Source organism: Lissotriton vulgaris, chromosome 9, assembly GCF_964263255.1.
Source record: "Lissotriton vulgaris chromosome 9, aLisVul1.2, whole genome shotgun sequence".
NCBI lineage: Eukaryota > Metazoa > Chordata > Amphibia > Caudata > Salamandridae > Lissotriton > Lissotriton vulgaris.
This window is the reverse complement of record NC_141697.1, coordinates 636,740,443-636,812,531: the sequence shown is the minus strand read 5'-3', so window position 1 is coordinate 636,812,531 and position 72,089 is coordinate 636,740,443. Positions and strand designations below refer to the sequence as shown.

Here is a 72,089-nt window from a genome sequence, read left to right as displayed (position 1 = left end):
CCTGTTGGGCTCACATCCAGAGACTTCCTGGGATGATGACTGCTCCAGTCTAAGGGATTCTAGAGCCTCCAAACCAGGCACATCACGAGCTTGGAGCCCATCATTAACTGTTTCAATCCTCGTCGGGGCATTGCGAGTTTTTCCACCTGTAAAATGCTTCTGCAATGTAATCTTGCGGACAAATTTGTATAGGTCAATTCTGGTGTCCGCATAGTTAAAATCGCATGGAGGACAGAATGTAAGGCCTTTTGACAAAATGCGGTGTTCAGCCTCCGACAGGACCATGTCAGTCAGATTAATGATGGAGGGGGCAACGTCCTTTGCTCCTGATTGTAAATTTACTTCCTGTTCCACCTCTTTGTGCTCTTCTTTTTCTTTTTCTGCTGATTTTTTTCTTCCTCTTGATTTGGCCTTACGGCGTTGGTAGCGCTTGGCGTTGCGTCTTTTATTCCTGAGTGCAATTGCGTTCTCGGGCGTAGGGTCTCGCGCCAATCCTTTCTTATGCAGTCTAGTTCTTCTGCCGGCGTAAGCTTGGTAAACCCCAATTGCCCTCCTGATTGCGCCAAACTGAGTCGCTGTTCATACTAGAACTGAGGTTGGACTCCGAGGAATCATCCTGCTGGGCTGCTCCATGTGCTTGGTTGGAGCGATTTGCTGCTGCTGCAACTTTTTGTCTTCTAGAAGCTTTGATGGCATCGTATTTCTTAGCAAAAGTGAAAATGCGCCCTTACGCATAATCTGCCTTGTCGCGTTGAAATTTCCAGGCTTTCCTTTTGCTGATTGCATCTTCTTCTTTTTGTATCCTTGCCATCATATCGCTTCTAAGTTTGGTGCACTCGCTCAAACAATCCGCACAGGCACATACACACATACACACAAACAGGGACTTAACATCCGCCATACCCAATTCATAAAACAGTGTGCAGCGTGGATGTGGCACTGTACACATGTATCACACACCCATACAGTGATTGTGTAGTGTCACACAGTGAGAGACTCTCACATAACTCTTACCATAACTTAGGATCATCTGAACCCTATGGAGGAAGGCCCCAAGACACCCTGTAGTCACAGTCTAGGTAGGGAAAAGGGGTGGGGAGCAAAATCCAACAGGAAAAAAGTTCTAAGAGAAAAGATATATCAAGACGTATGCTCACAATTTTTTTGAACATCTAGGTGGATGGGTGCTGACCTACTCTTCAAAACAAATATACTTACTTATTTATTTGCCACTAGTACCCGATTGCCTAAATAAAGCTTATTGTGCCCATCTCTCATGGTTGTGAATTTCTGTGACTCAAATCACATTCCCGGTGCTCTCTAGCTTCCTTCAAACGGGAATACATGCCTAATTTTGTGTTATTGACTCAATTCTAAGATGGCGGCCCGTCTACATTGCTACGGCACTTTTGTATACCTACAGGATTATGGCACCCCTCTCCCCCCCCACTCTGTCCCACGTTTGTAATTAACGCGGGCTTTAACCTGTTAACCGCGGCGGTAATTCCGCTGCGGTGCGGGCGTTTTCGTGCGCGGGTGGTGCCGCGTCGGCCATTGGCCGACGGCAGCACTGGGGAGGTAGTGCTGCCGTCGGCCAATGGCCGACGGCAGCAAGGAAAGGGTTAAAAATGGTGTTGCTATGTGGTGTCAGTCTCTCTAAACGACACCGCGTAAGGAAGCGAGACTTCGTCGCAGCTCCCAACAGTTACCATGGTAGCTTCCTCTATGTGCCGATTGTATAGGACACGGGGTGGGGAGAGGCTCACCTGGATTAAGTACTATTATCTAGAAAGTAAGGATCTCCCTTCCCTCTCGGCTTTAACTGCGTGTGACTTAAGGTGGGGAGGGAGGAGTTTATGGCTCTCTCCCTTTTTCTCTCCCCCGGTGTCTATCTTTTGTCATCCCAGGGTCCTCGGGTCACAAGTGTAGACATAGGCTGTTTTATTTTTTTTAAATCGAGATGTTTTCCATTACTATAGGCACACTATAGAGCAATTTTTCTGCTCTCTCGATGTGACAAGTACACTCCGACATGAGCATGCACCATTGAGGCAGATGGATGCCCGACACACTTCACATACTAACAAGTTTATTTGGAAGACTAACACAAGCTCCATGTATGACACTCTCGTTCTCTACTAATAGGTGTGGAACACTTGAGTACCTCCGGTTTGGCCTGCCCCATATGTGTGTGACCATACAAATTTTGCTTTCACTTGCACATCTTTGGAGTCCGGTTTTTACTATTTTTACTATTAATACATAGTGACCAGACCAAGTGAGTATTGGATATTGGTTTGGATTTGGCATTGTGCCATATATTTATTTAGAATATTCTTTGTGGTTATGAAGACCTGTTTTTTTTTCACTTTTGTCCAGATAGACTGGTTAAGGAGATTTCCATTTTCCTTATGCTGGTCGTTTTTATCTACCATGGACACCTTCTCGAAGTAGGTTAGGCTTGCCTTGCATATAGTGGGTACTAGTATTAATTGTCCTCACGTGTCTGTTGGAACCACCTTTGTTCTTTGATTCATTTCTCCTTTATTTGCATGCTTTACACTCGGGATAGCCTATTTTTATTCATGCTCAAATAGGTACTTTCAATATAGGGACTTGTTATATATTATGCTTATTCCTGGCTCTTTGCAAATGATCAGTGTCATTTTTTCCAGATGTATTTGTTCTCTTGGTGCTTGGTCTTCTTATCCCACATGAAACATTTTCACTCTGAAATTCTTTCTCCTCCTCCTCAATCTGAATTTCTGGAATCTTGTCTCTACTCAGGGACACCTCAAACCCTTTCCGGACTCTTCATCAAATACATTTCTCTGACAGGGAGTACAACAGCGTCTTAAAAGGTTTTGGATTCAGCTATTTTTTTTGTTAATATATTGTTGTACATAGTTCTGACTTGGTCTGTCATTGTAGATGTTGTTATTGTGTATGTTGTATATTTATTGAACAAGTCCTTGTGTAGTACTTTTTCAAAATTGCACAAGTACACAGCCAGTCCTGTAAAGATGTAATTGTTTTTGGTTACAATGTCCAGGTTGTGGCTTTTTAAATGTTTTAATGTTTTAAATGTTTTTGTATATTGATTTTTGTGTATATATCTGTTATTTTACAGCCCTGAAGAAGTCCATCTCTTTGGACGAAATGCGGTGGCTCTTCTACTCGACTTGATATGTTTAAACTAACTATGAATAAATAAAGGAAGATTTAAAAAATAACTTTGGACACAGATTTTATAACGTTTGTGTTAATATTCAATAAGTGGTACACCGTTTGCTTCTGTTTTGCTATACTAAACCCTTCTATGTCCCCACTAACTACACTAAGGTGTGTTCTTCTCAGTCAACCTACTTGTTAGACCAGTCCACAGATCTGGGTTTAATCCATCACCGTTTTTTAACCCACTCTGCCACCCCAGTTCAGACATGGCCATATGCAAATCAGTCTGACCCTGTGCCTCATGGGAACAGTCCAGCCTGAACTGCCAAGCCATGCCTTCCCTGGACCGGATTCAAGCTTCCTAGGACCAGTTTCTGCCATTACAGCCGTCTTCAGCCAGGCTTGCTTGAATCCAGTGGCAAAGTGAGCAAGAGACTCACGTCTGAGCATACTCTGCCAACTTATGGCGAACAAAGCGGTACAAAAGGGGGTGGAGATGGACGGTGGGATTGCAGCACTGATTGTGCCACCCACATTAGTAGCCCTGAAAGGAGGTCTCAGGTGCCACCACAGTGCCTGTGCGCAGTTTGTTAACTACCATGTCGACTTGGCAAGTGCACCCACTTGCCAGGCCTCAGCCTTCCCTTTTCTTACACATAGGACACCCTGATGGTAGGCCCAAGGTACCCCCTGGGCAGGGTGCAGTGTATGTGAAAGGTAGGACATGTACTGGTGTGTGTAACATATCCTGATAGTGAAAAACTGCCAATGTCGTTTTTCACTATTGAAAGTCTATCTTGCCCATAGGACAGAATAGGGAATGTTTTGTAACATTTTACAAGCATATCTTCCCAAAGAGATAAGGTAGAAAAATTGAGTTTTGTACCTCTGACCTGAGAATATAATAGCACTTTTTTTTAGTAAACATGGTTTTGAGATCTCGACCTGATCCAGCGCATAAGCTGGCCTGGCCGAGACATTAATTAGCTGCTTTTAAAAGTGCTAATTTCCCAGCGACCAGCTTGCTAGAATGCACACAAGAGCGCTCGCGCCTGCGCGTAATAGCAAGCAGGTGGCCGGCCAGGTAGCACTTGTGGTAACGCGCGTGGTGCACACGCGCGTTACCACTCGCTTTTTGCGATCCGCTAGGCGCATTTGCCGCACGCGCACACAACTCCTGCTTCTCCCCCCACCTCGCTCGCGGCCAATGCTTGTTTAGGACATGAGCCCTGACCCTTCTACGACTTTACTTTTTTATTTTTTACTAATAACATTTAAAGTACTGGTCCTGTTACGTGGACGCAGGCTTGGAGATGCAATGAAACAAGCTTACATTCTTTCCGGTGTGCTAATACCGGAACAGCTGATTGACCAGCCAGTTCTTAGCACAGCGCCCGCAGATGTCAGACTCTAACAGTCCCTGCCATCCGCTACCATGGAAACAGAACGACGCTGCTCTATGGCGCACAGGAAGCTCTGGAAGCATGCGCCAAGAGGAGGCAACCCTGCGTGGGTCGCGCGCACGGAATCAGCTGGCTGCAGACCTTCCTGTAATTGAGTACTCATGCCTGCTTATCTTCCTAAGCAGCCCACGGTGTCCATCGTATGCTCTAGGTTCCTTTCATGAGCTGCAAGCTCATTCCTCTGGCTATGCATGCACTCAAAACTATTCATGAGGTCTGCCCAAGTGCCACCGCTGCCTGCCCAAGTGTTTCTCTGCACTTGTAATAAGGTAACACACATGAGAGCAGCGAATTCAACCTATTTTCACTCATGCACATTTAGAGCAATGATGCAAGCTATCTTTATTGTACAATGTCTATTAAATCCTTACTTATTTTTGAAAATGATTGGAAAATGATGCTTTGCATGAAAACCATTTGGTATTTTAAGTCCAGTGCAAGGGTTGTCAGTGTTTTAGAAACTTTTTTGCTATTTTAGCGCCCCTTTTCCCATTGAAAGAAGGAACACTTTGAGACAATTTGCTCCTATGTAGCATTCTCATATGGGTGTGATTGGTCCACTAAGGCAGCTTCCTTCAATGGTCTTCATATAGTTCTGATAATATCTTGTCAGTGATGCAATGCATTTTGCTCCAAGATATGAATAGCAGATATGGATATGATTGTGTATATAACGTCCGCATCTAGTCAAAGGAGGGGGCAGGACTTCACGCCCAGCATTCCTTGCGGCTACTGATGTCGCCACCTCAACGCCAGCCATTCTGTGCCAGGAGACATGTACAAAACCGCCACATGCCTGGGCTAAGAACGGGCCGGTCAGCACCCTCCAGAGCCCAGAAGAGGTTGGGCCATCTCATTAAGTCCTTCACGTCTGGACATTAAGGTACTGACTTTGGCAAACTGAGGAGACTTAAAACTTGGGCCGTACAGAAAGAGACAGTCTTTGTGGTCATTTTCTTATCTTGAGTACACCTTGAATACAGAGCTCGCTAGTAATTGTCAAATGTGTAAACGGAAAGTGACCGAAAGAGGAGGGGCGTGGGCACCCATGAAAGTGAAAATAGCAAAGAGAATCTTAATGCACGTTGTTAGCAACTGCGTCCTTGATCGCACCAACACTTTACTTTTCGAATGTGAGAACATTCTAGAACCTCAAACAGTTGCATCCCCCCTAGTAATAGCCTCCCCATGCCAACTGCAAATACAGGCCTCAGCATTGTGCCAGTCATCCGCAAAATGTTCACCAAGTCCACAACTAAGAGGCCTGCATCGGGGAGGAGCCACGCTCGCGACCGCGATGGCCGCATTGTAGCTCGGCTCCGCCAACCTTCCTGCCTAACACGCATATCCTGATAAGCATCCTGCCTCGAGGCGAAACACTCGGGAAGAAAGGGAAAGGTGAAGAAACGCTCATACTCACCGTCTGTCCCGAAGCTGTGCCCCTGTTTGATCCGGGGCCTCCGCGGCATGGAGACCGGGGACTTGCCTGTGAAGGTCGGCCGGAGTGAAGGTGTCGACGGCGGCCCCCGGTGGAGGAGAGGCGTCGGCTGGGAGAGGCCGTTGTGAGGGTATGCCGGTGGCGACTGACCGGGCCCGGTCTGGCGGCCTGGGGGCCCTGTGGTAGGGCGCGGCCCGCCGTGGATGGGGGAAGACCGCGCGGGAGGTGTGCCCCCTTTGTTGCCCTGTCCGGCCATCTTGAAGCCCTGTGCCCGGATTCGGCGGGCGGCGTCCGTGGGACGGTGGCGCTGGCGGTCCCCACTTTTGGTGGCCCTCCTTTCTGCACCCAGGTTGCCATTTCTAGGGCTCGAGGGGACTCCAGCGGTGGCCTTGCTTGAGAGCCCGCTCCAGAAGTTGAGGCGCGTGGAGACGCGGCTGGACCTGCAAGATGGCGACCGGCGCCCTGGGTCACGGATCTACTCAGGGCGGCGAACTTGGGTTGCTGAAGTGCACGGGGGCCTGGTCCTGTGAGCGCGAGCCCACGCTTGGCGATGTCCTTGACGCCCTACAGTCTTTACGTGCGGCCATGGCCCTCGACGCCTCTGTGCAAGATAGAAGGTCTGCCACCATTTCTGTTGGGCCGTCCCTCATGGACGCGGCTCAACTTCGAGTGTGTGCAGATTCGCCCCCCTCGGCTGCTGCGAGGAGTGCTGCCGCCGTGCATCAACAAGACTATACGCCTGCGGCCCCGGATCTCCAGGTAGCTTTGATTGTGGCGGGCGCGGGTGTGGGCTCCGCGCTGGGGCCCGTTCCTGCTCGAATGATTGGGGAGCGATGTGGATTTTCGATTCGAACTGCCTCGGTGAGGTCCCGCTGTTACCTTGCGGGGGAGACCTCACTTTCCTGGGCGGCGAGACTGCACCCTTACTGTATGCTGCTCCTGTTGTCGCTATTGGAAAGTCTGGACTGCCGCAAAAAGTTCTTGCTTTGCCGTTTGTTGCTGGGGTCCTCTGGTTTACACCCTTGGCCCGTTTTGTTCCGCTCCTGTGGCCTCTCCACCTCGAAATGTTTGCTACCCACTACTCTATTACGTGTGGTAGCGATGACTAGGAAAGGACAGGGGTGAGCCGTTCTGAATCCGGAGGACTACTGGTTAACGGATGGAGATGAGGAATGCCCCCAGCCACGACAATATGGCTGATTCCCTCGATTGTTTCTGATACCTGAGACTGTGTCGATTTCGTTTTGATGTGGCATAAATGTGTGTGAAGGCGGGGGGCAGGGGCCGAACGATTCGATTGATGGTCTCCTCTCCCTCTGGTTCTTTTCCCTTTTTTCTCTTTTGTTTCCTTTCCCTCTTTCTAACTTTTCCTATATTTCGGGTTTCTATTTAGGGTGACAGGCACGCTGCTGGGGGGGTAGGCCGTAGCCTTCTGCAGGGGTGCAGGGTGGGGTGGGTGGGACGGGGTCTCTTTCCTGTTCGTTTTCCCTTTAGTTCTATGGCTCTTTTGTATCCCTTCATCGGGACGCTGTGTCTGTGCGTGTCTCCCATGGTGCGATAGCTGGTGGGGATGGGGGGTGAGCTGCTTTCTTTCTACGATATTGATTGCACATATATCATGACTTGCACGCCCTACCCCCGATTGCGGGTCTTTCAGTCTTGCGCGCCTTTATCGCTGTCGGGCGCGTGCAGCAGCGCGGCGTTCTTTCTTTTCCTCTTTATAATATTTCCCCCCTCTCCCCTTTTTTCTTATTACTTGGGTTAGTATAGAGGATGATTGTAACTACGTTGCTGTTCTGGTTCCTCCGTTATGTATTAGCATAATAATTAGGTGGTCGATGGGCGCGTGATGGGCCACGGTGGGCACTGATTTGAACTATGGCGTCTATAGGTTGATTGCTGTGAACCGCTGCTGATACCCGTTTTTATCGATGCCCTTATGTCTTGATGTTTGATTCGTGGCCCGCTATGGGAACTTAGATGACTAAAAACTGCAACTGATCCTGCTATACTTCCTATTATAAAATTAACCTTCTTTAATCCTGCTTCCAGCGGTCGTATTCAGCTTTTCTAAGATTGGACTGCTCGCTTGCACAACGCTGGGCGACTGCCGGGAAACCTCCTTATTGTCTCATGTGCTTCTCATAATGTGTTGTGGCCGGCCTGATTGGTTGTAGGCCCGTATTTGTATGATCCATCTGCACAATAAAGGTTTTTAAAAAAAAAATAATAAGAGGCCTGCATCATGCCCTTCTATGACAGAAAGCTCCAAAGAGAGGGTGTTCTGCGCAACGCCGGAGCAAGATTCGTTGAGCCCACATGCAACAGACTTCACCTGCAGCAATAGATTTTCCCCCCTTTCAGACTTGACCAACAGCCCTCAAGATGCCCTTGTGTGCCCCATAATTGATGTATCAGGAACTTTTACCAATAGTAGCCCAATCACCTGGGAAGTACGATAATCAGGCTACTCGTGAGCTCAGGGAGTAGGGGTTCCTGAGATCTATAACAGTTTAACTTAAAGGGTTAATGAACAAGAATTTGCATAGCCAATAGGTCTCGCCTTTGGGACCTTATAAGTGTTTAATTATCCAGCACAATATCCTTGGTGCAACAATATCAAGTGTTGCATGGCTAAACACTTATAAGGTCCCAAAGGCGAGACCTATTGGCTATGCCAATGCTTGTTAACTTATGTGTTTGAAAATAGCACTTTTAGAAAGTGGCTATTTTCTTGTTCAACCTTCCTATGGGCCTCTGCCTGTTTTTGGATTGACTGTCTGGCTTTGGAGTGACAGGGCCTGGGGAGGTGTAGGGGCTCCAGGAGTCTGGATGAGTCAGCACTAGGCTGAATAGGCCTGATCTGCATTTGGAGTGGTGGAAGGAGTAGCACTTGTACCTGAATAGGGCTGTGCCTGCCTTTCACAATGCTGGCTACGCCCCCCTGTGGTGTGTCTGGAGCCAAGGCCCACACTGACAAAGGATGTTGTTGTGCACTGGCAGAGTGCCCCCAGAACTGGGCTCACAGCCCCTTGCACAAGAGAACAAAGACATTTTGGGGTATAAGTATTAGACCTAAAACCCCTGAACTTTAGATCATTCGTGGAATTCAAGAGGAACCTTTGCCAAGGAGAAGAGCTGGAGAGACTGAGAAGAAGTACTGCCCTTGCTGTGTGTCTGGGGTTGGCCTGCAGTTGCTGTTTCTGCCAAGGAAAGGAGAAGGATGTTGCTGTGTGTTGGGCCCCCCGTTTGAAGGTCATCTGCAAGGGCCTGAAGTGAACTGGCCGCCTGTTCAGAAGTCTCGAGGACACAAATACTTCCCCCCGGCTCCCCTGAACTCTGCTGTTGTGAGTTCTGACCTGCCTAGAAGTGCCTGTGTCAGTTTGGGTATCTGGAGGTTGTTGCTGCTGTTTGGGAACAGGAAGAAAAAAGAAGCTTGAAGAACTACAGGAATCAACGCAAAGGGATTGCGGCTGAAGAGGACCAACACAGTGCCCTCTCGAAGCCGCAGCATCGATCTCTGATGCATCCCCAGATTTCCACACATCGCACCCGTGCTGAAAGTTTTCCCGACACATCACCTGCGAACCGTCATGAAGAATCGATGCATCACTCCCAATACAGACCGCAATCGATGCAACTCGTCCTCTGCGTGTCGCTGAACTGTTGCATCGCCTCCTCAAAGTCTCAGGAGTGTCGCATCTCTTTGTTTTCCGACTCTGCTGCTGTTTGGCTTTGGAACTTTGACGCATCTACAGGTACTTTGGTGAAAAGTCTTGCATCCATAGTTTTCTATGGTACAAGTTCTTGAAACCTTTTAAAAGTCATATTTTTAACTGTGTATGTTGGATTTTTGTAGTTTTGGTCTTGTTTTGTTTAGATAAAGGTATTTTATTTTTCTAAACTGGTGGGGTGTCCATTTGTGGTGTTTTCACTGTTTTACTTTGAGTGTTGGTACAAATACTTTACACATTACCTTTGGGATGAACCAGTCTGCTCATGTCAAGCTACCAAGGCGGTGAGCATGGGTTATCTAAAGTGTGTATCCCCCTTAACCCTGATTTGAAGAAAGGGTCCCTATATGGACAAAGGTACCCACCTCTACCAACTAGAGACCCCCATTTCTAACATCGGTGGTCAACGGTGAGGATTTGAACCTGTATTTGTACTTGACCCACAATGATCGGTGTACATCACTAAGTTTAGTACAGACCACTACGCAACCACATACTGTGTTTTTTTAGGTTCTATTTTTGAGTGACCCTTAAAGTATCCACGCATGTCTCAGAAGGGTAAACCAGCATGTGAGGCTGCAGAATTGGAGTTTGATATTGAAGCATTGCATACCTACAGGGTAGATCAGCTCAAACAATTTTGAAAGGATTTGGGATGACCAATGAAGAGCAGCTCCAGGAAGGATGAGCTGCAGAATGCCTTAAGTGCCTTGTGGGAGGCCAAAGAGGCTGGGGAGGCAGGTGATGCATAGGTGGATGAGGATGCACAAGGGAAGGGAGCTGGAGGAGAACCAAAGGGTTAGAGATAATGAGTTATACGTCATGAGTCTCAAGATGAAGCAATTGGAAATGGAGAAAGAAATTATGGCAGAGGAGAGCATATGCCTAGGAAGAAAAGAAACTGCATTTGGTTCATGAGTTGAGCATGAGGGAACTGGACATTAAAGTCAAGCAAGTGGAGTCCAGTTCAAATGGTGGCAGCGTACAGCCAGTGCAAGGGGGTAAGGTTTACATACCCAACGACCTAGAGCAGAATTACCAGAGGGGTGATGATATTTATGCATGGTTTACAGCGTATATGAAATAGCTTTGAGAGTGAATGAAGTTCCCGAGAACAACTGGGGGGGGCGGGTCTGTGGAAACACTTTGAGGCCTCTGGGAGGGACACCCTGTCACCTTTAGAGCAGGCGGGTATCCTGACCTATTGCAACATGAAGGAGGTGTTATGCCTCAGGTATGGGCTCACTTCAGAGCAGTACAGAGAGAAGTTCAGAAACTTCAAGAAGCTTGATTCAGGTACTTGGGTTGATTGTGTGAACATGTATACGAGTGCACTGGAAGGTTGGATGAAGGGCAGCAAGGTAACTGATTATATGGGGTTGTGCAACTTAATTAGTTGGGAGCCCTTAGTAGTCTGTGTGTTCCAGAACTGCGCCAGCCTCTATTGGATAGTAAGCTAACTGATCCCAGGGAGCTTGCTAAGGAGGCGGACCGCTGGACTAGCACCAGGGTCCACAAGGGAATTGGGGGTAACCTAGCCAAGAGTGGGCAGGGTTCCCAGCAGAAGAGTGGGGGAACAAGGGTAACCAAAAGGAGTTCTCTAAAGGGCCCAAAAACAGTTCCCGGGGTAAGGAGCCACAGCCCTCCAAGTTTAAGGTGTTCTGACCCCTTAAGGGCAGGCAAGACAACCGAGGTCCCCCCCAAGTGTTATTCATGTGGTCAGGTGGGCCTCATTGCAAGAGATCCCAAGTGCCCCAGCGCACCCCCACCACCCACTGGTGCTCCGTCACTAGGATAAGTGAGTGTAGCGCTGGGTGAGGAATTGGTTGCTAGTGAAGGGGGGGAGCAAGCAGTTATGACCCTTGTCTCATTAGGAGACAGAGAGATGGTCCAGGAGTCCTATCTGACTGAGTACACTAAGAAATACAAGCAGTGGGTGACCATCAATGGGAGGAGGGTGGAGGCTCTAAAAGACATAGGAGCCAGTGTGACATCTGTCAGGTGTCAATGGGTGTCTGAGGAGCAGGTTATTCCAATGTACTTCACCCTGTTGTTGTAGCAGACATCTCTGAGTGCAAATGTAAGTTTCCTTTGAGTGGGGGGGGGGGGAGGTCTCAGGCTCCTTGAAGGTCGCTGTTAGTCCATCCATGCCTGTCGACAGTCTGCTTGGAAAAGACCTGGAGAGTTTTCCATGGAGGAAGGTGGAACGCAGGCTCATTTGGAGATGCTGGGTCTGCCTGAGTGGCTCTGTGTGACCACTCGGTCAATGGCAGCCAGTAGGGGTAATCAAGAGGACCTGGAGCCTGAAACAGTGACCAGAGTGCCTGCCAGGAAGAGGAGGGGCAGGGCTTGTGGGATACCAGCCCCCGGAGTTCCCACTGTCAATGAGGAGGCAGAACCTGAGGGGGATGCCCTGGACCCGACAGGGGAACAAGTGGCCGAACTGGGAGATCTGCCGGAGCTGACTGATTGACAGCAGGAAGGGGGTCCCTCCAGGGAGGAGTTCTGCAGAGCGCAGACGGAGTGCCCTACTCTTAGTGGTTTGCGGCAACAGGCTGCAAACCAGGCAGCAGGTGATCAGTACGGATCACATCTAATTTACTGGAAGTTGGATTGTTATATAGTGAGCCTACGGTCGCTGAGCCCAGTGCAGCTCGTGTGCTGGTGGTACCCAAGCGCTTCAGGACATCCCGACTGGGTCGTGCTCATGACGTGCCTTTCGCAGGACATTTGATATGTAACAAGACCTTTCAGAGGCTTGTCACCCACTTTCACTGGCCCCTATGGGAAGGCACGTTGGTACACATTGCAGATCTTGCCCAACTTGCCAGGTGAGTGGCAAGAGTGGAGAGATGTGTAAGGCTCCCCTCCAACCCTTTCCTGTCGCCTGCCCCATTGGTTTGCTTGAAGACCGAGCAGTTAAAGCTTTTTCCTGTCTTTGGGATTGTTTAGCGATATTCATGGGGTAAACCATTCTAATTTTGTATTGTATTGTTTTAATTTTAGCCTCGCTTGATTCAAGGACCAGTTCATTAACACTTGGTTATTTAGTGTTGCCATATTGTCATCCTGAGACATATAAATAGACGAGCCCCGACATGCCACAAATCATAGCGGATGTGAGTATATACCAGTTTTATTTTATACAGACTTTGGTCAGGCGTTATAAGTGATTAATCCTGGCCTTTTATGTACTTATAGAGGGTGCATCTATAATTTTGTTTTGGAGCAACTTAACTTGGAACTAGTGGAGCCCACTTATTTACATGTGGACTTGCCCTCTATATGTGACTGATTTTTCTGGCTACTTTCCTCATTTGGTATAGGAAATATTCTTCTTCTGTATCTAACTTTGGTTCTCATTTAGCACTCACTTTCACAGGGTGTTGGCACTTTTCTGACTTACTTCTTGAGCACTTGTCTATTTTATTTGGTCTTTTTGATAGCGTTTGGATCCAATACTTATCACAATCACTGGCTCTTTAGGTACCAATTATTTCGGTCTTCTCCTCTCTCTAATTGGCAATTTCATTACTAGTTAATATTTTCACCGGTTTTCCAGATTTAGTCAGAATGATTGATCTTTTGCTATGACATGACCCCGGCACACAAATATTTTTTCAGATACCCCTATGTTCATATTCGTTTTTTTGACTTTTACTGAATTTTTAATTGGACGCTCTGGTATTCATTACGGTTTGTCCGGATGATGACCATCTAACTCTAATATGGTTGAAACGCTGTTGATGCCTACATGTGGCCTTGATTGAAGAGGACACATTTTTGCTATGTGTTGTTTTTGTCTTGTTTAAACCACATATATGTAATGTTTCTCAGACACTTTTTATGTTTACACAGTGCATTGTCTTTATGGTTGTTTGTGTAACTTGATGAGCGCCATTGTTGTTTTAATGTTGCTATTATTATTTTCCTCCTAATACATTTTCTATACATATAATAATCAAATTTGTGCACGGTATCACTTGTTTGAAAGTTTCTAGGTACTTTGCCATACATTTCCTAATTTCTTGTTTGAACATTTCTTGTAACTTTGTCATATTTCTTGGTTCTTCTTTTCCTTCTTTCTCTCTTTCGCTTTTCCTTCCCTTTTATCAAAAAAAGAAAGTATGACTGGACAACCATTTATTGCTCCTATTGAACATATTTTGAGTTGTAAGCCTGTGTTTACCCCCTGTATCTACCGAGACCAAGAGAAGTCTTGGTCTGCTCGACTCACAGTACTACTGAGATCAAGTGCTGAAGGAGCATTTGGCCTCAGCATTCACAGTAGGTCGGGACCCAGAACATCAGTAGTAAAAAGCCACAACCCCTACAGTTGGGTCCAGTAGCTCCTGCTTTCCCCTCTGAATAGGATTCTGACAGCGCACATCTGGGTTGTGAAGCTCCTACATCATTTGTCATTAATTCATTGACATGAGGGCAAGCTTGGGCTGTCTCCAACCCATCCCATACATTTAGGTTGCATGGATGCCCCCTTTAGCCCGGGAGAGATAAGGAGGCAGTCAGTCTTCATAACTTTATTGGGAGGTCCTGTTCTGCTGGGCAGTGTAGATAACTATCCTCACCTCGATTCCAGTGCCAGATGACCATTCAAAACATCTCTTTCTAACAATTACGGTTTTCTGGTGTTATTGCTGGCTGGAGCGGTTGCCCTTATCTGACCCTAACAGACCATTCGAGGTTACTAAGTTGCCATCAATATTGCTGTGGACGCCCTTGGTCCTGCCAATGCCCGAGCCACCAGGAAATTGGCATCTTTGGTACTCAATAGCAAAGCGTGCAGACTATTTCCATCTGCTTCAAATAGTCAGTCCCTTGACTCTAATTAACTGTGAGCATGTCCCTAACTGGACTCTGGTCAACAGGACATTCCCACCTGGAGCACTAGAGACTTTGTTGGGTGGTATCCTGGTTGTTTGGATTTTTTTTTTAGTATTACATTTGGAGGAATATGTCACTTTACTCCGCACATGTTTACAACCTGTGGCATTACCTTGCATTTTTTACTGCGCAAAATCTTTTACAACACAGGGCTTTACAACGCATTACATTACAATGCATTATCCATTACAGGGCAATTTACTATTCTAACTCCACTGGGGCGTTGTAATGGGGAATGCGATGTAATGGTTTGCGGTGTAAAGCCATGTGTTGTAAAAGATTTTGCAGAGTAAAAAATGTGGGGTAATGGACTGCACTGTAAACGTGTGAGGAGTAAAATGACATATTCCTCCAAATGTAATACAAGTTGTAAAGGATGTTTACACATTTGGAGTGATATATTTTATTCAGCTATCTTAGGTCTAGATCAGGCTCCTTTATCATCTGCCCACCTTTTCTAATCATTTGCAAATCTTTAGCTACTGTTAAGAACTAGAAAACTGAATCATATCAAAGTTCCCAGAATCAACCCAAACTAAGCCCATTCGTACAATATTGGTCATAAAATCTAGGCTGGCAGAAACCTAGCACCTTCTGCTAAGGAGCTATAATAAGTTGGTGGGTGTCTTAGTTCAGTCCAGTAAGTGTTAATACTTTGTTTTGTGTGTCTATCTTCTTTTGAAACTGAACTATTTACTTACCTGTTAAATAATTTATTTTTTCTACTGTGTAGTGCACATACTGTACACATGTTAGGCTTTTTTTTTTTTTACTTTGTCATACTAAATCGTGGTTTCTAACATCCTCCACCTCCAGGAGTAAGGGTTTCCTGTTCATTCGTATTACCTGTAGAGAAAGACATATGCTTAAAGAGTAAGGAACTGATTATGAGTGGCGGGATGGCGTAAGATATTTAATATACTCAATATGAATCAACAGTCCTAGGTGACGCATTTTCCTGGTGCGGTAAACACTTATGGTTCCGAGGTTTTTTTGGGAAAGTGCGGAATACATTATAGAATGTATCGCAGGGCTTTATGTGGGCCGGGTCTCAAGGGGTCTGAGCACCGGCAGTTTTTTTCAGGGGACCTCGAAACGTGTCTCTATCGGGCTCTGTTTTGAGCCCTGACACAGGCGGTCTGTTTTTTTCGGATTGCAGTGACAGCAGTTTGCTGTCACTGCAGTCCGGAAAAAAGTGCCAGGGCGCAGCCCGAAAGAGACCTGTTTGGAGACAGCAGGCACATCGATGTGCGCCGCTCACACTGCTCACTACTGGAGAAGTTACATCATGACGTCATGCCAGGTGAGTTGTAGGGTAAGGGAAATCCTTTACAGAGTCATTTTCTCTTTGGATTTCGCTTCTCTTTTTGAAACTCAGGAGCAGCAACAATGTTGTTGGGTCACCTGGGCTTTAACTGGAAACTTGGTCAATATTATATACAAGCCATAGTTGCAGCTTCTTTATCTTCTGCAACTAATAACCATTGACAAAGCCAATAGTCCTTACTTGTTGCAAGTATGAAATAATTGTTGCATCACATATCTGGAAGCAATGACAGACACAAGAAAATAACAAGTCGGGCGGCACACTATACTAAGCACAGATTTTTAGCATAAGTGTTTTTAAAACACGCCCCTAATTACACTGGCCACACCCCTTTGAGAGACCCCCCAGTTTTTTCATCCCACTTAAAGCCCTGATGTATCGTTTACTGCACCAAATTCTGCATGTATAAGCACTTGCTGCACATTTTACCCTGCACATTTCAGCAGGCAATACCATGCAAAAATCACTGGAGGTACAGTAAGCTCCACAGTACTCGGGCTTTGAATATGTGCAGTAACATGAGTTATCCAGCAGTGAGTAACCACTTACTGCTGCAAGCCTACAAAATGCTCACATGCTGGATGTTTTTTTTGCAGTTTTTATAGCGCGGAATCGACCTGAAGTTATTGGCACGCTTTTCATGAGCAGCAGTAACATTACACAAGGGTACTTTAATTTTTCATAAACATGGGGAGATTAAGTGATTTGCTCAGAATCACAGGATGTTGAGCCGATGCAGAGACTCAAACCTTGTTACGCAGTTCCAAAGTCTTAAGCTCTGGCAGTTACGCCACATCATCTCCCCAAGAGATATTTCTGTCTCACAGATTAAAATGTAGATGCCACTTGGGGGTCCGAAGTTTTTCTTAGGAGTACATAGTTGGCGCTATCAAATGCTACCTAGTCTTATTTTCAATTCATGCCACTTATTTCCACCACACATTCTGTCTCTCTTGCTGGTTCTTTTTCATTCCCACTTTCATTCTTTGTCTCGCAGTTTTTCAAAAGTGCTCTTCCTCCTCCTTTTCAAGTGTCTCTCTCTTGACCTAGGTCAAAGTCTGATGACGTAATTATTACTCATAGGTCCCCTACAATCAGTTTAGCTATGTAAATTGGATTTATATAGTGCTTACTACCACTGATAATGCGTTGTGCACTCTACAGTGCAACCACTGACACACATGAAGCACTGCGCTCACCGGTGCTTAATTTGTAAAAAACGGTCAGCGCTCAAAACTAAACCCTTTTAATCCTATGAACGATGCGCGCCTGACGGTAGGCCCACGGGCAACCACCGGTTCAAATTCATCACTGGCACCAACCCTACTTTAGAATATGTTTGCAATTAAACATCGGCGCTCCGAGGACGAAGGCTGTGTAGCCTTAAGCCCACACCATGCATCTTGAATCCACTACTAGAGACTCTCCGCCCAATTATCTAACATTTGCCGGTTCCTGCTTTCTCGCATTGTAACTGTTTTTCTGTCTTTCTCTTCTAACTCCGTCTTTCTTATTTGAATTTGTTTCCCTCTCGCTCGCTTGAATTACTTTATGCGGAAAAATAGTGCTGTCCCCCAAATATACGTGCCGGTGGCTCCCATCAGTTCAAATTAAGCACTGGCACCCACCCTACCTAAGGCTAAGAGTGTGCTAGCAAGCAGGATAATAGGTACAGCACATCTCGCCTAAAACGAAATAACCAGTTAGCCGGAAAATACAGGGCGAGCAGGTGTTTAGCAACAACCCCACCTGCAAGCGAGGTTCTCACCCATTCATTCCCGAGCTCTCTACGGCGACACCCTGTTATGGCCAAAGCAACCCAGCCTTGGGGCGCAGGCGCTCCGAACGACGCACAGGACTGAAACTGCCGGAGCACAATGATGTGCTGTCTCTTTAAGTACCTGGTCTTTCAATCTTAAACTCCTCCCTCTTCGGGTCTTAACCTGTCCCTTCTTTGAACAACTGCTCAGAAGCAGGCAACGCTGTGGAAAATGCGTGGTACTACAGCCTCTGCACGCAGCCGCGTCGACGTTTTGTGAGCGGCGCCAGCGTCATTCGGCCCCCTGGGACCTCAGCCCCGGACAGTGCGTCAGTGGCCCACCTACATCCGCCTTCCACGAAGCTAAATATCCTCCACAAACCCCACTATCGGGAGCATAAACATTCTTCTAAAGAGTACTGGACGGGTTCGAGGTAACGGTCTCGACGGCGATGAACTGGGGACCGTAAGTCTCCCGCGCTCTTGTAGGTAAGTGTTAAAAGTGGAAGCATACTTCTAAGTTTCCATAGCCGAGCATGGTGAGAGGGTCGGGCAGTCCGGGTGTTTTTTTTCTTCTCTTTTTTGTGTTTTCTAATAAATTACTCCTTTGCTTCATTATTGATAGGAATATCTTCAAAAAGCGTCACAACGTAGGGTGGTGATACAGTGAGGATTATAATCGGAGAATAGTTATTTTCTAATGTTTTCACGGTGCGAGCCTGACCCTGACCCTGGCGCATTACAGCTCTTTACGACAGAGCCACCTTACGCTCTTTTTTCGATACAGGTAGGCTACTGCTATCATTACAGTGGCTCGATTGATTACTGCATCTCGGTGGCAGTGAGAACCTCGTAACAAGTGGCTTAGTGAAATGTCCGCAGGCTATTGAGCCGAAGCTGGGATTTGAAGTTAGTTAGTTCGCCATTTTCCAAATGTACCTGTTCTAGGCAGTGTCTCAGCCTTATCTGCGGAAAAAATATGCATCGGTGTAGACTGGGGGATTATATTCTAGAGTGGTTACACCTCGCCCCATAGTGTCGTATTATAGGACACTGTGTTTCCATTCCTGGCAGTTACTCTAACAAATCATTGTTCACAGGTTTCGTATTCGATTGGTTTACAGAGGCACGCACCCGTGTCTACAACCCCAAGAACACATTTGTTGCTAAATCACATCTCATTAGTGGTAAGGCGTGTGATGTCTTGACGACAGGGAGTGAGATGAGTCAACACTAAGTTGGGAAGCAAAATATATGTAGGCCAGAAGTTCGATCACGGAGCGGCAAACGTCATAGTTTCATCCTTCCTAGTTTGATTATATGGATGTCTGCCAACACACCTTACTTTGAGGCAAAAAGGATGTTAGTTCCAACTATTCACTACTTAAAATGTCTTCCCTTTCTTCTGTTGCAAGGTACTGAGGATAGTAAAGCCTGATTGTTTTCCTCCGAATGACTCTTGTAGTCTTATCAAACGTTGGAATGTTTGAAAGTTAAAACTTGATTGTTTTAAACAACTTGCTGCCACATTCTTTGTGCCTTAAATGTCAGGTGTTACCGTTATAGAACGAATTGGTAATTATTTTTTCGTTCACTTTACTGTATTTAAATGGTACTACTTGCTTATTTGGCAATATTGTATTGACGCCCCTCACAGCAGAGTCGTCTCCTGTCTGGAGTACCCTAAACAAAAGACACAAAGAGATGAGGTTTCTGTACTTTATTGCTATTAACCCAACTGAAACTGTAGTCAAGGAATACAGGAGGCTGCATGTCACCTAAGGGGCCCTAATCGCCCTGCACAATAAGGATCCCATGTCTTACCACTACTCTCTACGAAAGGCCAGTACTTCAGGCAGTCTAATTATAAATTCTTTATGCTTTTTCACATATACTGAACAAGCAGACTTTATTGATCATGTTAATTTTGAATCCTAAAGCTTTCGTTTATATTTACCAGTCTTTTGGTGGAGAAAGTTATAAACATTAACAGTGTGAAACGTTCGTGTGGATTAATCATGTTTGTCCTCACCAAAAGACTGGTAAATGAAAGATGTATTTATTATTTACAATTTGGAAATAAACATGTTGAATAAAGTCACAATGTTGAGTACAAATGAAAAAGAATACAAACTTTATGGTTAGTGAAGGTGTTCAGTACAATGTCAAATGTATGTGGCTCCCTATCCTCACTACCCTCAACAGGAAGCACCTCCACATACAAAATCGGCAACCCCTTGATTACTAAGTCTTCATTGAATTTCTAAAGGGAGCCCTGTCCCTCTCTTCCTCCACTATGGCCTGGCTTGCCACCTTTGAGCTACATCAAAGTAGGCAATGCACTTCCACTGTCTTTGGAACCTGTCCTCACCCTCCCCCTTGTGAAATGCCAAATTAGAGGCTTTCAAAATGCATCCCACTTTCTTTTGTAATTGATACAGAGCCAAACCTGAGGATGACTATCAGAAGTAACCCTCTTAAGCATTTGCAGAGTTTCCTATTTAATGTTTACATTATTAGCCCATATATTTTCTCACATTACTTTAATCTTGAGGTTATTGCCTACTGTAAGCACAGCTTAAAGCTCTCAATAGTTCCAGTATCTGTCCTGCCATTACTTTACACTTGCAATCCCTGAACTGATCAGCGGTCTTTACTGAAGTGGTGGTCTAGCAGTGAACAGACTATTCACCTAATTCTAGTGCCTACCAAAAGAGCCTAACACAGCACTATTTCCCAGCACAAGCCATTTTTAGGTCGAGCCTAGCTGACGCATGCGCTGCTCTGCAAGGCATGCTGTATTGAGGTAGGGCCTTGAAACTCAGCCCACAATTGGCTTGTGTCATTGTCCAATGTAACCTGTGACTGTTCATTGACTAAAAGGCTTTGTAATCCCTCCTTAGTACCGCCTTGTCTCATTTTGTAAGCTCCCATGGCGACATCCCCTGTTTCGTGTGTTGCTAGGTAGGCTTTAATTATAGCCTCCAAGCACTATTTTCTTAAATAGCGTTGTCCTGCCTGCTAGGACACGCTCTCCCAGTGGTTTAAAAAAAATATCACGCATTTGCAACGCAATAGGTCTCGCATTTGCGAGAGTTTAAGCTATTGAGATTGTAAATGACAATGCCTTTTATTTATCTGTTCTAAAAACACTTAAATAAAAGGCATTGTCATTTACAATGCACTAGCTCAAACTCTCATAAATGCAAGACCTATTGCGTTGCAAATGCTTGTTCTTTCTACCGTCCAGCATCCTCAAAATGGCATGCTATTTCAAGAAAAGCATCCGCTGTATTTCTAAAATACGATATGAAAATTGGCCTTTACTTAAGAATTGATTGTTGCCTCTTTTATTTCTCTCAAATCGTCATCCCTTCCACTCTTTGCATGCCTTCACTCGCTGACCACAACTTTTGCTAAGTCACATGCATGTTTGCATTAATTTCTATTTATGTATTTCTGCTAATTGCCATCAACTATTTCAAGATCACAACCTCCGCTTCTTTAAGTCATACCCCAGAAACGTAACACCTCCATCTTCTCACTCAACTATTGCACAATTTTAACTATCTGCATGAACTCGCATATCCCCGTCGCAAATGAGCAACCATACCTCCTATTCCCTTAATGTACCACAAATACATTGGAGTGAATGTATGTGTTTTGCTTGGGCGTACAATTCTAATCCCAATAATGAACAATACCCCATAACGGCGTATTCGCCACAAACCTACGGTACTGTAGCAACATGCTGCCTGGCATAAAGCTCTTCAGCACCTCGTCAGGGGTAGTAAGCAGTACATTAATGCACCTACAATTACATTACAACACAATTTTTTTATTCATCCACTTCAGACATGGCCTCCAAATGTTCCCATTGTAACTTGTGACATTTTAATTGCACCCTGGATTTTAGCCATCAAAAGTGTGCATTGCTGGACATTATTTTTTTTTCTTTAGTATTAAAGCATAATTGTATGAATCCGTGCCTGCAAAGTACAATTCGCTTAAAAAACAAGCATTGGCAAAGCCAATACGTGTTGTCTATGCAAGATTTATTGACTTTGCTAATGTTTTTGAGCTATATTGTAAATGGCTGAAAGTAATGTAAAAAAAAAGCTGTAGGACGCAGCCAGTGCTGATTTTGGAAAAGGGGGTGGTGATGGGGAGAGTTTCTGAATGATGCAGAATACTCTTACCCAGTCAAGAGATCAGGGCTTGATCCATCACCGTTTTTTAGCTCACTGCACCATCCCAGCTCAGAACCTGGCTATATGCAAATTAGTCTGTTCCTGTCCCAGTGCATGATGGGAACAGGGAAAACTAAAACTACCAAGCCAATTCTTATACTGGGAAGGAAACCAGCTTCCGGGGACCGGTTTCTGGCATTCCAGCCGTCGTCGACCCGGCTTGCTTGAATCCTGATAGTGCAATGAGCAAGGGACTCACGTCTGAGTATACCCTCCCACACATAGTGTGGACAAACCGATTTTGGAAAAGGGGGTGGTGATGGACAGAGTTTCTGAATGATGCAGAATACTCTTACCCAGTCAAGAGATCGGGGCTTGATCCATTACCGTTTTTTAGCTCACTGCTCCATCCCAGCTCAGAACCTGGCTATATGCAAATTAGTCTGTTCCTGTCCGCATTATAGTGCTTTTTTATTTTCAGTTATGCTGCACCAAAGCTAGCACCACTGTATAATATGGTTAAAAAACATTAACAAAGCCAATAGATCTTGCATAGGCAAGACCTATTGGCTTTGCCAATTCTTGGTATCGAACAGCTGAAGTACTGATGTTATAGAATGCCTTTGCCAAGGTCTTAGTGTGGCCACACTCAGAAGCATATTAGGACCATACAAAAACTAAAAAAAAATGTGGCTATAAATGCACTGAATGTAACTTAAGTTGTAGGTAGACAGAAAAGTCCACTGAGTATAGCTTTTATCACAGTGATGCTTTAGGTTATATTGTACTTTGGGTGCAATGGTTACAAAAGAACTAAAAAAGAAACCCCTCCTGACTGCTTGTTTAGTAGCAGTTATCGGTGTTCAGTGGGGTTGCTAGACCTTTTGGGCCCTGTGCCACTGCACCTGCTGCATCATTCAAATCATGGCCCTAGTCCTGCAAGGTAACTGCACTTGTGGCTGCTTGTTCAGTCGTAAAATATAGCAATAATTGGTCTTCAGTGGGTCTTCTAGAGCATTTGGACCCCTGTTCTGCTGCGCCATTCAAATTATGGATGTGGTGCCTCCAAGAAAAATACTTGTGACTGCTTGTTTAGTAGTAACATATAGCAATAATCAGTGTTCAGTGGGTTTCCTAGATCTTTTGGCCACTGTGCCAGTGCACCTGCTGCACCATTGAAATCATGACCATAGTGCCTGCAAGAACACATGAGGAAATAGTTTATATCTGGTTATGTATGTGTGCTGAAAAAGGCACATTTGCAGACAGAATACATAATTATTGTGTAGCTAAGCATAAACGCACATCTTTCATAAAACGTGTCTTTAAACTTATCCAACTCTCTAAAACGAGTCGCCACAGATGTCGTAAAGCAAATGCTTTACACGTCAGTGAAAACCAAGCATTGATAAATTGTGTTAAAATGTGACAGGCTCTTTCCTGTGAAAAGATCTTCTATTGTGCTTGAAAGTGATCTTCTATTGTGCTTGAAAGTGAATAGGCTATAAGTAATGTAAATTGCCCAAGATCACCATTTGTTCGGCTGACACAGAGACTAAAATTCAGTTTTGTACTTTGTTTCTTTAAAAAGGTAGTTTCACAAATTAAATGGATTCGCCAAAAAAGAGGAATTTTGCAAAAACATCTGCAAATGGTTTGTGAGATGAAGATGGCTATGTCTAATATAACATTTTAAAAATGGGCAGAAGCCGGCTCCATGGAAAAAGTAAGCTGCAGTCCTCTTTCCTATAAACACAATCAGTTTGAAGTCAGCCAAAAGCAAAATAAACACCAGGCGCATACAAAAGCACAGCTTGATATTAGAACTTGGTCTTTGAATGCCTATCAAATGTGACGCTATAAGAACAAGATTTAAAGGCCTGTTCGTAACAGAAAGCGAGTTTGTGGAAGAATACTGTAAAAACGGCTTTAGCATGGGGAGGGAATAACAAAAGCTGCACAGCCTAAAGCAAATAAAGTCAGAAAGCTTGAGTTACACACCACAAAGTCAACAGCAAACCACGGGTGAAATGCATACCCAGGTAAACTTTCTGAAATTCCCCAAGATGCCTTTTGCATTCCAGATAGCTGTGCTGTCTTCTAGGCGGCGACCTAAAAACTGTAGTAGCTGAAGGTGATGCACATAAGAGAGGTCGGCTTGGCAGCAGTGTCAGTTCAGCCCAGCCACTCAACTGTGTATGTTTGAGGTTGGTTCATGGAAAACATTGGCCACTTGTGGAGGAGTCTGTACAGACCCTAGCCACAGCCTAAGCCCTGTCAAACTTGTCTTGAGTATGGCTTAAGGTCCTGTGCAGTTGAGATTTGATGCTTGCAGAGGATTGGGGTTGGGACCTTGCCAGAGCATAGACATTGAGTTCAAGTATTGATGGCTGAATAGATACAGGGTCTGACTTGAAGCCGTTATGAGCTAGGTTATAAATGATGTTATTTAACTGATGTTATTTAACATGTCATGAGTAATGGAAATAGGTGAGGTCATAAGCAGTTCATGATGGGAGCACAATTATAGTTATTTCACTAAACTAGAAATAGTGTATTTTAGTGGCGGGGGGGTGTTGACATAAGATTGTGTCTCACTCCAACAACTATGCCACTTTAACAGCTGATTTATCCACTGGTTTTTTTTTTTGGGGGGGGGGGGTTATTGACGGCGTTCCCCACATTAACAGTGGACTGGGTTTGGGGCGGAGGAGGCAACACAGAAGTTAAGAGAGTAGGCGGGTTGGTGGAGAGGACAGGCAAGAGTGGACGGGGAGCATATAAAGAAAATGGAGGGTGGGTGGAAGAGGTTGTTGAGCACAAGTAGAAACAATTGACCCGTGCAAACATGATATGTTCGCAGCAGCGGACCAGTGTAAAATTATTATCCTCCAAAAGATTAAATTTGAAATTCCTGCAGAATTGTAATCTTTGACCTTGCAGGAACTTGTCACTCCAATTGCAATCTGTTTTTCTGGTTCAACATTTACTAGATCTCCTTTATAGCTCTTTGTATGGTTTTGTTTCAGGCAATCTGGGGGTAAGCAACATAGGGGTGTTTAACCACATGGCTGCTGTGGGGATTTTTGCGCTGTGCTGAAATATTCAGATTCCCCTTCTTCATGACGAGCTCAGCTCGTCATCAGCACACGACACCCGTGGGTGATGACGAGCTGAGCTCGTCATCAGCAGCGAAAGGGTTAAGGGAGGTAAACACAGCATCTGTCAGGTGACGCTTGAGCGAAAGTACCACTGGAATGAGGATAGCAAGAAGGAGGGTGCAGGACGGGAAGCAAATTGAGACGGGTGGAAGCATATGCATGAGAGTGAGCAGAACATGGTGCTGGGGGAAAGAAGCACAGGTGAAAGGGAAGTAGATGAAATATCAATGTGGGGGGATGATCAAGAGGGTGAAATATCAATGTGGGGGGATGATCAAGAGGGTGAGTGTATCACATAAGGGAGCGGAGAGAAGTACACACACGGAGAGGGCAATATGAGCACAGCGGAGGGGGGCCGGAGTGCTCGAGGGAGACAAATGGAAAACAACTTTAGAGTGTTAAACTGAAAAGAAGAAAGAAGCACCTGAGAAAGTGAGCAATGTAACTTGACTCTAATGCACCCAAGCTCTAGTGCATGGAAAAACACAAGAAGGGAAAGGACAGCTCACACAAGCTATAAAAAAATAAATAAGAATAAAGCTAATGAGAGTGACAGTGAAGCCGTCCAATAATGAGAAATGGCTGCAGTGTAAGCCACTGTAACCTAAATATGTCTTGCAACAGACAGCGCACGCGCTGGCTAGTACTAGTCGGTGAGACCTAAAAAAACCAAGCATTGGCAAAGCCAATTGGTCTCGTATTTGCACGATCTATTAGCTGTGCTAATGTAAGGCTTAATCTCATTGGTATCCATTAAAAAGTGTAATGCCACAATCAGCAAATTAAAGGTGACCAGTTAACCTTTACAAAGAGTCTTTACTGCACAGGAAATATGCAGTAGTGTTTTTAGTAAATTCATATCGATCTGAACTAGAAACATTTTTTTTGTAAAAATCTACATATGCTGATGGTTTATGTGGCAATTGCAGCAAATACATTATTAATGCGTAAAATACCAGAGCAGTAGAGTGACGTAATTGCACTAGCCATGACTGCAACTCAGTTCGCATGGTTGAGTGTGGCACAATAGTGTACAGAACATAGTTTCTTAGTATACTCTGTAAACTGCTAATGCAGCTCATTCTGCCTCCAGAGGCACAGAGAAAGCTTCATAAAACTCCAGAGTTGTGATGCTCGAGTAGGTGACAGATGTGCTGACACTAGAGGTGTGATACAATCAGTTGCGTCACTTCATGGCTGACAAGGTGGCATAAAAGATTTCTTGGCGAAAACCTCCCACAAGAGCTGGAGCAGCAGAAACTTTGCAAATAATATGGAATGTTGCCGCACAAGAGACATAACTAGGAAAACACAGGCTGCTGGACTTGCCATTGCTGGGAGATATGACGTAGAGCACTTTGAAGCCACCTGAATGGCAGTGGCTGCATACAAGGCAACATGGGAAAAGATGCCTCTGTAAAGAGATGAAGAACAGGGGATCGAATAAAGGCCTTTTCGCTATCATTCAAGTGGTCATGTGCTTCAGGATTGGTGAGCAGCCACACTTTGGCGGCTCCTCAGCTAGGGTGGAGGAGCATCACCCCTCTGCTTTTGAGCAGTGTAAATGAAATATAAAAATTATGATAACTTTGCGTTATTATCATTTTAGTTTTCGTTTGCTGGTTGGTGGGGCTGCGCTGCTCTCGGAGCAGGACAGAGGAGGAGTGGCTTGCCCATTCCTAAGTGCGCAATGACTGTTTGATCGGCCCTCTTGGCCGCCCAAACCAGTCATGCACACTTTCCCCATTCTCCATACAGGCTGCATGGAGAACATTCCCAGGCCCCCATTCTCTGGTTGAGCGTCGAACCAGGACATTCAAAACTAATCTCAATGCTCCATTGCCGCATTGTGATTGGTCTGGGGAACCTGGCTTTTCTGCCTGACTTCCTGTCCCACGAGAGGAGCAGGAGCAAGGAGCAGAGACATGGGACCCAGCGGCAAGGTAATTGTGTGTGAATATATATTACCTACTGGCGGTCGCCAGTAGGTATATATAGTTAGAATTTTCAAAAGTTCCATAGAGAAAAAATCCTATGTCTAATAACTTTGGCGTTTGTGGACGGAATCGGCTGAAATATTCAGGAAAATGGCACATTTTGTTTCTGATCAGCCCCTGAAAATTTGGGGGGGTTTCGTCAAGGGGGGGCCGAGAAAAAAGGGGGGTCCCAAAACATGTTTTTAACATTGAGTTTTCCATAGGGCGTTTGGCCTCACTTTTAGCTCGAACGGCTGAATGGATTTGCACGAAACTTGGCAAAATTGTAGGGAGTGTTAGCCCGATGTGCCTTTGCTGGGTCTCAATATATGTGCTCCAGTGGATTTTGAGAAATTAACGTTTAAAAAAATTTATATATCTGTGACAGCGTCCTGGATAGCGCACCAGTTCGTGTACTTTTCACGTAACGGAGCTTTGCGAAGCGAAGCTGATTGGCTCTCCGGTGTCTGTCAACATTCTAAACAGTCCGGAGCGGCTGCCATCTTGTCTCTCGGTAGGATCGAGAGACAAGAGGAGGCCAAAACGAAGGGGGAAATGAAGGAAAGGGGGCAAGGTAGACCTCTTCTAACCCCCTAGGATTGATGAGGGGGATATTAAAGTGGCCCGCGGGGCAAAAAAAAAAAAAATTTGCGATTTTTCGCCATAGAGGCGCGTCCCGGTACGCGAACCGGGCAGCTAACCGGCAGCGTAACGGGAGTCTAAGGAGAAGCTGATTGGCTGTCAACATTGTAAACAGTCCGGAGCGGCCGCCATCTTGTCTCTCGGTAGGATCGAGAGACAAGAGGTGGTGAAAAACGAAGGGGGAAATGAAGGAAAGGGGGCAAGGTAGACCCCTCCTGACCCCCTAGGATTGATGAGGGGGATATTAAAGTGCCCCGCGGGGGAAAAGAAAAAAAAAGAAAATTGCGATTTTTCGCGGTAGAGGGGCTTCCCGGTACGCCAACCGGGCAGCTAACCGGCAGCGTAACGGGAGTTCGACATCTTGTATTTTTGGAGCGTCCGGTTTGTGTACCGGGTAGCGTTCCGGTAAGCGTAACAAGGGGAAAACCAAGAGAAACAGTAAAACAAATTTAAAGGAATAGATTTCCACCAAACTTGGCAAAATTGTAGGGACTGTTTGTTTGATGTGCCTTTGCAAGGCCTCAAGATATGTGCACGTGTGGATTTTGTCTAATTAAGGTTAAAAAAAAAATATATATCTGTAAGCGTGCTCTGGCGCGCTTACGTTACGGGTTTTGTTTGCGCTGCAGAGACGATACGTCACGTTTATGCGACCCGTCATGAGGCGTCTCACGTGGCTACGTGATACGTCACGTAATAAAGAATATATTTTACAGCTATAGATTTTAGCTTTTAAAAAACCAATGAAATTCACTGAAAAAAACATAGGTTATAGACCATATATAGTTAGGAATTTGCATTTACAAAACCATGAAAATTCACTGAAAAAACCATTGGTTATAGACCATATATAGTTAGGGATTAGCATTTACAAAACCTTCATTTACTCGCACAAAACCATAGAAATTCACATATATAGTTAGTTGCAATAACTATATATCGCGCACCCGCAATCCACTGCTGATGATGTCACATATTACATCATTCATGACATGGTCAGTGACATCACTGATGACATCTCAAATGACATCACTGATGACATCACTGATAACATCTCATTTGACATTACTGATCACATCACTGATGATATCATTCATGTGATAATACGATGAACCTCTTCAGACTCTAATATAACCTTAGATACAATCAGTGTAAACAGACACTCAGACTGTCACTCATCCATGGAGTTACTCACACACCTAGTCAGTCATGCAAAGAATCAATTGCACCTCCATTTCCTCAACTATACAGTTATACACACCTTACTTAATCAAACATACACTAACATATTTACTCTCTTATACAATCACTGATACAAGTTCACAATGATCCATACAGCCACTCACACATTCACTGGCTCTTATGCACAGTTATTTATATATGTCAACTCTTACATGTACTGTGTTATACATATGTACTTACTTTGACATGTAGCACTGAGAAATCTCATCACTCACCAATACACTCACGCAGACAGTCAACCGCCCATACAGCTGTTTCCACATGCACTTTTGAACCCATACATCTACTAAATCAACTGATCACACATCTATGCACAGTCACATACCTCCCAGCCAGCCCCACACACGCACACACACTCACTCTCCCATACAAATATTTGGGCAACCAATCAATAACCCATATAGTTACTCATATAGCTACTGATCAACACATGCAGCAGTTTACAGAACTACAGAAATAATGATGCACAAATTAAGACAGTTTAGTCACTAACCCATGCACTCAGTGAGACACATTTAATCATTCTCTCATACAGTCAGTCATGCACCTACTAAATCCTTCATCCAAACACTTTTACATCCACTCATTCTTCAATATGTAAGACATATTTTAACTTTACAGAAACATAGTCACTGGATGTTGTCATCAGTGATGTCATCAGTGATGTCATTTGAGAGGTCATCAGTGATGTCATCAGTGATGTCACTGACCATGTCATGAATGATGTAATATGTGACATCATCAGCAGTGGATTGCGGGTGCGCGATATATAGTTATTGCAACTAACTATATATGCGAATTTCAATGGTTTTGTGTGAGTAAATTAAGGTTTTGTAAATGCTAATCCCTAACTATATATGGTCTATAACCAATGGTTTTTTCAGTGAATTTTCATGGTTTAGTAAATGCAAATTCCTAACTATATATGGTCTATAACCTATGGTTTTTTCAGTGAATATATATATATATAACATTTTTTTTCTTCTTCAATGCGCAACCCTGCGCCCGCCCTGCCACCTGTGAGCCATGCCCGCCACAACTGAGCCACACTACACTTGTCCAGATGTGTGAAACAAGCACATAAGCCTACAAGACTCAACACTAATACTGTACTTGCGTTCATAATAAGCAGCAACAGTACGGAATCTGTTTACATTTCTGTGAAGTGTCTATCATTTAAAGAAACAAACACAAGTTAAATAAGCTGAATACAGAAAATCGGAGACAAGTAAAACCTCTGACCTGCCTCTAAATTCATAAAATGTGTGCCTGTCTGTGAGGCCATAAACGAACAATGGTTTTGCTACTTTCAATTATACAAAAAAGCATTTTACTTCCAAATCAAGTCCCTTATAGTGGCAAGTTCATTGAATGATAAATATTAGTCAGTCATCCATGAATTAATCTCAAAGCAAGAGAGTTCGCCCAACTCTTTCTGAATTTTTTTTTAGAATAGTGTATCCACACATATACTATAAACACCAAGGACTTGAAAACATAAATAAATTACATTACATAACCAACGTAGGCAAATGTGAACATTACATAAATATGAACATCACAACACATTACAATAAATACGTATATATTATAACATATACAATAATTTATCTAGAGACACGTCCTATTCACAAATGTAAATCCTATGTCAAAGCATCAAATTTGAATTATATAATCACTCTTTAGACATTGATTGGGACGTTTTTTAGAGACACGTCGAGGTTTCGACCCCTCTGTTTGCGTGAACTTGGTAGGTCAAAATGGGGTCTTCATCAGGACTACATTAGAAAAAAGGAGGGGATTCCTATTACCCAACGAGCGTGCTCTTCTATATTACAATAACAAACTCCTGCTCACCAATTTAGTGCGATGTAACGTCTTCAGTACTCAATACATCAAATGCTGGTTCCCAAAAAGGAAATCCAACTCCTTTCACCTTATGCAAAAGAAAATTAAAAGCAGACTTAATACCCTACTTCAGAACATAATATGTATTCATTTCTTCTTAATCGAATTTAAGGGGAGTGAGCAAAACTCACCTTTCAGGTACAAAGTTCACCAATCCAAAATAATTGAAAATAACCTCCTTAGAGGTCCGGTGATATTTATTAAGATAAGAGCATTCTGAATAATTCTCTCTGATCGAGACTTTGTTTTGCGTCTAAAGAAAGAGTGTGTTTTTCAACTGATTACCAAGACAACGACGCGACAATAGACGTAATTTATGTCGTTACGCAATTTGTGTGAGGAAGCAGGAAGTAGATTGAGTCGGATACACGCACAGAAGCTGGCGTGCAAATCTAAAGCAAACCTCGCCCAGAAATATCACAAGCAATTTTCTCCCATGGAAATCTTGGCCAGCCAACTAGTTTTATTGGTGCAGGATTGACTTTGTTAATGTTTTCTCATTGTTATAACAGCGTTGACGTTCCCTCACCACTCAGTATGGCATTCTATCTATCCCCCCTGGCCACCAAAAACTTGTTCAATGAGTCTCACCATGGCTGATCTCCCAGGATGTTCCTTATGGGCAAAAAATAAATTCTCTTTTTGCATATCACTGGGAGAGTGGTACCCACTTTGAACCGCAACACTCCTTCCACTTCTAATTCTCCTGAAACCTTCCAAAACAGTGGGGTGCTAGGTGGTGCCAGACCGGAATGGACGCCATGGCGTAGAGCTCCCGCCGAGTCGGGCGATTCAAGAAACATTATCCTCATCCTGCCTGGAAATAATTTACCGTCATCAGCACAAATGTCTTTGGTAAGGTGAGGAGCGACGGCTGTACAAGTTTGACCCTGCTGCGCAGACCGGGACGCGAGATACCGACTTGGAAAGGCGGAGCGCATTGCCGGAGCCGTCACCGCTGGAGGCCCGCGGCAGCTGCCACATCTAAGTGAGGCCGGGGATTCCAGGCCTATATCCCCGGGGCAGCTGCGGTTGGCGGGAGAGCGGAGGTGCGCTTGGATCCTCCCTCCCGGGCTTCCCTGCCCGCACCGGCTGACTGAGTACCTGACGGCAGGAGATCCTCTGGCTGCTCATACGGGCCGAGGTGGCTATGACAAGGGGCGGAGGACGAGCGCTGCCAGGTGCGGCCATTACGCGCCTGGTGAGGTGAGGGGAAGGGACCAAGCAGCATCTGGCTGGAGGTGGTGGTGGTGGAGGACGCGGGGGCAAGCTGCGGGCAGGAGGACCAGGCATTTCCACGCCGGCACCATTCTTAGAGGACCTCCTCCCCTGAGGTGCATGGTGGGGCTGAGCGGGACAATACGCCATTTTAGGGGCCTGTGGTCACGAGGAGACACTGGGAGCCCTGGCCATACCATCTGACTGTAGAAAGGCAGACCACTGTACGATTGCCCAGCCTACCCATGCTGTGCGTGGTCACCCTCCTCCTTGCCCCGCGCGATCTAAGGCTCCGGGCGAGTGTGAGGGGAGCTGCACCGCGCCAGGGACCCGATCTAGACGCTGTGGATCTACCTACATTTTGTAGGCGGCGCCGAGGCCTGGCTAGGACAAGCACCCCCCCCCCCTCTTCACCATACGGGCGGTGGTGCTTGTGCTGTGCACGAACTACCGCCATGGGTAAGGCAGAACCGAAGCAGTCGAAGCTGCCTTTCGTCACTCGCAAGACACCTGGCTCTGTACCGAGAGGCCAGGGCGATAAAGCTCCCCCCCCCCCCCCCCCCTGAAACGAGGGACTCTGGCTGGAAAGATATGCTGGTGAGCATGCAACAGAGCCGGACCTCTATAGATTCCAAAATAGACACCATGTCACTCTGCCTGGACAATGTCGTAGCTAAACTGGATGGCCATGAGGAACGATTGAAGAAGATAGAGCAAAGTGTGTCAGACCTCGAGGAAGGTGTGAGCAACAGCACGCAGCACTCATCACAAATGGACAAACTCCTGAAAGTTATCTCAGAGAAAAATGAGGAATTGGAATCCCGCTCGAGGCGGAACCACATCCGTATGCTAGGCCTGGCAAAAACGACCAACACAGGGAGGTTGGAGGACTTCCTGGAGAAATTATTGGCGGATCTCTTTGGCAGGGACTCCTTCTCCGCGCAATTAGTCATTGAGAGAGCTCACTGCTCCCTGGCCGCCAGACTATCTACCCTGATTTTACACAAGCGGTGCAGGAAGCCAGAAGGAAGTTTATTGCTGTGAAGAAGCAACTCCAATCCCGCAGTATTCAGTATGCCATGCTGTACCCTGCTCGACTGCAGATCCACCATAGAGGCCGAAAACATATCTTCACCACGCCTCAACAAGCAGAAGATTTTCTCAAACAGGATCGACTCTCCGCTTCCCGGAAAGCAGCGTCAAGAAGCAGATCGCGCTCGCATTCACCGTTACCAGACCCTTCCTGAACACAGTAGACCAAGCATGAATGCATAAAGATATCTCAAGGACTTTCTATGAACTGGTGATATATGATTGTTGATAATTATAACAATGGTAAAATCTGTTGCCTGGCCACTCGCCCTCGTCCTGTCAGATCGACCCCCTGTAGCAAGCAGCTTGTGGATGGGTGAAACAAGAGAAGCAAAGTGGTTATGGCTGGAGCCCCTAGCGCCCCCCTATCGAGGGCATTCCCCCTAAGTTGTTCTGTCCGTAATGGTACTTTCATTGTGGGATTGGACACTAGGTCCTATGGGTGTTTTTATGGGGGGGGGATGTTTTTTCCAGGCAAGTTAGGGCAGCCGGTGTGGACGGGAGAGGGAGGGTTGGGGCACAAGGTGAAATGTTGATAATGTATGGTGAGTCATAGCAATGGGTTTGGACTACATGGCTGAAGTATCAATATCCTCTCTATGGTTGTGGGTGAGCGTGGTGGAGACAGGACAAGCCTCAACGTCATGTCATGGAATGTACGGGAGCTGAATGACCCTCTGAAACGGCTGCAGGTTCTGGGCTACCTGGATAGGCACCACGTTAGCATTGCTTTCCTACAGGAAACTCATTTGACGAAAGGAAACACTCCTCAATTTGCAACCCGCTGGGCTTCTCATGGGTGCTTTGCCTCACACTCCTCTTATGCCAGGGGGGTGGCTATATTGATTAAACGTGGGGTCCGTTTTGTGGAGGGAGGGCGGGAGGTGGATTCAGAGGGACGGTACTGCCTGTTGTGGGGGTCACTGCAATCGCATGAAATTGTATTTGTAAATTATTATGGGCCAAAAGTTGATGACCCCCCCCCCCCCACTCTCTACAACTGATCAGAGGCAAAATCCGAACTTTGGAGTGCAGATATCTTGTATGGGGAGGAGATTTTAATACAGTTGTGAATCCCACTTGGGTTAGGTCTCATGCTACGTCAACACACTACACCACTTCCCAACGCACCTTACAGGATATTGTAACAACTGAGAGTCTTGTGGACGCCTGGCGTTTTTCTCATCCTTTGCAGAAGGAGGGCACACACCACTCATCCGTACACAACACCTGGGACAGATTGGATTATGTGCTACTAGGAAGGGGCATGTCTCATTTGGTGGAAGGGGCGCACCAAATGGCCAAGACCTTTTCAGACCACTCCCCAGTGAAAGTCTCCTTATTACCACCCATGGACCTAGCACCTTTCCTTAGCTGGAGATTAAACCCCTTGCACCTACAGGATGCTGTCTTCAAGGCGGAGTTGGAACAGGAGATGTTAGTTTTTCCCCAGGAACACCAGCTCTGTGGCGAGTCTCACAACTGTCTGGGAAGCCTTCAAAGTAACTGTTAGGGGGTGGTGCATCTCCAAAGGGGGGGATCCTACGGGATCTTTGAAGGTCCCTGCACACTCTGGAGGTTGAGTTAAAGGCTCTGGAGCAGGAGGCTGCGGGCAGTGAGGACCCCAATTCCCTGAAGGCACAAATATGGGAGAAAATGTCGGAATATAGTGAGGTGGCTGAACAGGAGTGTAAGTTTCGGGGGAAGCAGGGGGTAGCTAGACGATAAGGAGAGGGCGATGGGCCGGGGTGCTCCCTAGCTGGGGCGATACGGCCTCCACGCTTTCATAATTATGTCATAGAACTGCGGGACACCCAAGGGGAGATGTAGCTCCCTACCAGAGCAGCTGGACATCCTGACTGACTATTATAAGGCACTGTACACATCACGGAGGAAATCTGAACTACACGTGGGACTATTTTGAGGACGTGGCCCTTGCTTGGTTGGGACCCGTGCAACAATTTTTTTTAGCATTAGACCTTGAAGTTGACGAAATTAAAGAGGCGATAATGAGCATGAAATCGGGAAAATGCCCTGGTTCGGACGGGATTCCTATTAATTTTTATGAAACTTATATTCACATTCTATCCCCTATCCTCAAGGCAGTATATTATGAAGCACTGGAAGAGGGCGTACTCCCTGGTACTATGAGAGAAGCGCACATATTGTCCTTGCTTAAGCCCGGGAAAGCTTCCAATCAATGCAACTCCTTTCGGCCCTTGTCTCTCCTTAACAGCGACACTAAAATATTGGCCACAGTGCTGGCCATTAGGCTGAACCTTCTCCTTGAAAAGATGGTGCTGCCAGATCAGGCGGGCTTTGTCCCTAACCGGGCCACATCCCACTACCTTCGCACACTACTGCGATCCTTCAGGACATAGACCCCAAATGCACGGCGGTGGCGGTCTTATTAGACGCCACCAAAGCGTTCGATTCTTTGGAGTGGGACTACCTGTTTGGGACCCTGTCCTATATGGGGCTGCCGGAACAGTTCATACAATGGGTCAAACTCCTCTACAAAGCGCCAATGACCAGAGTCCTGCTTAATGGGTCCCAATCCGATCCCTTTCACATTAACAGGGGGACAAGGCAAGGCTGCCCACTGTCCCCGGTTTTATTTGCTATTGCCATTGAACCCATGGCGACCAAGCTGCGCCAGCACCATAATCACAGGGGCCTAATCTATTTATCCTGACGAGTCCTAGTTTCCCTTTACGCGGACGACATCACCCTGTACATCCGCTACTCGGGCGACAACTTAAATCCAGTATTGCAGGAAATTACCAAATTTGGAGCGATTGCTGGAGTACAGGTAAATTGGGGAAAGTCAGCAGTGTTCCCATTGACTGATCATACCCCCCGCCCCCCACAACCCCTGGACTATCCACTGCAATGGGAGGAATCCGAAGTTAAGTACTTAGGGATTTATGTCTCCAGGGATAAAGAAACACTCATGAGAACAAACTACGGACGTGCCATGTCTAAAGTGAAAACAAAACAGGTGATGGACCGAATGTGGATCAATGTCACACATTCACCCCAGTCAAAAGATCTGGGCCCAAATCCATCGTTTTTTTGCACTCCACACCACCCTGGGTTAGACAATGGCGATATGCAAATCAGCTCTGACCCTGTGCCCCATGGGAACAGTCCAGTCCGAACTACAAAAGCCACGTCCTTCCCAGAACGGAATCAAGCATCCGAGGACCGGACCGGTTTCGAGGTAACACCTCATCAGCCCGGCTAGCTTGACTCCAGTGGTGTGGAGTGCCTGGGACCCACGTCTGAGCATCCCCAGCGCACTTATGGCGGTATTGCAAACAAAACAGGTGATGGACCAAATGTGGATCAATGTCACACATTCACCCATCTGATGCTGATGAGAGGTGTTACCTCGAAACCGGTCCGGTCCTCGGATGCTTGATTCCGTTCTGGGAAGGACATGGCTTTTGTAGTTCGGACTGGACTGTTCCCATGGGGCACAGGGTCAGAGCTGATTTGCATATCGCCCTTGTCTAACCCAGGGTGGTGTGGAGTGCAAAAAAACGATGGATTTGGGCCCAGATCTTTGGACTGGGGTGAATGTGTGACATTGATCCACATTCGGTCCATCACCTGTTTTGTTTGCAAATGTCTAAAGTGAAAGACATCTCATCCTGGCTTAAACTTCCCCTATCAATGGCCGGCCGTATATCGTTAATCAAGATGGTGATAGTTCCCAAATTTTTATATTTGTTTAACATTCCTTATCCCCCTGGGGCACATTTCTTTGCCACCTTAAAGACGCAGCTCATTCGACTGACCTGGGGAGGGAAACGCGCACGGCTGAAGCTGGACTCTAACACTCCCATATAGATACAGTGGTTTTGATGTCCCAGACTTTGAACAGTATTATTATAGTGCACAGGCACACTTTGCGGTGTACTAGTTCCACCCCCCCCCCCCACCCCCTACATGCCCCATCTCGCAGTAGAGGATGGTCACATGATGCCGGTCCCCCCGACTGGGTATGTGTTTGCCCCATATAAGGAAAGAGATGGAGACCCTACTACCGTGGACTGCACGGTTAAAGCACTACACTGGCTGGCGAAAGCGGAGGGTGTTACACAGCTCTACTGCCATAGAATACCATTGCGTAACTGTCCGCTTCTACAGGTGACCACTGAGAAAATGTGTCAAAACCTGCTAACCAGACTGCAATATTTCACGTGGGGGCATCTCTTTCTCGAAGGGAAGTTCCGGTCGAAGGAACAATTTTTCGGAGATAATTCCTATACATTCATGGATTTGTTCCTCTAAACTAGAATCAGACAGAGCGTGCGGGCCATATGTCCTGACTTTCCAGCGGAACCGGAAGTGTTCCCTTCCCTTCACCTAATGTTGTAGAAGACTCACTGAAACATGCCACGTCGGTCTTATATGCGAAAGTCAGATCTGTGCTCTTCTCCCCCCCCCTCCCCGCTGCATGCTAGAGCCAGGGCTGAATGGGACAATGACTTACCTGAACCACTCACTGATGATCAGTAGGAAATGGCATGTACGAAGACGGAACACGTCTCCGGCAGCAGCAGGCTTCGTTTGCTGCACTTCAAATTCCTGCACAGACTCTACCACACACCTGCTCGATTACACAGTATAGGCCTGCGGGAAGATGATAGATGCCTTCGATGCAAGCAGAACCCCGCAGATTTCATACACTTAGCTTGGAACAGAAAGTGGCTGAATACTGGGAGGCGGTCTTCACAGGGCTCACTGATATGTTAGGACTCCCCATTGAACCTCTCCCCACAACGGCTCTACTGGGACTAATCGCAGACATTAATACCCCACACGGGAAATTTCTTCTAATGGGCATACTACTTGCCCAACGCCAAGTGGCGTGTCGATGGGGCAGGGGAAGGGCACCCAAATTCAAGGGATGGTTACACAACATGGTAAACATGGTTACATGGCAGGACAACTTACACGCTTATGAGGAACAGATGCCACTGAAGTCTAGGCCTAAGGACATTTGGGGCCCGCTACTGACCTATCTCAGAGTGCATCAAGATGAGGAGGAAGTGGACCAACTGGAGACTGATGTGGTGGCGCAGGTTTAGGCCACCGAGTAGCTACAGATGTTTCGGGGGCTCATATAAAGCTTGTTTATCTTGGACCGGCCTACCATATGATACTTGCACTCTATAGTCTGTCAAAGATTAGACTGTACATGACGGTAATATCTCAATGTGTATAATCTTGATCTATGCTTGACTACGATGACACTATGCATGGCCGAAATGTTTGGGGGGGGGGGGGTGAGGGGTATTGTGGGAGGGGGGGGTTATGGTTTGGGAGTATTGATATTGAACCACACTGCAGACAGATGTCTCTATGAGATGTATGTATTTTGAGACAAATGGAAATGTATAAATAAATTTAAAAAAACCTACCCAAAACAGTAACCACTTCAGGTAAATTCTCTCCTTCTTAGACCAACCTTACATTACACGTTTCCTCAATTCTTGCTATAGTGTCTCACACATTTTCCTCCATTCTTGCTGTAGTGTCTCCTTTGTTTCACTATCTGTCTGGCTGTTCTTGGTATCAAATTTCCCGGCAACCACATCTCTTATTGTAACAATCATGTACAATTCCCTCACTCACCTCTATCACTTTTATCCAAGTGACATGGTAACCTAGATAGTAATAAGCTGTCCCATTGCACTTCCCTGGAACACATTTGGCTTTAAAATTATACTCTTATACTCTTGCAGTCAAACTTGCAATACACACAGTAGCATTTCAGACCCACCAGGAGATAATATATTCACAAGGGGTTTATGATCCATTCTTAAAATGAATTGACTTCCCCATATATAGCCCCTGAAATGTTCTATAGCCTATGTATAGGTCAACAATTCCTTTTCAATTACAGTATATCTTCTCTCAACAATATTCAGGGACCTAGTGGCAAATGCAGCATTCCACTCCTCCTTACCACACCTCTGATAACTCTTCTCCAAAGTCATACAAACTAGAATCCACAGTGATCATGCATTCTTTGTATATACAGAACTGGTTCAAGGTGGGATCTTCTACAATATCTTTTTGATACATTGAAATTTCTGTTCTTGTTCCAAAGACCAAATAATTTCTGCCATTCTTCCTTGTTTGTTCTCTTAAGGGTTCCATTTTGCTAGCAAAATCCTTGATAAACTTGCTATAATATTCACATAAACCAGTGAAGAAAGAAGTTGTTCTTTATTCTCTGGTGCAGGAACCTTAATAATTACACCACAGTTCATTTTCTGGGATTTAGAGCACTTCAGTGTTTGCCCATGTTTCTCCAACCTCCGGCAAACCTTATTAATGTGTGTTACGTGTTCCTGCTCATCTTTTTAAAAGGTAAGTATATCATACATTTTTCCGATTACTCTAACACTTGGCTGTAGTAATGGCATTGTGCAAATTGGGATCTTGCGTGACCCACTACTGTTCCTGGATTATCTTGCTCTTACCATGTACAGTTATCTGATCCCTAGTCATCTCATCAGTCATTGGGACCAAAATTGCATGTCATGGAAAGGGCCTGCAAAGCAGTAAGAAATTTACCATAGGGCTCTTCATCCATCTGCACTCTGGTATAAAATGTAAACTGTTTTACGCAATGTTCTAACTGGGTTTGAATATATCCTTAACAATGCCTTCTGATGGGAATCCATACCTCCTTATACTCCTAAAGGTACAATATGTGAGAAAGTTCTCAACACCACTTGAGCCACAGAGCCAAAACAATGAAGTAATGTTTATTCTTTCCACTTTCATTCTTTCCCCGTCAATTGCATTCATGTAAGTCACAAACTCTTCCTTCCATCTTATCAGTGGAATGGGAAGTTCTCCTTTATTCTGTAAACATTTAACTGGAGGCTCAAACTGAATATCGTATTCCTAACTTCCACAGATGGAGTAATAATATATATATAATTAAAATGTACCATCCAGAATATTACAAAAACCACAGGTAACACTCCAGTGCTGCAATTGCAAACATAATTTCATTGTGGAAGGGAGGCAGAAAGCAGAACAGTCTGGAAGAGAAGTTTATCCAATGAGAGTGTGCTTAAATGTGAACAATTAGCATACTTGTACATCCCTGGAGGCAGTGATGCCAGGAACGGTGAAAGTTACTTAAACCAATCTGGGCGTGCAGTGAAAGGCAGCTCAATCACCCAGTGATTCATTGAAACAACGTCCTCCAGCTGACTTCTGATGATTTGAATCCGGAAAATGCTGTGCGCTTGAGCTGGTCTCCCCGTGCTCTCAAGCGATTGAAGTGGTGTGAAACCCACTGTGTGGCAGAAAAAGCACAAAGGTGAGACTTAATCCAACACCTTAATAGCGTACCGTGTATATCCTCCCGATATTCCACATGGTTGTCGTGAGGGCAGAAGTCCATTTTCCAGGAAGCGTACGAAGGTTAATCAGTACTTCACCATGTTGAAAACGCATAAATAATCCCTATAGAGAACATATTCTTGTGCTGCTGTGATGACCGATCTCCTTCTACAGCTCATTGACAATTGTTGCAAAAAAGAAGCTTCCATGGTGTAGATGTAGACTTATTTAATAATCCGACCCTCCAGGATTTCAAGGTTTGCCGCAAAATCGGCACTTTTGCAAAAATGCTGTGATTTTTGCAAAAATGCCAGCAAAATCGGCAATTTTGGAGAAATAAAATGCATCCAATTCTGCACATGTCTATCTTATTGATTTGAGGGACTCCTTGCCTTTAAGCTCTCCCATCTTGCTGACTGATGTCACGGGAAATGCCTCCAGCTCTCTGTTTGGATCCTGAAATGTCTGTTAGTTATCTTCGGTGCAGAGTGGGCCGCCGGCCCCTTATTCAAATAGTATCCTCAGGAAGGGTGTGAGCCAATCACCACTGTTACTGGGCCGGTGCCTCCCCGTAATAATCTCTGGCTATATACAGTAGGCCCCGCCTGGTCCCTCACATACGCTTGGAGCACTTTATTCCTTTCTCAGGTGCTGCCCCTCTCAGCCCTCACTCGTACGGCCTGCACCCTTTCAGGCTTCACCTGGGAAGTACCATGCCACGACTCCACTGTGTCTGGCTGTTTGTATCGCCGTTTGCTTAGGGAGAGGTCATGCCAGTCCCTTCAGGCCTCTCCACTGTTAAATCTCCAGAGTTGAGTCTCAGGAGCAGCCCATAATTGCCTGTCATGGTCCCAGTGACTGCTGCTCGCCGAGCCGCCCGTTTCAACTTCGCCACCTGCCTAGGCCTCCTCTGGGCATGCCACTAGGAGCAGCTCCCCTTGACGTCGCAATGTCTGCTCTGGTCTGCAGCATATGAGTCTCCTAGGTGCCACTTGTCCGACACTTGGTGACCAGCGCCATCCAACCTCATAACGCCATCCAGCACAGGGTTCGCACAGCAACCTAGTCCCAACTCCGCTGAGGACGGATTAAGGGGTTGGATCCCCAACTGAGCAGATCTCGGCTCTTTCTTGCCCACCAGAGCGCTTAGTCCAAGGGCCTCATTTCAAGACTTTCATTATTATTTATGTTGTGTTTTAGCCGGTAATCCAAGGATTTCGCGATTTCAGGCTGAAAATGAATGATTGAGTAAAATAAAATGCCGCAAAATTTCCATATTTGTGCCGCTAAATTTGCTAATCCGTGCCTCTATATCCTGAGGGGTCTGATATGAACCACAGCATCGACCATCTGCTTACTTCCTTGCAGACAGGAGAGCAACTGCCTCCAAGCATTCTACATTTCAATGAGGAAACAGTGGCAACTGTTGCCCAAGTTAAACATAAACTTGGAGAACACAGCTACAACATCTATCCAACTATATTAAAGTATGCAAGAGTTCCATGCAAATTTGTCAAATGACTCCTAATTTATTATCAAAGCAAAAAAATGCTCTTCCTATGGAAACTCTGACCTAACTATAACTACACTGCGGCAACTAAAATTGTGTTTTTTTTTTTTTTTTTTTTTTTGAGAGATATGAAATGTATTCACACCAATGACCCTCTGGGATGGGTGCTCAGTTACATGAGGGTGGGCTCACAGGTACAGATCAAATGCTCCAGCAGAAGAAAACGACAAGCGTTCTCGGGATAGATGAATCCTTCACTTTTGTTAGAACGTGTAGGAAAGCAGATGTGTTTTGGCAAGTGCCTTTTATGACTGGCAGTGTTTCGTGCTGCAATGCTCAAGTACGCCTAACAATTCAGTTGATTGTGCGAGACTGTAACCTTACAATCAAAGGAGGACTAATCTCAAAGGCAAGTCGACTACTAGCTTACTGCAGTCTCCTTCTTTACATTAAAACGTCAATTTTAATTCAATGTAATGAGTTCCAAAATTGGTGTACACTAGTATTTCTACAGTGATTATTATAGTCTGTATCTTCAACCACGATTGTAAGAAATTGTGAATTAAAAAGTAATGAAGTTCCACATGCTCTGGCAGCAGTTGCGTAGTCTCAATGAAAAAAGTCATAGATGTACGAATGCATCGAATAATTACTTGCACGTGATGTGATTCAGCTGAGAACATCATTCAACATGATTGAGCCCTGTAGGGGCAGATGCAAATTTGTCTCGTGAAGATACTAAGATGCCCATAGAAAGCATCGAGTGCACTATGATCTGGGGTAAGGTTCATACATACCTGGCCATATGTTCCAATATATGTGTAAATTGCATATTACCCAAATATTAGTGTTCCAGACATTTGCATAGCTAGTGTGCATGGAAAAATGTTGTGCTCACCTAAGAAATACCCACTCACAACTGCAGTCTAATGTGAAAACGGAAAAAGGGAGAAATAAAGAATGTATTTAATATAAATTCAGTGCATGATTCGACCTGAGACCAGCTAAAGGATATCCTTATTTGTTCAACCTTAGAAATACACCTGTGTTTTTTAGACAGTATTCATCATACTGCACAAATCCTGATTCTAACATAAACCTGAAATAGGGAAATACTGTGTGGTAGAGGCTGTTTCAGTGATTAACCAATTTATATGTGGAACAAGGAAACAGACTGCACTCTACTCCATATGTATGACAAATAACACGTTTATTGGCATAAAATCAGAACAGATCATCTGAAGGTCATAAGCAGCGAGTGGTTGGACGCAGTCCCTGTGGTCAACCCCAAGCTGGGCATGGCGTTAAACATTCTAGAAATTCTCTGAAAAAAAACAAAGGTTAAAGTGATGATCTAGTTGGGTGAAAATTTCAAGGACCACTTATGTTCCCTTTAAGCTGCAGACACACACACTCCCTCAAGATACTGAGCTGAAGTGATAGTGCGCATAAGTGAGAATGAGACTGAGTAATAGAGAAACCGAATGTGTAGGAGTAATAAATATATACGCTAGGAGTTGTAGATGGCAGGAAAACAACATCTAAGTGTGAGACAAAAGGAGAGAGCAGTTGGAAGGCATAACAAGTGGATTAAGAGTGTGAATCATAAAGTGAAGGACACAGAGAAGACAGTTCTTCTATGCCCATTAAGTGATGGGAGGTATTCTTTACAGGAATTTGCTGCTTTTTTTTGTGCTGCATTATATGACCAAAGGCATCTCGGTGTGAGATCTATGGAATGTAGAACCTGTATCTCCGGCTCACTGTCTACTCGCAATACCTGGGAGGCAGTTATTCTGAGGCACAGTGAACTACTGCAAGGCAGGTTTTTCCACCATTCTAACTGATGGTGGAGCATGATTACACATGCTCTGTAACCACAGTATCTCCTTTTGGTAACATAGCAGCACAGAAATTAATAATTCTGTGGCCTAGCAATTCCTATGCAGATATTATCCTGTCCCATACATTTTTGTGACCGTTCTCTGGTATTGCTCAATTTGATCGGTCCTACATTCAGCCGCGGCCAGTCCATTGGGCCTGAGGGGCGACGCCCTGTCACCTTTTGCCACTCAAGAGCAGGGTCTGTCAGGCTGAGCAAAAGTCGGCCTGACACACTGTTAATTTTCAGGTCAGGCAGCCTGGAGCTACATATGTGCTAAATGCGCAGGCTCCTGGCTGCCTGAGTTGAACTTTGCTGGGCTGAGGATTTCACAGCTCCTGTGGGTGTGACCTTCTCCACTCAGCTAAGGTCTTTGAGATCCTCCCCCCTCAGTGACGAGGGGTAGCCTCACTAATTCCCTCAAACTTTTGTGCTTCAGTTTTAAGCCCTGTAGCACCCAGGGTTGAGGGCCAATCAGTGACACTTCATCACAGAGTAGGGTAGGGTCATCGGTCTCACTGACCCATCCCAGTCTGCGATGAAGTAGGGACTGCTGCCTTCCCTCATTGGCTGACCATAGGTCAGCCAGAGAGCGAAGGCAGCAGTCCCAAGTCTCGTGGGACTTCCGAGGCAGAGCTGCAGGGAAGTTTTAACCAGTGGAGGTCGCGATGGTGTTGGGTGATGTGGTTGTGCCGTGGGATATCGGATTAGTGTGACTGCAGCATTCTGGATGGTCTGGAGGTTACGGAGGAGTTTTTTGTTCCGGCTTAGAGGGTGTTGCCATAGTTCAATCTGCTGGTGATGAGGTTGTGGGTGACTTTTCCTTGAGTCCGAGGGTATCCATTTGAATGTTTTACGTAGTATGGGAAGGTGTTGAAGCATACGGTGGAGACTGCGTTGATCTGGTGGTTTTCATAGTGAGTGATGAGTGCAGTATGATGCCCAGGTTAAGTGCATGGTCTGTTGGGGTGGGTGGGTTTCCGAGGGCAGGTGGCCACCAGGTGTCGTCCCATGCTGAAGGGGTGGAGCCGAGGATGAAGACTTCTGTTTTCTCCGAGTTGTTTTAGGCAGCAGTTCTTCATCCAGGTTGTGACAGCATTCATCCCTTGGAAGTTGTGCCTAGTGGTGTCGGGTTCCTTGGTGAGGGGTAGGATGAGCTGGGTGTCATCAGCGTAGGAGACTATGTTGAGCCCATGGTTTCTGACAATGGTTACGAGGGGTGCCATGTAGATGTTGAAGAGGGTGGGGCTGAAGAAGAATCCTTGGGGTACTCCGCATCTGGTCTCTGTCGGTTTTAAGAGGAAGGGCGGAAGTCTTATTCTGTGTTCTGCCTGTGAGGAATGGGTGTATCCAGCCTAGGGCCTTTCCTTTGGATGCCGACATTGTGGAGTCTGGAGGCTAGTGTGTGGTGGGTGAAGGCGATGATAGGTCCAGGAGGATGTGGACTGCCATTTGGCGCAGCGGACAGAGAACAGTGCTCTTCCACTAGACCCCAGCGATGAGAAGCAGACTGGAGCCCACAGGTTGAGGAGGGCCTTGAACACCTACTTGCAAGGAGCTTGTGCTCAAGGGCAGTCCCTCAACTGAGGAGCTGCGCAGGAGAGGAGTGACACTGACCAAAAAGGTCCCACCTCCTGGGGCCTTTATGTATTTTAAAGGGAGGGGGAGCACGCAGTACTCCCCACCTCATATTTCTTGGGGCTCTTGGGTCCCCACCCCCAGGGCCTTTCTTTTTACTTAAAGGGATGGGGCAAGCAGCTCCCCTGCTGGAGCCATCATGGGTTCCAGAGATCCCATTCTGTTGGGCCTTTTGTTTCTTGAGGGGAAGGGGCTATTCGTCCCTGCCCGCCAACCATATTGGGGCCCTGGGGACACCATCCCCTGGGGCCCTTATTTTTTTATTAAGGAAAGGGGATGCCCAGCCCTCCTCCCCGAACAAGTAGTGACCCGAGTATTCCATCATGGTGCTCCTTTGTGGGTGCCTACCGGAGCTCCCATCAAACAGTATGTTGAAAGTGGCGGGGGAGCCCAAAGGCCTCTGCAGCCTGCAGGCTCCTGCATGCACCCATCCTGGGTCCTGCGGAAGCTGCCATTATTCCTGTGCGGCGGAAGCAGTTTTCGTTTGCTTCCACTGGGTAGGAGCAAACTAAGTTTCCATGCCTGCAAGAGTGCGAGCAGGGAAACATGTTAGAGGTATTCTTAAGAGGGAATCTAAATGAACTTTGGCATGTAATCTAGAACGATCCTGTACTGGGTGAAGTGGTGCCACAGAGGCCGCAAATGACTTTTAGACGTGTGAAATCATTTAAACAAATTTTGGTAAGAAACACCTTGAAACAGTAGCAACCCAAAGAAACCTGGTTAACTAGAAAAAACAGGTTTCTTAAATGTCCTAAGTGTAAGGCATGCCTTTATGGAGTTAATACTACCAAATGCAGACTTGGGCTGTCGAGAGATATGAGAAACAGGTAAATTTACCTGTAAACCAGATTTTGCTGTCTACGTGCTTCAGTGCCCATGTGGCCTGAGGTACGTGGGCAGCACTATCCTAGAGGTCCATAACGGAATCTTGCAGCACTTACGGGCAACAAAGAATGGGGATCGCACATATCCAGTTGTGCCCCATTTTGAGAAATTTCACAACAAAGACAGCAAAGGCCTCACATATTAGGTGATCGGTGCGGTGGCAGTAGACCAACGAAACCAGGAAATTAACTTCCTCTATTATAGGTGCCTTCATGGGATCCAAGTTCCTTTCCACGCACCAGTGTACCCAAAATTTTCAGATTCCCTAATGTCTATGCTATGTTTCCGGAGCCCAAGATTCCTCGAGCAGTTACTCGGCTCTTCCCGAAAGGCCTGACATGTCTGAAGATCTTGTGATACTTTCCAAGCAAGAAGGCTCAAAGTCCCTGTCTGAACTAGAGGAGGTTCCCCTCCATCTACGTCTCTCAACAGACCCTCCATAGCAGGAAGGTAAAAAGGAATTTCACAAGAGAGTTCCTAAACCATTGGAAAACCATGCTTGTGAGATCCAGAATGGAGTTAGCTGTATAAGAGCACACATCTCTTTTCTCACTTTCTGTAAGACCCTGCAAATGATTGCGAAGGGGGAAATGCATAAGAGCTTTCCGCCCTACAACTCTGTAGGAACGCATCTACAGCTAGAACTCACATAGCTGTCATCCAACTGTAATACTTCAGTTGAAAAGTCAGTCTGCTGGCAAAAAAGTCTATATCCAGATGACCCCAAAACAGGTCTATTTTGCTAAAACAATCTTGGTTCAATTTCCAGTCATTGTAATCTCTTAAAAATCTTGAATTCCAGTCTGCAGTTAAATTCATCTTCCCAGGCAAATACTCTGCCCTTAAATTAATTTTGTGTTCTAAACAAAATAACCAGAGCTGCTTGGCGCTAAATCTAATAGACCAAGGGATCTTGCGCCTCCTAAGCGATTTATATAGGCCACAGCAGAAATATTGTCCATTTTCAAAAGTACTGCTCTGCCTTGCAAACAATGTCTGAAACTCATGACCGCATAAAGACCTGCTGTCAATCCAAACCATTTATGTAGAGCAACCTCTGTTTGACCACAATCTACCAGTTTCCTGTGCACCCAAGCGAGCACCCCAGCCAGATAGCCTCGCATCATACTCCAAAATGAAATACTGAGAACATCCAAAAAATTGCACGCCCACTCCAGGCTACTAAATTCTCTGACCACCAAACCATCTTTGCCTCTTGATCTCGGGTTATTTTGTCTCCATACCATAATCCTGCCCAAAGTGTCCTCACCTTTACCCTTTGTTATGCACCTTAGTATAAAGGACCAGTGAAGATTGCCTCATTTGAAGAGGATAATAGATCTATTAGTCTAGCTAACTCTCTTCTAGTCAAAACCTCCTTTTTGAGTACATTGTGTGTTTCTTTCCTTATCTTGGTCACTTTCTTTATGGGTAATAGCAAAACCATGTTTACTGTGTCTCTTGTGAAGTCTAAAAACAAACTCTAGGAAGTGTGAAGGGATAAGGATGGATTTCTCTGTGTTCACAATGAATGTCAGCCTTTCCAGTAGGGATTTGACCATATCCAAATCTTCCATGATTTGACACTGACATTGGAACATAATCAGAATGTTGTCTAGATAAATGATCATATTGTATTGTAATTTCATTTATATAGCGCTTACTACCCCTGATGAGGCGTCAAAGCGCTTTTTCGGCGAGTAGCACGCTACTCAGGGACCCATAGAGGATTAGTGTTGAATTAGTATAGTGAAACATGGAAGTACATTTTAAGTGGTGGATAGGTTAGTCAGTTATTTGGATTTGGAATGTTAGCAGTTGTTGAAGCACACTACTCCGGAAGCCCATAAAGGATTGGTGGTGAATTAGTATGGTGAAATATGAAAGTAATCTCAGTGATGGATATTAGTCAGTTATTTGGAGTGAGAAGGATAGCGGAGGGATAAAAGGGGGAAAAAAGGTTTGCATTCATATAGCACTTGTTACCCCTGATGGGGTGTTGAAGCACGCCACTCCGGAACCCCTAAAGGATTAGTGGTGAATTAGCATAGTTGAATATGGAATTTGAGAAGTGAACATGTTAGTCTGGTAATTTTGATTGAAAAGTATAGTGGAAGGATAAGAGTGATGGATTTTTATTTTTGTTTGTTTTGTTTTTAGGTCTTAGCAGTAGGAGGAGGCTTTTGGATGAGTAAAAAGGAGTTTTGGAGAGGAGGAGTCAGAGGGAAGAGTTTAGAAAGGTTTTTTTGGGGGATAGGTATATTAGAACGAGGTGTCAGATGATACAAGGAGGGGTAGAGTAGGAGAAAGTCAAGAAAGGGTTATTTTGGGAATCCTAGTAGTGGTGTGGGCTTTGGGATAAATGAGAGAGTGGATGTAGAGGATATATTGATAGATGTATAGGCTGAGAAATAGGGTAGTGCATTGGAAATGCTAAATTAGAAGAAAGTGATAAAAATATAGATCCATAAGTACCTTAAGTTTGTGGATATGGATGGTGTGGGCTGGGTATTGCTAAATGGGAAAATGAGCAGCATTTCTGGCCCTGGCCAGTCTCAAACATGCTCAAACAGGCAGCAGCCATTGTCCTCCCTGCCCTTGTCCTCCCTGCCCGGGCTGAGATGCCCTAACCCTGGCCTTTTATAGCCCTAGTAATCAGGTGACCCCTTCAGTCAATGGGAACCCTAGCCCTCACACTATTCTGGTTTCTTTTATCAATTTGTTTTTATGATGTATATTAAATTGTGCTTTTATGGTTGTTTCCTGCAAATAACCGAATAAAGATCTAATTGATTGGATAGTATGAGGGCTAGGGTTCCCATTGTCAATCACAACACTAGCCCTAAAACCTAGATCCAATAGGAGACCAGGACCTTACACCCAATCTTAGCCCTAGTCCAAGCACCCAATCAGTTAAAAAACCCTGATCTCTAAGTCTAATAGAGGCCCTGGCCCTACCAGTAGTCCCAACCCAAGTCCAAGCAACCAATGGTACAGGAAGCCCTGGTCCATACTTCCAATAGAAAGCCTAACCCTACTCTTAGTCCCACGACTAGTCCAGCAACCAATCGCACCATAAGCCCTAATCGCTACTTCCAATTAAAGGTCTAACCCTAGCCCTACTCCCAACAACCAATAACATAGGAAGCCCTAGTCCCTACTTCCAATAGAAATCCTAACCCTAGCCCTAGTCCCAACCCTACATTGATTGAATCACAGACCCAGAAACAAATCAGAACCTTCAAACACCCAACCAATGAAGACACTAACCCAATAGAAACACCAGATACAACCAACCACCAATCAGTGTACACATGTTGCAACCACTAGCAGACCATATAAGGTCCTGGCGACCTCAGACAAGGTTTGCTGGCCAGAGCTGCTTCTCCTGTTCAGAATCTCCAAGGAGACAGACAGGCTCAATCTACACTTTGGACTTCTGCAGGCAAAGGCCCCACTAACTTGAAATCTGACAAAAATGTTTGAATAAATCTTTACTTCCTCTCCTGGCCAAAAAACGAAGTGCACAGTCCCTGAACACCCCTCTCCCTCAAATTGGACCCCACTGCCCTCATCACCTTGGTAAAGCACAATGGTGCTGAATATAGCAATTCTACCAGGCAAATTGAAGGTAAGGCTGACTGCCCTTTGCCATGGGATTTTAAAAAGTATGCATCCTGCAGATATAGCCTTACCAACCAGTTCTTCTTCTGCAACATTAGAAGATGGATCCCTTCCACTTGAAGTGTCTGTACACCAGGAATCTGTTGAAATCCCTTAAGTTTATAATGGGTCTCCACTCCTTGTCCCTTTTCTCTTTCAGGAAGAGTGTACTTCCAAAAACCTTTTTCTTCTTTTTTTCATCTCTGCAATACCCCCTTTTATCAGAATAGATATTGAAAGGGAGTTTTTGTGAAATCTATTCTGAAATGCTGGGCAGTTTCTAAAACCCATGTTTCTTGAGTAATAGTCTCCCACTCATGGGTAAAATGTTTGAGGCAACCTCCTACGCTTATCCTGGTATCCGGAGGACCTTTGACCTGCCTGTTGATAACTACCTCCTTGGGGGAGTGGGGGGAGGAAGGTCCCGCATGGGTTTGATAGCCTCTACCATAGCCTGTCTGCCGGAAGCTAAACAATTGGGAACTCTGAAAACTGAGGCCAGCAGAAAGTCCCCTTCTGCAGGCCCTGCCAAAACACCTCCACTGAAGACTCTGTGCATACTGTTCTGAGCTTTATCAAGGGCTGTGAAGGTTGATTCGTCTCACCACCCTCATCATAATCCGGAAGTCGAACCACCAGGTATGCGGACTGTTGGACCACCAGAAAGCAATGGCGGTTCTCAGACTGCCATGGTCATATTCAGTCCAGAAGTCTTAATAAACAGTTCTAGATTGTTAAAATTGTCTTGTTTTGAACTTTGTTATACAGCAATGAAAATGTGCATAGCTTACACATGGAAGAACAATGAATAAATAAGTTGGTGCCTGTTTTGGTTGTTAAATACAATGATCTTACTGGCTGTGCTAAACTTTAAAGCCCACCTCTCTCACTATATCCCAGATTTAAGTTCGTTTATTATCACAATCATAATTTGTAAAAATGTTCACATAGAGAAACCTTTTTAATGAAACGGGCTTTGTATTCTGTATTTTTGAAAACCACAAATCTTTTTGCTGGTGATTGTTGCATCTGAGCCCTACAAGTGAAAATCTGAAAATGAATGCGATACTTGTAGTTAAATAAAATCAATTAAAGTTGCAAGTTTAAAGCCTTACTATGGATTAACACTTTAAATTTTATCAGAACTCTCCGTACTTGGCTCATGTCGACCAGAGCCTACCTGCAGAGGGTGTTCCTTTAACATTTTGCATGACTTTTGCTGAACTGCAGCATGCCACAATCCGACTTTACTAAATAGTTTGATTCCCGTCAACCACATCAACTCATCCATTTTCTATTGTGTTTGCTAAAGACCTCAACATGACTTTGATATCGAACCTTGATTGGGGTAGGCCTGTCAACCTGCCCATCGATATCTTGGCACTACCATCTCACTCTGTCTCCTTCCATATAGTCATCATGCTATAGTGACTTGCCAGACAACCTGAAACAGTGAAAGAGTAAGCCTGCCCAATCATTTTATTTCACTTTAGAAATGTATATTGCTGCCAGAACAGATAAGTAACTTTGGAAGCGTGTATAGACTGAGCATACCAACTACTACTATCCAGTGGCTCTTGCCTAAACTCAGTCATTAGACTTATTTTTTTTATTAATATATGAGGGCCCTTTAATAGGATTGTGATTGTTAATAAGATTTCCCCTTTTGCACCTCCTTCATGTAAGGCTCTTTGACGCATGTAAACTGCGTGTCAGGCCCCTATTCAATTGAGAGGAAATTTGAGATGGGATCACCATTTTGCTCTAAGTAGCTGGATGAATTCCATATAATTATACTTGGATATGTTGAAGTAGAATCAGTAAGTAGGGATAAAAACCTATTTTTAAGAGCATGATGGCTGTGGCCCCATATAAAGTAATTAAGGTGTCAAAAAGTCTCTTTGATCTGCCTGAGACAGACTGAACGTTTGTTTTTGTGAGTATGTCTATTGAACTTTGTTAGAGTTTTTTGTTATATTAGGAACATAAAAGAAGTTCCCTAAGAAGGTTGCATGATGATTCTAGGAAAACACTATATTTTGTTTTTATCCAGTTCAGACAGTTTTTATAATAATATAGAGCTTCAAATGATGATCTGATTACGTAGAAAAGCTATATTGACAATCCTTTGAATATTTCAATGTCCTAGACAAAGTTGAAGTCGGAGTCATCAGAAACCATATGAATGTGATGAGAACAGGAGAGATTGATCACTCTGCAGTGAGTTTTGGGATTTATTTGAAGGAGGGACAGATTCTAAATAAAATGCACAGAACTACTAATGCTATGGCTCCAAAGTGTTTATTGCATGCACGGGGCATATAACCCTAAAAGCTTAAATTCTGTCTCATGTGATGACTCATTAAAGAAAGAATAAAATAATTAAGACTTGTGTGAATTGCACAGGGATGAAGTATTGATGCTAACATAATTTGTGGCTGTAAATGTGCATCTTGTTAGCCTTGGACAATGTGTAAGGCCACATGACAGCAGGGATATTGAGTTCATCGCTGTTGAAGTGCATTTCTTATTGCAATCCTTTGCATAGTCCTCCATTTGATAACTGCTGCCGCACACGTGGACTAAAGTTGTGGCATTTGCCATATTTGCAAAGCGAGAATGTAGTTTACTGTTCTCGGAGTAAAACGAATTTTTAAATAAACACTTTATTATCTAATACTCATGTTATCCATAAATTGAAGAATACTAGCACGTTTTTAAGGCAGGTGATTGAGGAAACTAAATAAAAATTATTGGGTTGATGAAATGTGTTGATGTAGTGTTATTGAATTGTGGTATATTTTGTGAGTGTGTCTTTGCACATGATCAAATAGCTATTTAATGTAGTATTTGTATGGTTCTAGTGTCTGTATAGTAATTAACTGTGATATGATGGTGAACATTTTGGCAAGTGGTTACTATTTAAGTGATTACCTAAACTACATTGGTATCCGTTTGATGCCTTGAGGTGAACATTAATTTGCTACTATTTGAGATACTGCTTTATGAATTCACAGCTTAAAACTTGAACTCCCTGAATCCCACTTGAAAGACATAACCTACCCAACTGCACCTGATAAAACTCTTGAAAACTAAAGGAGTCAAATTGGCTTTTGAGGAAGGACTTGACTTTCCACAGGTTGTGACCAAGGAATCGATCAATAAATCAATCAGTACTTCTCACCCGTGAAGATATCCAGGTGCCGAGTTGCTGGGCTTTGTTGAAAAGCTAGGTCCTAAGTCTTCCTCAAGTCCATCAGCGAGGGTGATGTTCGGGGTGTTCCAGGACTTGTTCGCGAGGTGGTTACAGCTATGGCAGATACACAGTATCTGTGCGAGGACAAGGGAGGCAGAGCAAAGCTTTCTGGATGGTTGGTGGAAGTTAAGGCGGTGGTTCTTGTATGCAGGTTCTTGGTCGTGGAGGGCTTTCTTGGTGTGTGTCAGTAACTTGAATTGGCATCTTTTCTGGATGGGTAGCACTTGGAGGTTTCTCAGGTGTAGGGTAAAGTGGTTCAGTTTGTCAGATTGAGGATCAGTCTGGCCGTTGAGTTCTGTTTTGTCTGGAGCCTTCCTATGACTTCAGTAGTGGTTCCTGCATCCAGTGCATTTCAGTAGGCCAGCCGTAATTAAGGCTTGCATGACTGTTTTTCTCGTGCTTATGCGGGCCATTTGACGATTCTTCAGAGCAAGCGGAGAGTTGAATCAGGTGGAGGAGACTGTGTTGATCTGTCGTTTCATGGTGAGTTTGTTGTCCAGGATGCTGAGGTTGCCGGATTGTCCGTGGTGTGGGAATGGGTCTGAGTTCAGTGTGCCGCCAGGTGGCATTCCAGAGAGCGGCATGGTTGCCAAAGATCAGCACTTCAGTACTGTCATTGTTGAGCTTCAGACCGTTGTCCTTCATCCAGTTTGCGACATTCTTCACGCCGTTGTGGAGGATGGTCTTGGTGGTGGTGGGGTGTGCTGAGAACAAGAGGATGAACTGGGTATCATCTGCTTAGGCTATGATGAGCTTGTGGGTTCTGAGGATGTCTGCTAGACGAGTCATGTAGGTGTTGAAGAGGGTGGGTCTGACGAACCTTAATGAATGTGTTATGATGCAAGTACATCATCATAATTTCCACTCCATTTGCATGTGTTCTATGTTGGAGGTTCGTTATAGATTGTAAGGCAAAGGGAATTCCAAGGTGGGCAGTTGATCCTGGCATCTTGTGAAGGACTGACGCCAGGTTATGACTCCAATAAAGCTTATTAGATGAACCCATCTTATTTGGTATATTGCGATAACCTTCGTCCAGTAAAGAATGCTGCAGATGGTGCTCGTGGGTTTTGAGGTGAAGGTGGGTAGGTATGTTGATTCTCTGTGTTCGTCCAATGAGGAATGATACAATCCACCTGAGTTTGTCTCCCTTGATTCCTGTGCATCCTCTTGAAGAGTGTGTGGTGGGATATTTTGTCGAAAGTGGCGGAGAGGTCGAAGAGAATCGGGGGATTGATTCTCCCTTGTCGAGTAGTGTGTGAATGTAGTCTGTGGCTGTGATCGGGGGGGGGGGGACTTTGTGCTGTGGTTGGCACAGAAACTGATTTGGAAGGCATCTACCAGGTTGTTTTTCTCCAGGTGTTCGGTGAGCTGCTGGTTGATTGCCTTCTCCAGGACTTTGGCGGGGGAAAAGGAGCAGCGATATGGAGTGGTAGTTCTGTAGTTCGCGCAGGTCTGCTGAGGATTTCTTGGGAAGAGGTCTGACTTTTGCATGATTCCATGCGTCGGGAAAGGTAGCTGTGACGATGATGTGTTAAGAATGTTGGTAAGTTGGTGGCTGATCTCTTTGCTTCCTAGGTTGAAGAGGCTGTGGGGGCTGGGGTCTGTGGGTGCTCCCAAGTGGATGGAGTTCATGTTGGCTGTGGTGCTCGGTGTGGTGAGCTGTTCCCATAGCGATGAGTTGCTGGTCAGGTGAAACTTCCGTGGGAGTGAGGAGGTCGGTGAGTTGGGGCTCAGTTCTTGTTGATGGTAGATATCTTGTTGTCAAAGTGATTCGCTAGATCGTTGCAGAGTTCCTGTGAAGGAGGAATTGTGTTCTCTGTGGCTTGTGGGTAGTAACTCTCTGGCGATGATAAATAGTTCCATGGTGTGGTTGGCACTTGCCTTGATGCGGTCTGCAAAGGCATCCTTTTTCGTGTCCTGGGTGGTATTCGTTGAGGGATGACTTGAAGGTAACTCGGTCTGTAGCGTCTCTGCTGCTACGCAGTCTTCTTCTCTCCAGTTGTTTGCAGCTGCATGTCATTGTCCTGAGTTCTGGTATGTACCAGATGGCATCTTTGGTGGATCTGCAGTTTTTGACTGTTTTGATGAGGCGGCTAGGTCTGTGGCGTTGGTGACCAGGTGTTGAAGTTCTGGTCTGCTTGGTAAGGTTGGTTGCAGCGTCAGGCTGGGTGGTGTTGAGAGCGTCCATTCATTAGGTCTGTGTCACTTTACTCCAGCTATGGAAGGAGGTGGGGGGTGGGAGTTGGAGGTGGCACAGTGATTCTGTGATGGCCAAATGGACAATGGAGTGGTCGGTCCATGTGAGTTCTGTGGTATGTGTGTTTTTGACTCCTGCTGGACTTGTGGGGTCTGTTACCAGCTGAGTGATGCCGATGTCCATTCATTCCAGGAGGTTGGTGGAGTTAGTGTATGCGGGGTCGTCCAGGTGGAAGTTGAGGTTCTCGAGGAAGATTTAGTGCTTCTACTCAATGGCCAGTGGGACAAAGTCTGTGATGGCGTTTCAGATGCTGGTGTGTGGTCCCAAGGCTGTAGCCAAGGGTGCCTATAATGGTGGTTTTGGTGTACCGAATAAGGGCAATGCCTTGCATTCCCATTTAACAATCACATTTCACTAAATTAAATGGGTCGGGGATATGCAGTATTTGTAATAAAGAAAACTTAAATTGTGATTAAAAAAAATGCATAAAGAGTTAACAAGTTTTCCTCGCTGTCACAGTCACTTTTCGATAAGTCCCCTTGTTTGTGATGTGCAATGGAAATCTTATCTTCTGGATGCCAGTTCTCTGAAAACATAGATCGTTACCTTACTTTTTATCTGAGCATAATGTAGCATTGTTCTCATTAACCTTTTTATATAAATTTCCAGTCTTTATTTAACTGCATGTAAGGAAGCCATACTGGGTACACTGAAGACATGCTGTAAAACTGGAATATTCATGGACCTAAATATATGAAGCTCATTTGGAACTACAACAGTTGTCTAAAATTTGTCTTTCTTCTTTTTTGTAGGCACAAGATATGAGTGTCCGAATTGCTAAACTGTACGTCTGGTTGACATGTCTCTTTGCTGCGAACATTATTGTGTACACTGTGGTGTCTTTATCCAAGAAGCAGAGCAGCAGCAAGAGTGCTGGACAGGACAAATTTGTTACCCTGAAGGACAATCTCTGGCAGAAGGTTGATTTCTCCAAGCTGCCATTGTGGGAGCTGCTAACTCTATATGTGGATAGGCGGGGAAACCCTATCTTGAAAAATACTACCGAAGTATTGAACCTCACTTGGCCAGAAAGCTGCAGTGACCAATTTAGGTCCGCCACCTCCAAAATCCATGACTTTTCTTCATACCCAGAGCACATGAAGGATTTTGTTCTGTCCATGCACTGTCGAAATTACTCCTTGCTCATAGATGCGCCAAAGGTTTGTCATCACAAACCTGAGCTTCTTATGGCCATCAAATCTCAAGTTGGCAACTTTCATCAACGACAGGCTATTCGTGACACCTGGGGAAGCAGTGGCAAGGTTGGTAACTGGACAGTTAAGACTGTCTTTCTGCTGGGCAGACAGGACCCAGAGGGAGGCCACCCAAACCTGACTATTCTTTTGGATTTTGAGAGACACAAGCATGGGGACATCCTCTTGTGGGACTTCCATGATACCTTCTTCAATTTGACTCTTAAGGATATTCTTTTCTTCCAGTGGTTGGAAGAGGGTAACTGCCCTACAGTGGAATTCATCTTCAAGGGTGATGAAGATATTTATGTGTCAACAGACAGTCTCTCTAAGTACATTTCTGGTCTGAATGCTAGTGAGAAACAGAATCTGTTTGTGGGCAACGTCATAAGGGACGCAAAACCAATACGTGATCGTAAGTTAAAGTATTTTATCCCAGAAAGCTTCTTCAAAAGTAACTACCCACCATATGCAGGTGGAGGTGGGCTCCTCTTCACACGGGATATGGCTAGTCGACTCCACTCAGTCACACAAGACATTATGCTGTTTCCCATTGATGATGTTTTTCTGGGCATGTGCCTGAAGGCCATCGGGGTAGACCCGCAGATCCATCATGGCTTTATGACCTTTGATATTTCAGAGAGGGAAAAACAGAATCTCTGCACCTACAGAGACTTGATCATGATACACAGGAGAACACCTCAGGAGACTATCCGACTGTGGCGGGAGGTCAATGATCCAACTCTGCCTTGTTCACTTAGTGATTTATGATTGTTTGATCCAAGTGCTTCCAACTCCAGCAGTAACCACTTCGTCCCACAGGATTATCATGTTTACTAGCAAGGGCTTTTAGGGGTGAGAAAATCTATTATGGATACTGTATGTATGATATTCAATGTCTGTGACATTGTGGACACAATTGAGTAACAAGAATAGTTGAGGATTATGTCATGACTGTGTGAAGGTGGGCGGGGTTTAGTGGGTCTAACGTGCTAAGCAGAACTGTTCTACTTAACGTCTCACCCACTTTGTCAGAGGAGCAGCAAAAACCATCCTACAGCAAACGGAAGCTTTCACTTGTGAAAGGATTGTTAGACGGGCACCTGGACTTGACAGCACTCGCGATTGCATTAGGAAATTCATTTTCAGATGCCAGGTTCGAATGTGAGATGATTTGGGAGCTTACTTCCAACCTGAACCCCAATTGCAGAGGAGTCTGAGATGGAACTGGCCTAAGTTTCCCATTACAGTGTCATTAGGCTGACTACTGCGCTTCTGATTGCTCATGTGGATTACAACTGAGCCTTGACATGAAGGAGAATCGGACTGACCGTGCATCTCATTACCATAAAGCTTGCATCTCGGAGCCTCTTGGTTCTGTCTACACAGATGCATACCTTTAAAATCTTTAATTAGAAGCTTTTCTCACACACCAGCTGTTAGCTTTTCCTCCTCACAAACGCCACAAGTGTTTTTTTTTAATCTGCACAATAACTCCAAGTTCCTCTGTTAAACAAAATTGTGCCAACTTATGTATCAAAAAACCTTAAATGGCGTTAGTGGTTCTTCAAGCCATTATTACAATAGCCTATTTGGGTTTTCATTCCCTTGGAATGGAGCAGCTGCGCTCAGTAATACTTAACATTTCATAGTATTACATATTAAAAGCACAATCTGATCATCCCGCCATTCACCTTAAACTCAGTCCATTTTCTTTTCTACTCGCAGGTGCTGATGTTGGTCATTTTTCTCAATGAAGTCGATGCTCATCCTCCGTCTGTAATGGGGATGAAATAATGGCACCCTTCTCTGAAATGTATGCAGATGTTTGGTTTTATGTGAACCTATTCTTCCATTGCACATTGGATTTTTCTACATGCACGGGGGGGGGGGGGGAGAGACTCAGATTGTTTAACTCTGTCAACGAAATTATCCATTTTAAGATATGCTGTCCTTAAAGGTGGCATGGCATGTGAGGGAAAAATCGTCATCGTGAGTTGGGTAATCAGCCCATTGGGGAAACCATCCCTTTACCATGTGGACCAGTCCACCTCTATATTGCACAGTGCTATGGGCTTTACTGCTACTAGGTTGCCAGACAAATAAAAAGAAAAAGGTAACTGAAACATTTCCTATCGGTACTCCTGAGATAGTTTACTTTCAGGCGTGATCCGTTTAAGGTAATTACTGTACTTTGTGTACGTTGTACTGTTCCATTTTAAAGAACATGTTGATTTTTCTTTATCTTTGTGCGGTTTCATGTACCACGCCTTCTGCAACAAATAACCATTAATTTTGATATTGACTGTTAATGTATTTATACTCTTGGGCTTTTTTGTGTGGTTTTCATTTTGCCCCCACGGACCTTACTTTATTAAAGTAGGTGGTAAATTACTTTGAGGTGCATGGTATGCTTTTTAGGTTTTGCCTCGGCGAAGGATGCGCTCTGCGCATCTTTTCGGCGCAGGCGAAATCCTGTTGAGTTCCATAGTGTGGCTTGGTTCGGCCCTCGTCCTTGATTGGCTGGCTCCGTAAACGGAGCCTTGCCATTGGACGAGGGGCCTGTCCGTCAATGCCGGACCAGACACGGGGGCGTTCCCGACATTCTTTGGCTTTTGCCGACGTCACGGGACGCCGGGAACGCCCCCGTGTCTGGTCCGGCATTGCCGGCACCTCCCTTGTTTTTCCTCGTGGCCGCCTTTCGTCAGCTCTCTCCTCCCCCTTTCCCGCCCCCTCCCGCTTCTCTCTAATGCCCGCCTTCCTGCTCCGGCCTTTCCTTTCCCGCCCCCTCCCGCTTGTTTCCTCATGGCCGCCTTTCGTCAGCTCTCTCCTCCCTGGCCGCCTTTCGTCAGCTCTCTCCTCCCCCTTTCCCGCCCCCTCCCGCTTCTCTCTAATGCCCGCCTTCCTGCTCCGGCCTCTCCTTTCCCGCCCCCTCCCGCTTGTTTCCTCATGGCCGCCTTTCGTCAGCTCCCGGCCTCTCCTTTCCCGCCCCCTCCCGCTTGTTTCCTCATGGCCGCCTTCCTGCTCCAAGGCCGTCGTCGGCCGTCGTCAGCATCTCCCAAAAAAGTTCAAGGTACGTGTGCTAGCAAACCTTTTTTTGTGCGTAAGAGCGCTCAAGTTATATAAAAAATTTTTTTTTTAAAAAGTAGCAGATGCCTGCATTTCCGTTTGGCAGGAAGGGAGCGTAGCTAGTAGTGTTGCCGAGTGGCTTCAATCACCCGAGATCCACACCGGGTCTTCCCCCTTTTTATTAACAACTGGACCCGTGGACCTGGCCACTTTTTCGCGTGCATAATAAATAACTTAGTGTTGCATGCAGCGCGTGCGGAGCTTATTGGTATAAATAAAGAATAAGAAATCAAATTACATAGGAGGAACACGAGCAGCTAGCAGGCGCAGGAGGGCTCTAGACGGGCCTTCCCCTCTGCCCACAAGTTTTTTCTGCGGATACCGCGGACCGCATTCTTATCCCCGGCACCCACAGATGGGACCGAGATACCGAGGTGGCGACATATATAGGGGAATGGAACCTGCAAGCACATTTCGAGGTAGTGTTTACAGAAACCCAGCTCAACGCATCCTAAGGAAAGGGCACAAAAGGAACATGGCGTACCGAGCAAGGTCCGGTAAGAGAGTACAAAATGTATGTTAAGATTCTTTCTAAAGCGAGCAGAGAGGCTATCCCGCCCCTCGGGCTACCTTAGTAGCAATGGTGCTCTAACTCAAGAATATAGAGTTCGAAAATGTCCCTTGGTCATGGTGTGATGAAAGGTCAGGAATCATCCGAAATTAAAAGTCCCGGCATAGAGGACCACTTCCACAGGCCACGCAAATAGGCTTAGTCACGGCACCGCAGGTTCAAGGTGGAGCAAGGGGTTATCACACCTGTGTAGTTAGTTGGGTCATTTGAATGCCTTACTGCGGAATTATCAAAGCTAGAGAAGTGATTTATTGTGCTACTGAACGAATGAACATAAGCAGTTGAAGTACTCTCTTGAACGATTCTGATTGCTCGAAATAGCGTGGGATTTTTAGTCACTAGGTTAAAAAATGTATTTATAGCATTTCAAAAAGCCTTTGAGTCCAGCGGGTGTGAAAACAGCTGGACACTACGCAGTGGGTGCATTACCGGAATACGTTCCTTGCCACCTGTTTCCAGGCGTCCCATTGTGAGGCAGCGCCTGGTGGCTCAGTGGACTACTGCTTCCATTGCCGGGGCCTGTGTCCGACATCATGGTCACAGGTTTAAGTCCCGGCGGGTCCACCCAGCCTATCATTCATCTGGGGTCGATACACGAGTACGAGTTGGGTAACAAAAAAGAGGTGTTGTTCAGCACCAAGGTGAACGTGCGTTGTTAAAAGTACATATGTTTGGTTATGTTCAACGAATGAATCTGTGTGCCCCTGCTTGTGCCTCTGTGTGCCCCTGTTGTCTGCTTGTGCCTCTGTGTGCCCCTGTTGTCTGCTTGTGCCTCTGTGTGCCCCTGTTGTCTGCTTGTGCCTCTGTGTGCCCCTGTTGTCTGCTTGTGCCTCTGTGTGCCCCTGTTGCCTGCTTGTGCCTCTGTGTGCCCCTGTTGCCTGCTTGTGCCTCTGTGTGCCCCTGCTTGTGCCTCTGTGTGCCCCTGTTGTCTGCTTGTGCCTCTGTGTGCCCCTGTTGTCTGCTTGTGCCTCTGTGTGCCCCTGTTGTCTGCTTGTGCCTCTGTGTGCCCCTGTTGTCTGCTTGTGCCTCTGTGTGCCCCTGTTGTCTGCTTGTGCCTCTGTGTGCCCCTGTTGCCTGCTTGTGCCTCTGTGTGCCCCTGTTGCCTGCTTGTGCCTCTGTGTGCCCCTGCTTGTGCCTCTGTGTGCCCCTGTTGTCTGCTTGTGCCTCTGTGTGCCCCTGTTGTCTGCTTGTGCCTCTGTGTGCCCCTGTTGCCTGCTTGTGCCTCTGTGTGCCCCTGTTGCCTGCTTGTGCCTCTGTGTGCCCCTGCTTGTGCCTCTGTGTGCCCCTGTTGCCTGCTTGTGCCTCTGTGTGCCCCTGTTGCCTGCTTGTGCCTCTGTGTGCCCCTGTTGCCTGCTTGTGCCTCTGTGTGCCCCTGTTGCCTGCTTGTGCCTCTGTGTGCCCCTGTTGCCTGCTTGTGCCTCTGTGTGCCCCTGTTGCCTGCTTGTGCCTCTGTGTGCCCCTGTTGCCTGCTTGTGCCTCTGTGTGCCCCTGTTGCCTGCTTGTGCCTCTGTGTGCCCCTGTTGCCTGCTTGTGCCTCCGTCTGCCCCTGTTGCCTGCTTGTGACCCTGTTGCTTGCTTGGGACCCTGTTGCTTGCTTGTGACCCTGTTGCTTGCTTGTGACCCTGTTTTCGTGCCTCTGTTGCCTGCGGGGGGCTCGCAGCGAGCCCACAGTGTGTGGGGTGGGGCTCGCAGTGTGTGGGGGGCTCTGTGTGGGTGTGTGTGTGGGGGGGCTCTGTGTGGGTGTGTGTGGGGGGCTTTGTGTGGCTGTGTGTGGGGGGGCTCTGTGTGGGTGTGTGTGTGGGGGGGGGGGTTGTGTGTGTTGGGGGGCTCTCTGTGGGTGTTGGTGTGTGTCATTTGCAAGAGATAAAGCTAGTGGCATTGTAAATGACAATGCCATTTATTTATGTTAAAAAAAAAACATAAATAAAAATAATGTCAAGAGCAATGCCAATCGCTCTAACTTTAACAAAGGCAAAACCATTGCATTGTAAATGCTTGTTTTGTGTATGTGCCCTTAAGCGTAGCCAAAGACTTTACTAACCACACGTGTATGAGCTCCCCAGTGATTCTGCTCTAAACTGAAAATAAAAGTAGTTTTCTCCTTTTTATTTTTTTTAAATACTCCTCAAGTATCTTCAAATTGAATTGCTCCTCTGGCAGGCGCTTCCGCTGTGAAATATGGTCTTCTGCCCAAGAAGACGGTTTGATTCGTTCTTTACTGCTAGCCTCATGAGGCTTTTAAAATATGTTTATGTTGAGAAGTGTAGTTACGTTTTTGTAATTTTGCTGATGTTCTGGACTGGTTCATTATATTTGTATCGTATTTATTTATGTGTTGCAACTTAAATGGTCAAATAAAACCTCTTTCTCACAGACGCCAATTAGTTCCTGGTCTATCGACGAAAATGCTAGCATCTTGAGAATTCTGCATTATAACTCTTGTAGCAGACAAGTCATTTCAGTGTTCTCGTTGTTTGTTTTCTGAACAATGTCGTTTGTATGTTCTCTGTGTTAAATGTATTTGTCAACAGCTGTTTGTACATAAAATGAATCTTGCGTCTATTTCTCCTTATTTTGAATATGTTCAAGAAAGATTGACAAAAATGAATGTCCTATATTGAGATCGTTAATAAAATTGAAATCCCCTCTTGCTAATTGATCCAAACAAATCACTATTTTAAACACAAAAAGTCATTACCCTAGTAGTTGAGACAAATGTGATTCCAAATTCATTATGTGCTCATTCTGTTGATATGCACACTCGCCTGAATGATCAAATGAATGTTGTGTACATTTTCCTAAAACCGAACTACCATACTATGTAGCTAATGTGCCAAAAAACATGGCTGCATCTGGAACCTTTGTGCCAGAAAGAAAGTCATATTGAACAGTTACTTTACTAATAATTGTCCCCATCAAACAATTAGTGTACCACTAATCGTATCCCCGTTGTTTGACAGACCATGGTTACAAAAACAATCTATTTTTGTTATCAGACTGTCTGGCTCAAATTGAACAGGTAATTCAAAGGTAGTCTTGGCTTCATTGTACCATTATTAGGCCACTGTTGCCATCCTTCAACCTCACATGCGTGTAAACGGCTGTGACCAGATCTGTTTTTACTTGTAAAAAAAAGTTGTTTTCTATGTTTGATCCTACATGGAAGGGGAATACTAGCTGAGTGAAAAGTGTTCAGAGAACAGATTCACTTATTTTCCCTCTGTGTTTTTGTGGTAGTTTAAAACTCTTATCAAGTAAGTGGACACAGTTTATGATTTGTAGTGTGCTAGAAGTTTGAACCTCTCACTTCATGTTCAAAAGTTTCAGGTTTGGTGTCCTAGTGTTGGAATTTACCAGATATCTGTATTGCTCTTCTGTTTTTAGGTCTCGCCTGATCCAGCACATGCGCTGCTCTGGCAAGACTTTTAGTAAGTGGGCTTCAAAAAGCTGACCACACGCTTTTTGTGTGGCCTAAAGCACGCGGTTACCCGCACAGGCGAAATCTGGCTTTCCTCTCGTCATGGCTCATTAAGCGCATTGCTCGCGGGCACCCTTACAGCGCGAGCACATCGCACACCAGACGTGCCGCCTTGTTTATTTACATTAAAAATGCTTGTTTTGCTGGGTGATTCCTATGCCCCTCCACCCCACCGTCTCTGCCTTTGCTCCCCCTCGTTCACCGCGGGGTGTTGTGCTGCTGTATGAGGTATTTCTATCATGCACCACTCGCAGGCTTGTCTAAACTCGCTCTCTGTTCTGTTGGGTCGCCTCTTGTATCCCCCTCCTGCCCTCCTCTCGGATCCCGTCTCACCTACCAGCCTCTTGTACCCCCCCCCCTTCCTGGCCCCCTGCTCCTCTTGCTCTTGCTACTGCTCCTGTCTGTCCTGTTCTTTTTTTTCGCGCTGTAAATACATGTGTGTGCACGTCCCAGTGGACTCAACTGTTTTCTCCCAGGTCACCTGTAGCCCCCAGCCCCTCTGGTTGTGCCATTGTTGTATGGCTTGTTTCACATATCCTAATTGTGAAACTGTGACCGTGACTAAGCTCTTCATAAAATAACTCTGTGGCTCCCACCAGCTTCCTGCCCGTGCCCAGCCTTCTGTTCTGCTCCAGAGCACACCGTTGCCAGTCCCCCTTTGTCCTGTACCCCAGAGCTCCCTTACAGCCGCCTTTTCATCTACGCAGCTCAGTTCTCCAAGCCTTGGCAGTGACAAATAACTGCGCAATTCATATTACCAGCCCGTGAAGTTTGCTTTTTAAATTCAATTACCGTAATTCACTTCAGCTCAATTTGTTTCAATTCGGATTTATTGACGGGACATGGAGATTTCAAAGTGTTGCCATATCCTTACTCGTTGTCCTTTGAAAGCATGATAGTGTCACGCGCTGAAAAATACCCGGCTACTCTCTCTGGTAATGCACAGCCCTCCACAATAGAGTTCAATTTGGGAGGGGGGGGCATTTTATGTCTCATTGAAGGCTCTTTTCTACCTGTCCCCGCAGTATCCCTTAAAGAACTGGGCACGCTTTCATCCTTTTTATCCCTCCTTGACACTCTTGCCTTTTGTGACACCCTGCACTTTTTAGGTCTCGCCTGAGCCAGCGCATGCGCTGCTCTGCGAGACATTTAGTAAGTGAGTTTGAAAGTGCTACCAAAGACTTTTGCTGGCCTAAAGTTTGCGGTTATGCGTGTGCATGCGCGCAGCCGCCATCTGCCTTTCTTTCATGGCACATTAAGCCTTACAGTGCGTGAATCCTCCACCCCCTTGCTCTCTGCTCTCACTACCCCCTCCCACATGCTCATTGGAGAAGTGGGTGTGGTAGAGCAGGGGCCACTCTACGCGCTTGTTCAGATCAGTGTTTGTTTCCTTTGCACTCTCAGATCATATTCACCTATTCTTCTGTGACCTCCTCTCCCGCATGCCTGCAGAGGTACTCCCAGGGCCGATCCACTCCTCCCTCCCAACACTGCTTTTCCCATTTTCTGAGTAAGCGCTGTCGCTTCCGATAGTCACTACCCCTACCCTCTGCCTCATTACTTGCTGACACCTGATCCCTGGCGTGACTTTGGGAACTCTGGTCACAGGAACCTGAACTACCAAAGAGCACTTGTGTTTTAGTGCTTGTCTTAACATTGTCAGTGTGGGTTCAACCTCTACACACATCTATGTATGTGCTGGGGATTCCTAGCGCCATTTTCACTACGACAGCGCTTGGTACACTTTGTTTACATTTGGCTGTCCGCATCTCATTTCATTGACTGTTGGAGTTTATTCAACCCATGGTCCTGTTGGTGCCAGAAACTTTTTTATTGCCCCATACAGCTTCTTATCACGGGTCTCACTGCCGTTTCTGTTCACATTAGCCCATTCGTGACCCCTTTTTTGCCGCACAGGGGCGCTACTCTAGCTGAGACTCTATTATATGGATCCCACGCAGGACGGGTAGAGAGTGGATACATCCCGGTTTCCACAAGCCACTGCATGCTCCGGGCAGTGGCTTGTGGAAACCGGGATGTCTCTTCCCGCGTTGCATATTAGTACAAATAGGATGCTGTGCGGTCACTTGGCTAGTTCTGACCTTGGATCCAGGTCCTAGACGCTGACTAACTTCGCTTAAGGTATTTATCCTGATACGCGCTGCACGGGTCCTATCAGATGAACCTTGCGCTTTGCCATCCATTGCCCTTTGCCGTCCACATGTATGATCCTGCATTTACATCAGGCATTGCATTGCTTTATGGCCCAACACCTTTTTAACAGTTCTTCTCTGTTTCTGGTTCCTAATTACGATATTCTTTTACATTTTATCGGTCTTACCTGCTGCCACGTTATTTATACGCCGAGCACACACGCCCTCGGTCGGTTTTTATCCACACTAAGCGCCCCGCATACACTGTTTGCAACCTATGTGTGAAGGAGGAGAATTGCCAGCCTGCATGGTTACACTTTCCTTTACGTTTCTTTGCTTTCTGTGTATTCACTTTTTCATACCTGGTGAGTGCCCTGCATATATGGTTTGTAACCCATTTGTCAAGGAAGTCCATCCCTGCCTGCACGGTTAAAGCTGTCGCCTCCACTCCCTTTGCCCTTCTGTTTCTTTACTTTCCACACTTTATTAGTGCTCCGCTTCTACTGTCTGTCACCCATGTGTCAAGGAGGATGATGTCTGCCTGCATGGTTTTACTTTCTTTTTCTCTTTTTGTCTTTGCCCGGGGTTCATTCACCTTCACCTTTGCACCCTGGTTGCGCCGCACTTGCGCGTTCACTTTTTTCTCAAATCCATGATGGCCCTACTCACTTGGCCAGTCTGTCTTCTGTCCTACCAATGTCCTGGTCGCCCAACGTTTCACTACATAGTTTCCACACACCAGTTTCTGATCATTGCTTTACTCGCATGCCCTCTGCATACTCCCCGCTGACCACGCATCGTCTCTAGGAATCGCCTTTATATGTCAGGCTGTCGTGCTGCATGTTTTTCCTTTCACACATGCTATGTCAACCCATCTTTTAGCACAGGTTTGTTTACCAGGCCCTTATCAGGGAGGCCGAGACAGGATGCATCGCCACAACCTAGCTAATGTCCACCCTTACTCACGATTACATGAAATACGTCACATCTGGCATTGCGCCACTTATTGGAGAACCTGGTAATTACTGACTTTATCTGTTGTTTGCCATTCAATTAGAAGTATTCCTTTTTATTAGGCCTGCATAGGAAACCTTTAGCCATTAGATTTGTTTTTTTGTTTATGGCGTGCCTTAACCCCTTCGCTGCTGATGAGCTCAGTTCGTCATCAGCCACGGGTGGCGTGTGCTGATGACGAGCTGAGCTCGTCCTGTAACGCGGTATTTCGAAAAATGCCGCACAGCGCAAAAATCACCGCAGCAGCGATGCGGTTAAGAACCAGAACAGACGTAATAATTGATAACAATATCAATGTGTTTAAGCTCAGCCTATCCCTTACAGTGCAGCCTGGGAATAACATTAATTATCTTTTATAGTATTTGTGTATTTGTAAATCATATCAGATTGCAAGCACTTTGCTCCTGCTCTCTTTTAAAAAAAATAGGCTGGGGCTGGAACAGGCTGTCGTGAAAATGTGCCAAAGTTTTTTTTTTCTTTTTTTTTTTTTTTAATGTGTCTGTGTGAGAAGTTAGCCTGGCATATGATGTCCACTATTCTAGTGGGCACCTTGCACCAGTCTCATCGACCCTTATTGATATTGGTTGTAAAGTCAACCTTATAGACAAGCTATCCTAGTGGTAGCATGAAACAGTAGTCAGGCTAAAACTTCAGAGAGCATGTAAAGCAAGCTGTTTTACCAATTATAATCCCTTGAGTACCAAATGAAAGGACACCACACAAGGTATATATCAAATATATATGTATTTATTTCTAACACAACCCCTCTGAACTCTTTATGAGGTCAGAGATCGAAATACATCACTAGTTACTCATTAAGCATACTATAAGTTGCACAAATACAGTTCTGCCCTACGGGCCTCACAAACCATATATTAAGTAAGTGGTATAAGAACCACTTCAGGAATAGTGAATATGCCTAGGGAATCGCTGGGGCTACACTAGACAACCGAAGGTTAGAAAGTAGGAGACTCACAGGAGACGCGTGCAGTGTCTAAACACAGTTGTGAGTTACCATTGACTTATAATGGAGAACGAAGAAGTTACAAAGTTACTGATTAAGGACACTTCCGGATGGACTACGGTAAATCCCCTTAAAACTAGGACACTTCGAGAGTCAACATCCACGGGAGTACCGGACTACTCTAGTTACCTCACCCAGGGAAGCCGGGTGCATAGGTGACTTTTCGTGTCGGGTTTCGTCAATGTTTTCTATGGAGATCTGCAAAGAAGTGCTGCAGGCAACCAGAGGAAAAGTGTCCTTGTGGATCCAAGGGTGGATCAGAGATGAGAAGAACCTGAAAGCAGAGGGGACCGAGTCTGGGTCACTAGCCAGTGACCAGGAAGGAACCAGGCGATGGCTAGTTGATTCAGGTGAAGAGGTGAAGCTTTTCTCTGCAGCCACGAGGACCAGGAGGCGTCGACTACGACCAGGAGCTGGAATCCAGCTGTCCCACGAAGGATCTAGTTGACTGCGGTGTCGGTATTTGGACTAGACCCAACAAGCCTTGGTAACTGCAATCCACGCAGGAAGTGAAGATTGGCTTTGAGTCAGACCAGCAAGGTCTGCGGAGCTTTGGACTAGATCCAACAAGCCTTGGTAACTGCAATCCACGCAGGAAGTGAAGATTGGCTTCGAGTCAGACCAGCAAGATCTGCGGAGCTTCTCCTTTGGAGGGAAGCTGGAGCAACCAGGCCAGTGGTGTAAATTCAAACAAAAGTCTTCAGGGGGCTAACTAGCCAGTGGGCTAGCAACCGGTAAGACGCGTCGAGCTGCAATGCAGGAGCAGGCCACGCGCGTGGAGTGTGGAGGGCTGAGGTTTGGTGAAAATGGCGCTCTGGTCTGAGGCTTCTCAAACCCCAATGAACAACTGCGAGGGTGTCTCGGTAGATGCACTGTTAGCAAAATGCAGGATGTCCAGGGTGTCCGGTCCCACGTCTCTCGTGTCCGCCACGGGTCTCAGCTTTGCTGTGGCTGTGGGTCTGAGTCGGAAGTCTGAGTCCAGTTCCTGTGTCGCTGAGTCTTCGGGATCTGGCGGGAGCGTCGACAAAGCAGACCGGCAAGTTACTGGTGGTGACTGTTTGTACAGGGTGGTCACTCCTTGACCACAAGGGAGATGTCTTCAGTCTTCTAGTCGATATAGAACGTTGAAGGTCCAAGAGCTCGTATCAAAGTTTCTTCCAGGATTAATCTAAAGTCTCTAGACACAGCTCCTATCTTTTTTTTACTGATTTTAGGGGCTTGATTACCTGCTAGGTCCCTCCTATGGGTGGGCCTGAGAAGGAGGTGGTTACACCCCTTTCCCTTTGTCCAGTTTCGTGCCAGAGCGGGGCTGGAGTGCCCCAGCAACTGGTTTGAACCGGGCTATGCATGGAGCACCTTGTGTGCCCCAGGCAGTGTCTGGAAAAGCATCTTTCCATTCAACCCACCCCACCCTGCCCCAATACACTCCAGTCTGTTTGGGGAGGTACTAGCACCTCCATTGACAGGAAACCTATTGTCCAAGCCTCCCTTGCTGGAGTTTCCCCCAGGCGCAGGAGGTCAGACTCGTGTCTGTGGCAGCAGCATCCATTTTGTGATGCTGAGGCTCTTATCTTAGTAGGAATTTATAGAGCGCACGGTCACCCAGAGGTTTCATGGTGCTAATCAGGCAAGGAGTCACACACTATGAGATCACCCAAGAGCTTGCTCATATAACCAGGTTTTGAGCATTCTTCTGAACGCCAGGAGATTGTTGCTCATCCGGATTGATGGGGCAGGGAATTCCAGAATGTTGGGGCGAGGTAAGAAAACCTACACCCCAACGCCCCCCCCCCCCCCCCGTCGGAGCTTGAAAGTAGGGACAGACAGCTGGAGGTGGGCAGATCGGAGGTTGCGGAGAGGTACATGCCTAACTATTCTGCAGCTGATGAATTTTGGCCTATTGCCGTGCAGAGCCTTAAAGACCATACACCCCGTCTTGAAGGCGATACGTTGAGCCATAGGAAGCCAGTGGAGATATCCAACATTGGTCTTGCAGATAGCCTTCTAGGTTGCTTATGGATTAACCTGGCAGCCTGGTTTTGAACCAATTGAAAATGCTTGAGTAGGCCCAGAGGAAGGCCTAGGTAGATGGAGTTAGAAAAATCTAAGCGTGACAGAACCAAGGTAATCACAACCTGTATCAGAGCAGAGTGGGTAAGCAGATCAATTTTCCTGATTCTACGTAACTGAAATAGGCAAGATGAGACCACTGCACCCACTTGACCTCTGAGGGAAAGGTCGGCATTAATGGTGACCCCTAGGCTTTTTACCGATGAAGAGGGAGGAGGAGGGGGAGGGGGACCCAGTTCCGCCGGCCAATAGTGAGGGTCCCAGACAAGTTGACTCTTCCCAGGATTAGTTCAGTCTTGCCCGGGTTGAGTTTCAGATGGTTTCGGTCCATCCAGCTCTGAATATGGAGCATGGTGGTTTGGAATGGAATTGGTGGAGCTATCCAAGGTGAAGACCAGCTGGAGGTCATCCGCATAGTTGAAGGTGGTAACCGACATATCTTTTTAAGAGTGAATCAGAGGCCGAAGATACAAGTTGGAGAGGTGAGATGGAGGAGACCTGTGGGACTCCGCATGAGGTTGCCTGTTTCGGAGCGATGAAAGGGGTGAGGCGGACGGTTTGAGTTCGGCCCTCAATGAAAGAGCTGATCCAGTTATAGGCAGAGCCCAGGATGCCGGCCTGTTTGACACGGCCCAACAAGATTTTATGGTTGACTGTGTCAAAGGCGGCCGACAGATCTAATAATACTGAAGCCTGGGCAACACCTCTATCGGCATTAGCTCTCATAGTATCCAATAGAGTCAGCCTCAGTGGAATGGGCCGGCCTGAAGCCCGCCTGATGCGGCTCCAGGTATTCTGTCTGTTCTATAAAGTTGGAAAGGCATTTATAGTCATATGGGCCTCCTAGATTTTGGACAGGAAGGGGAGGAGAGAGATGGGCCGATAATTCGAGAAGTTCGTGGGGTCGGCCCCAGTTTTTTTGGAATAGGGGGACAATTATGGCATTGTTGAAGGCAGAAGGGACACGACCCTGCGCCAATGACTCATTAAGGAGAGGTAACACGCTGTGAGGTAGATGAGAGAGAACATCTCTCATAATGTGGGGGGGCGCAGCAGTCATCCGGGGAGCCCAATTTGACGCGGGTTAGAATATAACATCGAGGGGCTGATAAGAGGGAGATTTTCCAGGGTAGAGACATTTGTTACCAGATTGTCCCTCGATTCACTGAGCGATATAGTTGGAATACTGGCTTTGATGGTCGTGATTTTTTCCAGGAAAAAGCTATTTAAGGAATCACATAAATCTTGAGTAAGAGTTTGTTTTGGGTGGATCCTTTCTGGGTTACAAAGGTCATTTACTATCGAGAAGATTTCCTTCGACTTGTTCTGGGAGTCTAATATTCTTTGTGAGAGAAGTGGGTAGCTTTGGCTCCCAAGATGGCAGTTTTATATTCCTTACGAGCTAAGGAGTACTGGAGTTTGTCTTCCAGGGAGTAATGCGACCTCCATTTCCTTTCCTTTTGGCGAAGCTCGAGTTTCTATTTTTTTAATTCAGCAGAGAACCCTTTTTGGGGGTCTGAATGACGAGTAAGAGTAAATTTGGTAAGTGGGGCATGAATGTTACATGCCGACTGCAACCAGGAAGAGATGTTCGCTTCCATGGCATTGACATCTGAGTTAAAGGGGGGAACTGAGCTAGCCAGTGTATCCGAGAAGGCTTGTGTATCCAAAGCCCTCCACTTACGGGTAACTCCACCCCCTAAAGAGGTGTTCTTGGGCAGAAAAGGCATAACAATTAAATTGTATTAAATGATGGT

At 45.7% G+C, this 72,089-nt stretch overlaps 1 protein-coding gene across 2 annotated transcripts; it reads left to right on the top strand.

Moving 5' to 3' along the window:
* The first annotated feature begins 18,002 nt into the window (after positions 1–18,002).
* Positions 18,003–59,008, top strand: LOC147692005 (N-acetyllactosaminide beta-1,3-N-acetylglucosaminyltransferase 2-like). Of its 2 annotated transcripts, XR_015299983.1 has the most exons (3): positions 18,003–18,286; positions 56,453–57,828; positions 58,028–59,008. XR_015299983.1 is itself a non-coding variant. In XM_086938298.1 (2 exons), the coding sequence occupies exon 2, from the start codon at positions 56,462–56,464 to the stop codon at positions 57,662–57,664; it is 1,203 nt and encodes a 400-aa protein (XP_086794424.1). In that variant the 5' UTR covers positions 18,003–18,286; positions 56,453–56,461; the 3' UTR covers positions 57,665–59,008. The 2 variants fall into 2 exon arrangements, 1 of the variants encoding a protein (XP_086794424.1); XM_086938298.1 differs by having other exon boundaries at positions 56,453–59,008.
* Positions 59,009–72,089: the final 13,081 nt, after the last annotated feature.

Bases quoted from the DNA above. Each gene is read 5' to 3' on its own strand.
- LOC147692005 (XM_086938298.1), top strand. From the start codon at position 56,462: ATGAGTGTCCGAATTGCTAAACTGTACGTCTGGTTGACATGTCTCTTT.